This window comes from Triticum urartu, chromosome 2A, assembly GCF_056163025.1.
Source record: "Triticum urartu cultivar PI428250 chromosome 2A, HENAU_Tu73, whole genome shotgun sequence".
NCBI classification, from domain to species: Eukaryota; Viridiplantae; Streptophyta; class Magnoliopsida; order Poales; family Poaceae; genus Triticum; species Triticum urartu.
The window spans coordinates 567,437,224-567,509,075 of NC_141874.1; the positions used below are offsets into that span (position 1 = coordinate 567,437,224).

The 71,852-nt window shown below is 44.7% G+C and overlaps 3 protein-coding genes across 4 annotated transcripts; 2 read left to right on the forward strand and 1 right to left on the reverse strand.

Annotated features, from left to right (window-relative positions):
- Nucleotides 1-7,393: 7,393 nt before the first annotated feature.
- On the forward strand, nt 7,394-16,097 carry LOC125538785 (DEAD/DEAH box RNA helicase family protein). Of its 2 annotated transcripts, XM_048702072.2 has the most exons (21): nt 7,395-8,475; nt 8,547-8,666; nt 8,753-8,806; nt 9,085-9,197; nt 10,015-10,227; nt 10,321-10,399; nt 10,502-10,555; nt 10,631-10,705; nt 10,790-10,843; nt 10,977-11,021; nt 11,097-11,191; nt 11,271-11,397; nt 12,331-12,429; nt 12,665-12,720; nt 12,807-12,909; nt 14,354-14,482; nt 14,687-14,865; nt 14,968-14,992; nt 15,080-15,195; nt 15,419-15,618; nt 15,708-16,095. In XM_048702072.2, the coding sequence occupies exons 1-20, from the start codon at nt 7,498-7,500 to the stop codon at nt 15,501-15,503; spliced, it is 2,799 nt and encodes a 932-aa protein (XP_048558029.1). In that variant the 5' UTR covers nt 7,395-7,497; the 3' UTR covers nt 15,504-15,618; nt 15,708-16,095. The 2 variants fall into 2 exon arrangements, with proteins under 2 accessions (XP_087400512.1, XP_048558029.1); XM_087544386.1 differs by having other exon boundaries at nt 7,394-8,475; nt 10,631-10,843; nt 15,708-16,097.
- A 1,404-nt stretch (nt 16,098-17,501) lies between these two features.
- On the forward strand, nt 17,502-22,231 carry LOC125538787 (uncharacterized). The gene is made up of 5 exons (XM_048702075.2): nt 17,502-17,860; nt 19,592-19,748; nt 20,087-20,137; nt 21,341-21,433; nt 21,854-22,231. The coding sequence occupies exons 1-5, from the start codon at nt 17,775-17,777 to the stop codon at nt 21,923-21,925; spliced, it is 459 nt and encodes a 152-aa protein (XP_048558032.1). The 5' UTR covers nt 17,502-17,774; the 3' UTR covers nt 21,926-22,231.
- An 82-nt stretch (nt 22,232-22,313) lies between these two features.
- Nucleotides 22,314-24,624, reverse strand: MLS (malate synthase). Its single transcript, XM_048702073.2, has 4 exons — nt 24,185-24,624; nt 23,761-24,089; nt 23,333-23,663; nt 22,314-23,232 (listed from the first exon to the last, which is right to left on the reverse strand). The coding sequence occupies exons 1-4, from the start codon at nt 24,560-24,562 to the stop codon at nt 22,579-22,581; spliced, it is 1,692 nt and encodes a 563-aa protein (XP_048558030.2). The 5' UTR covers nt 24,563-24,624; the 3' UTR covers nt 22,314-22,578.
- Nucleotides 24,625-71,852: the final 47,228 nt, after the last annotated feature.

The window sequence follows — 71,852 nt, forward strand, 5'->3', positions numbered from 1 at the left end:
GAAGCACAAGTGTGGTAAAAGGATAGTAACATTGCCTCTTCTCTCTTTTTCTCTCATTTTTTGGGCCTTCTCTTTTTTTGGCCTTTCTCCTTCTTTTTTTATTTTTTTATTTTATTTTTTCATCCGGAGTCTCATCCCGACTTGTGGGGGAATCATAGTCTCCATCATCCTTTCCTCACTGGGGCAATGCTCTCATAATGATGATCATCACACTTTTATTTACTTACAACTCGATACTAGAACAAAGATATGACTCTATATGAATGCCTTCGGCGGTGTACCGGGATGTGCGTAGCAATGACATCAAAAAACGGATAAGCCATGAACACATCATGCTAGCTATCTTACAATCATGCAAAGCAATATGACAATGAATGCTCAAGTCATGTATATGATGATGATGGAAGTTGCATGGCAATATATCTCGGAATGGCTATGGAAATGCCATAATAGGTAGGTATGGTGGTTGTTTTGAGGAAGGTATATGGTGGGTTTAAGGTACCGGCGAAAGTTGCGCGATACTAGAGAGGCTAGCAATGGTGGAAGGGTGAGAGTGTGTATAAGCCATGAACTCAACATTAGTCATAAAGAACTCACATACTTATTGCAAAAATCTATTAGTCATTGAAACAAAGTACTACGTGCATGCTCCTAGGGGGATAGATTGGTAGGAAAAGACCATCGCTCGCCCCCGACCGCCACTCGTAAGGAAGACAATCAATAAATAAATCATGCTCCGACTTCATCACATAACGGTTCACCATACATGCATGCTACGGGAATCACAAACTTCAACACAAGTATTTCTACAATCCACAACTACCCACTAGCATGACTCTAATATCACCATCTTTATATCGCAAAACTATTGCAAGGAATCAAACATATCATATTCAGTGATCTACAAGTTTTATGTACGATTTTATGACTAACCATGTGAATGACCAGTTCCTGTCATCTCTCTAAATAGATATAAGTGAATCAAGAGAGTTTAATTCTTTCTACAAAAGATATGCCCACGCTCTAACAAATATAAGTGAAGCAAAAGAGCATTCTACAAATGGTGGTTTTCTATGTAAAGAGAAACAGGCAATCCAAGCTTCAAATGATATAAGTGAAGCACATGAAGCATTCTATAAAGCCATACTCAAAAGATATAAGTGAAGTGCATAGAGCATTCTATAAATCAACCAAGGACTATCTCATACCGGCATGGTGCATAAAAGAAAAATGAAAACTAAATGAAAAGACGCTCCAAGATTGCACATATCGCATGAACGAAACGATTCCAAAAACATACCGATACTTGTTGAAGAAAGAGGGGATGCCTTCCGGGGCATCCCCAAGCTTAGACGCTTGAGTCTCCTTGAATATTTACTTGGGGTGCCTCAGGAATCCCCAGGCTTGAGCTCTTGCCTCTCTTCCTTCTTCTCACATCGAGACCTTCTCGATCATCGAACACTTCATCCACACAAAACTTCAGCAGAAAACTCAGTAAGATCCGTTAGTATAATAAAGCAAATCACTACTCTAAGTACTGTTGCAAACCAATTCATATTTAGTTTTGGCATTTTTTCTACTGTAGTATAACTTTTTCATGGCTTAACCCACTGATATAAATCGGTAGTTTCATCAAAACGAGCAAACTATGCATCAAAAACAGAATCTGTCTAAAACAGAACAGTCTGTAATAATCTGAACATTCACCATACTTATGATACTTGAAAAATTCTTCCAAAATTAGGAAAAATAAACAATTTGCATATAAATACAGTGCAAAAGGAATCATAACCGTTTGACGTTCCAATAAAAAAAAGTAAAATCACGCACTACAGCCAAAGTTTCTGTCCTACACCGTACAAACCAACAAGCTTTGTAAACATCCTAAAGGCAAACCTTGGCACATCATTTTTATAATACAATGGAATTTTACAAGGGGATAATTTTTTTATTGAAAAGTTTCTGTAATCAAGATTCACAAAGTTTCCGTGAGCATGAACAAAGTTCAAGGCTAGCTCCCACTTCAACAATGCTCGTCTTTCTCACTTTCGCTTTCCTTTTTGAAAAAGTTTTGGGTTCCCCTCTTTATTTTTGTTGTTTTTAAACTATATAAAAGCACTCAACAGAAGTAAATGACTCTCTAAGACTTCCGGGTTGTCTCCCTGGCAGCGCTTTCTTTAAAGCCATTAAGCTAGGCATATAGTGCTTAAGTAATGAATCCACCCGGATCCCAAGGTATATCAAAGCCAATTTTAATTAAAAATGATTTGTAATTTAGTAGTGAGCACAAAGTAACATATATCATGCAACAACAAAGTCTAACTCTCTTCCTACGCATCGGCATGTCATAAAAGAACAATTCATGCCCACAAAATAAAGGCCAATGCATAGTATAAATAGTTTCTTGCAATTTTAACATGTGGGAAACATAGAGAGGTGGAGATATAGTTCCTCTCTCATAATAATTGCAAGTAGGAGCAGCAAGCACATGCATATTATATCTATCAAAATCATCATGTGTAGTAGTAAAAGACAACCCATCAATATAATCCTTAATAAGCACAAACTTCTCCGAGATAGTGTAGTTTGGAGAATTCAAAAAGATAATAGGACTATCATGTGTGGGTGCAATAGCAACAATTTTATGTTTAACATAAGGAACCATAGAAAGTTCATCTCCATAAGCATAATTCATATTGGCATCTTGGCCGCAAGCATAGCAAGCATCATCAAAAAGGGATATTTCAAAATAATCAACGGGATCATAGCAATTATCATAGCATTCATCATTCGGTAAGCATGAAGGGAAATTAAACAATGTATGAGTTGAAGAGTTACTCTCATTAGAAGGTGGGAACAGGTGATCAATCCGCTCTTCCTCCTTTTGTTCTTCGCTCTCCTCCTCATCTTTTTCATCCAATGAGCTCACAGTTTCATCAATTTCTTCTTCCATAGATTCGTGCAAAATATTAGTCTCTTCTGGGACAGGGGAAACTTTCTCAATAAACGCATCAATATCGGAATTGTATTCATAATTCTCATAACAATATTTAAGGATAGCTAAATTTTCAGGTCTGTAGACAACATCATAAAGATTTTCATATTCTTTGAACATAGATTCAATTTCATAAGCACCTATAAAAGCAACAAATTCTTCTATTTGTTCCACATCATAGTAGTCATATATACCTCTAGCATAAGAAGCCAAAGTTTCATTATCATTAAATTCACATGAAAAGGGAAGGTGTGGAGCCTTCATCCTAGAGCAACAAGTATAATCATATCTCAAGCATAGTTGCCTAGCGTACCAATACAACATATAAATTTGATCCCATAATAGTTTCCCTTTTTGAGTCAAGCGATAATCCCTAAAGTATTCACATTGATCCAACGTGTCTCCCATTACCAAATTAAATGGGGTTTTCTCTGGATTATCAAAGTAGTACATAATATCTGTCACATAACGAGCATCGAGGGTTTTAGGAGGTTCCTCATCTCCATGAGCAGCAAGTACACCTAATTTTGTTGGTACTTCGTGTTCCATATCCATAACTAAAGATAAAGAACAACTAAGAACAGCAAATAAAAATTACTTAGTGATAAAGCAAACAAGCACACACGAGAATATTCACCCCACGCTATTGCTCCCCGGCAACGGCGCCAGAAAAAGGTCTTGATAACCCACAAGTATATGGGATCAATTGTAGCCTCTTTCGATAAGTAAGAGTGTCGAACCCAACGAGGAGCTAAAGGCAGAACAAATATTCCCTCAAGTTCTATCGACCACCGATACAACTCTACGCATGCTTGATGTTCGCTTTACCTAGAACAAGTATGAAACTAGAAGTACTTTGTAGGTGTTTTTGGATAGGTTTGCAAGATAATAAAGAGAACATAAATAAAAAGTAGGGGCTGTTTAGATAAAGACACAACTAAGTTAGTTTTAGTAAAGAGCTTTTTGTTACGAGAAAGTTATTTGTCCCTAGGCAATCGATAACTAAACCGGTAATCATTATTGCAATTTTATATGAGGGAGAGGCATAAGCTAACATATTTTCTCTACTTGGATCATATGCACTTATGATTGGAACTCTAGCAAGCATCCGCAACTACTAAAGATCATTAAGGTAAAACTCAACCATAGCATTAAAGCATCAAGTCCTCTTTATCCCATACGCAACAACCCCCTTACTCGGGTTTGTGTATCAGTCACTCATGCAACCCACTATAAGCAAATCATGAACGTATTGCAACACCCTATAGCAGGGATCCCTCACGCTTGCGCGACATGGAGAGCACCATAGGACAGCACCAATAATAAAACATGCAACTCAAACCAATCTTGATCATCAAATAGCCCATAGGACAAAACGGATCTACTCAAACATCATAGGATAGCCATACATCATTGGGAAATAATATATAGCGTTGAGCACCATGTTTAAGTAGAGATTACATTGGGTAAGAGAGAAGTTACACCGCTGCATAGAGGGGGGAAGAGTTGGTGATGATGGCGGTGAAGTTGTTGGTGAAGATTGCGGTGATGATGATGGCCACGACAGCGTTCCGGCGCCACCGGAAGAGAAGGGGAGAGGGGGCCCTTCATATTCTTCTTCCTTGACCTCCTCCCTAGATGGGAGAAGGGTTTCCCCTCTGGTCCTTGGCCTCCATGGCATGGGAGGGGAGAGAGCCCCTCCGAGATTGGATCTGTCTCTCTCTGTTTCTGCGTTCTCAGATTCTACCCTTTCACCGTTTCTTATATTCCCGGAGATCCGTAACTCCGATTGGGCTGAAATTTTAACACGATCTCTATCCGGATATTAGCTTTCTTGCGGCGAAAGAAGGGCACCAACCGCCTTACGGGGTGACCACGAGGGTCAGGGGCGCGCCTAGGGGGGTGGGGCGCGCCCCCTGCCTCCCTCGGGCGCCCAGATCCCTCCGTCGCCGGTCTCCTCTCCTCCTCCCTCCTCCCTTGCCGCCACCAGGGGGCACGGCCTGGCTAAGCCCGACCGGCGCCGACGGCGGCGGGGCCTGCTCTTCCTCCTCCGCGCGATGGGGGCGACGCGGGTTCCTCCATCGAGGACGGGCACGGTGCGGGCACGGGGCACCGCGGCGTGGCGGCGCGTGGTGCTGCGTGGCTGGCTGCGCAGTGGAGCGCGCCTCGCCGAGGCGGCCGGATCCGCCCGGCAAGCGGCGCAGGCCACGGGCGGCGTGGGCGACGGCTGGGGTCCGGCTTCGGGCTGAGGGCGGCTGCGGTGGTTCCTCTCCGTCGTGGGCGTGCGGCGGTGGTGCGGCTCGGCCGGTGGCGGTCCTGCGACCTGGTGGTGGTGGCCGGCGGCGGTGCGCGTGGTGGTGGTGCCTCCACTTGGCGGCTTTCTATGCGGGGAGGAAGGGGAGCGGCTTGGACAGGGGCGGCGGAGCCGACGGCGTGCCGGCTGCAACACGAAGGCGGGAACTTTACGGGCCTCAGAGATCCCGGCCGAGGCTGTGCGGCCACGGGCCTGGTGTGTTCTTGCCATTGCGTCCGATCAGCTACCGTCGAAGACGGTGGAGGTGGGGCCCTCCCGCGTGCCGACGGTGCTGCTGCCCTAGTCCCGACTCCTCTTCTTCATTGTGTAGACCATGCTTCACGGTGCCGTGGTGAGACAACGTTGGAAACTTTGTGTCCAGGTTGGCGCACGGTGAGGGTATGTTTGGTGGCGAGCTTTGGAGTGCCTGAGTTGGAGGTTGGGATCGGGAGAAATCTCTGTTGGCTTGGCCGACAATGACGCGGTGGCGCTTGTGGGTGCCGCCAGACCTTCCTGGAGGGCGTCGGGGCTACCCTTCCTCTCTCCTCACCGTGTACCGGGGGAAACCCTTGGCAGCAGCGACGTCTTCGTCGCGTCCCTTCTTGGAGGTGTTGATTGGTACCGGTGCTTCGGAGGCTTGGAGCTTGGTGGGCGATCTCCGGTGGGTGCAGCGGCCACGAGGTTTCTTCGTTTCTTTGTCGGGGTTTTTGATTTTTAGCTACCACTTACTTTGCACTTTGATAATTTGCCACTCCTTACATTATAATTGATCTGTTGCCATCCTTTACTTTGCACTTTGATTTTTTGCCATTTTTTCACACAAAAACAATACTTGCAAATCATTGTCATAATATATGCATAAAATAGTGGACCAAAATACCCTTGTGCTAGATCGACCAGTGCACCCGGCCGATTCAAGATTGAAATCAAATCAGGAGAGGATGAACCCATTCGCCGCCGCCGCTCTCACTGATGGCCGGCTGCTCTCCTCCAGGCCGTCGGCCGCGTCGCCGGAGTACCAGATGCTGGGTGGACGCACCACGAGGAGGGACCAGGGCGCCGCTCCAGGCCTCCGGCCCGTGGCTTGCCTGATGGTCGCTCTCGATGGGGTCGCCACGCGGGGAACGAACGTGCTACGTCGGCCCGCCTCAAGTGCATGGCTAACCACCACGCCATGCCGGTCTCGACGCAGGGAGGGCCCTAGGTGCTGCTCCGGGCTTGTGCAGGGAACACAGAAAGCCTCCCCTTGTCGAAGGCGCGCGAAGGACAGGGAGGGCGGGCTCCGGCACCGAGTAGCCCGCAGCTCGGAGGCACGCGCGACGGGGGCATTTGGGTGCTGGTTATCTTGGCAAGTTGGAGGGATAGGAGGTCGGCGACGCTGCCGGCGACGAGAAACTGGTGGCTGGGGCACGGGGGCAGGTGAGGGAGATGGGGAACGAGCTTCTCTCTGTGTCCTGTACCTGTCAATCGGGAGGCAGCATGGCAGGGCGAAATTTGGAAAGGATGAGTAGGAGGTCACCATGGAGCAACGTGCCGCCGGCGGAGATGGAGCAGAGCGCCCCGTTGATGTATGTAGTCGCCGCCGTCGTCTCTTATCCATGCCCCGTGAGTGGTCAATGGGGCAGGGGCAAGGGCAATCTCGGGTTTATCCGTGGGCAGTGGCAAATCTTTCAAGTCCCAAGTAAGGAATGGCAAAAAAGCAATTACGAGATAAGGAGTGGCAAATCATCAAACTCCAAAGTAAATCGTGGCAAGAAATCAAATGCCCCTTCTTTGTCGATCCGCCGTTGTCGGCGTTCGTTTCTCTTGTATTTTCTCTTTCTTTTTTTTTGAGCGTGACTGCGCTGCCTACGCCCCAGCATCTATTGTTGAATATCTCGGTTGGTTGCTTTGTATACAAAGCGAGGAAAACCCTTTTTCGTCAATATGTCTGCACGCATCTGTAGATATTTGGAAGGCGGAATTTGCGAGTTGTGGTTGTAGATGCTCCAACCGTGTTCAGACTCACCGAAATTAATCCCCCCAAAAAAAGACTCACCGAAATTCACAAACCGAGATCTCGGTTTGTACAGAACGCGCTGCTGTGCTGGCCTTGCTACTTTTCCAAACCGGTGCTTGGCGGGAAATCTCCTCAAATCTCCCTCCAATTCCTCAACTCCGTCTTCCACCCCCAACCCACCGCCCCGCACCGACAATTCCGTCACCAGCGATGTACTCTTCGCTCCACGCCGCCGACTCCGACTCCGACGACTCCCTCCTCTCCGACGTATCCGCCTCCCCGACTCGCCGGTGCTCACCACCACCTCGCCCGGCACCGCCCAAGCACCGTCCCACGCCAGATCCCACATCAAAACCCAAACGCAAGCCCAAACCCAAGCCCAAGCCCGTACCCTGTTCTACCTCCGCCCCCGTCTCCGCCTCCGCCTCCGCCTCCGCGCCTCCGATTCGCGCCGCCGCCCTCTCCGACCCGCACGGCCTCGCGGCGCGCATCGCCCCGGGGTCAGCGCTCACCTCCAACGCCAGCACAGTCTCCTTCTCCTCCTTCCGCCGCCTCGTCCAGTCTCGCAACCTCTCATTCGAACCAGCCGCCGCATTCACGAACCCCGCCCCCGCGCCCGAGCTCGAGCCTGAGCCTGAGCCCGAGCCCGCGGAGATACCAAGCGCCGAGCCGTCCCCGTCCCCGGCAGCCACCCACCCGCCGCCGCAGCTCAGGCCCAAGCGGGTGCATCCCAACTCGGTTTCGGAGGTCCCTGCGGCCGCGGTTGAGCAGCCGAAGCGACCGAGAGGGGACCCCGCGGGCAACTTCGTTCGGCTCAACATCAATGGGTACGGCCGGAAGAAGTCGTTCAAGTCGCAGGCCAGGCGCCCGACGAAATACCGCTCCTGGAAGCGGCAGCAGCCCGGCGGTGGAAAGCCCCGGGCAGGTGCCGACGAGGAAGGGGATTTCGTAGCGGAGGCGCTCCTCGAGCGGGAGAAGAATGCGGCGGCAGGTGATGACGGTGTTCTTAAGATTGTCGAGGTAGCCAGAGAGGACCCGTCCGAGCAGAATCTCGAGAGCTTGCTCAGGAAGGTGTTTGGTTATGATTCGTTCCGCGAGGGTCAGCTTGAGGCCATCCAGAATGTTGTTGCAGGGGAGTCGACGGTGCTTGTGCTGCCCACCGGCGCGGGCAAGTCACTGTGCTATCAGGTTTGCAGCCAAATTTGAGTTATTGGTTTGTTACAGGCCAGTTCTGACATGATCTTGATGCTAATTTTCAGTTGCCTGCTATGATTTTGCCTGGATTAACACTGGTGGTGAGCCCATTGCTTTCCTTGATGGTTGATCAATTGAGGAAGCTCCCTGCATTTCTCCCAGGAGGCCTTCTTGCGAGTAGTCAGGTAAATGCAAAATTTTATATGCTTGCTGCTAGTCCTACTCATCATTTGTTTTTTAATATAAGTGTTATACTGTTTTATTCGTTCAGACGAGTGATGAGTTTCATGGAACATTACGGCTGTTGCGTGCAGGGGAAATAAAGGTACAGCTTTCTTAAGCGTCATTTCTGAACAGACCACTCTTGCATCAACAACTCTCTGCTTTGATTTTGCCTTATCTAGAGAATCATCCCTGCATACCTTGCAAATTCTATTTCAACACAATATATTTTGTTGATGTAGTAACAAGAATATGGATTTGAGAAACAACAATTCGTCTTAAATTCGGAATATGAACCCAATTGTCCTCACATGTTTTGCAGTAGTGACGTTAACCTATATTTTGCTTCATTATTCTGAGATAGCTTCCATTGTTTATCAGGTTCTTTTTGTTTCCCCTGAGAGATTCTTGAATGAAGAATTTCTGCAGATATTCAGGGACACACTCCCAATATCTCTTGTGGTCATTGATGAAGCCCATTGCATTTCTGAATGGTGAGTTTATATTTCATCTTAGTTCAGCTGAGAACACTAGATACTTGTTTACAGTACCGAGAAAGGTTTCCGCCCTGCTTTATATATAAAGCGGAGCGAAAGCCTTTTCCGGTATATATAAAGCAACGATCACCAACAGCCCGATACAAACGCACGCCACCACAACAAACGCACACACCCAAGGCAGGATAAACAGGCGCTGAGCGCAGCAACACCACCCCTATCTACTTGTTTACAGTTGGCACCGTGATCTATCTTCATAGTTGATTTCCTGGATACAAAAATAAGAAGCTGAAATAGGTGATCTAGGATGGTACCAGTTACTGGTTTTAAATTGGTCAAATAAGTGGCCAGTCACAGTTACCAGCTATGCGAATACAGCTGAGCAAGATAACAACAACTCTATTTTAGACACACATCATTGACTAGGTAAGAAATGCTCAACAAAATTTGAATCACATAATCAGATGGGGGGCACCGATGCACCGAGAAGAAAGCTATCATCTATCTTGGACTTCATTGATATGATTAATGTTGTTATCTTAATATTAATGCTTCCTTTAGCTTTCATATAAGCAAATGCTAAATTGCTAACAACTATTTACTTTTGATTTTAAATTAGCTCTGCTATTAGACTGCATGGTGATATTTTTTCTGCTCTACCACTCTTTATCCATGCTTGCATTTACTTTTTGTGATACATTCAGTTAGTTTCATTGCTTTGTTTTCGTACTCTATTATGTACTTGCTGTTCATTTTGTAGTGTTAGTGCATCTAAGTTCATGATGTAATCTTTCATTTCTTCCCAAATGGACAGGTCTCATAATTTTAGACCTTCGTATCTAAGGCTTCGAGCATCACTACTTCGGAGAAAGCTTAATATTCAATGTATTCTTGCAATGACTGCAACTGCAACAACTCAAACCTTGCAGGAGATAGTTAATGCCTTAGAAATTCCATCTGGTAATCTCATCCAGACATCTCAAATTAGGGAAAATCTAAAGCTGTCTATCAGCATGAGTAATAACAGGTAGTTTACTCATCCTCATTACCAGAGTCTATTTAATATGGTATATATTTGAAATAAGGCGAATGAGATATGACACATTATATTGTGTCACAGGCTGAAGGATTTAATGTTGCTATTAAAGTCTTCCCCTTTTGTCAATATGAGAAGTATTATTGTCTATTGCAAATTTCAGGTTAAACTTTCTCAACCTAAAGATGGTTAACACACCTGTCCAGCTGTTATTTGATACAATTCAATACTGCATATATAACCTTTTTCGTGTTATCTTGAACAGACAGAAACGGATTATGTTTGTAAGCACTTGTGTGATAACAACATTAATGCCAAGGTTGGCATTCCATCTTTAGCTTGTTATGAGTTAGCTGCGCATACTTTTTATCTATGACATCTTCTATTTTTATAGAGCTACCATAGTGGACTTTTGATGAAAAAGAGGAGCCGGGTACAGGAGCTGTTCTGCTCTAACAAAATAAGAGTGGTATATGCTTCCTCGGTATTTCTATTTTATAAGTTGTATTACGTAGGCCAGGTGTCTAACTTTGTTTTTTCCGCCTTGAGGAAGGTTGTTGCAACTGTGGCGTTTGGCATGGGTCTTGATAAGAGTGATGTCGAAGGGGTATGAAATATATCCACATAATTATTCAAAATTACATCTGAAAACAAGAAATATTTCAGATGCTCAGCTCATAACTAAAGTAAAATAGTAATTTGCTGCTAACTTGGACTGACACAATCATTCTTTCCTTTAGGTGATCCACTATAGGTTGCCAGAAAGCCTTGAAGAGTACATACAGGTAAGAACTTCATGATGTGATATACACTTATCCATTCTACTCTCTCTTCTAGAACGTATGGACATGCTCTTTCAGGAAACTGGACGTGCTGGAAGGGATGGACGGTTATCACACTGTCACCTTCTTTTTGATTCAACGACATTCTATAAGATTCGCAGTCTTTCACACAGGTGAATTAATTTTCTAAGTTATTTGTTCTCTCATCTGTATATTTCCTGTGAAATGACTCTAAGAAACCCCTTTCGGCAGCGATGGCATTGATGAATATGCAATGAGCAAATTTCTTAACCAGATATTCTCCTCTGGCAACACGATGGGGTGCATCTGTTCCTTCCCTAAAGAGTCTACTTCACGCAAGTTTGATATAAAAGAAGAGGTTTGTGCCTGTCCCATCAGCCCATGTAGTTTGTTTTCTCATTCACACATTTACCAGTGCTTAGAAAGAGTCCCCTCACAACCTTACATTATATCGAGTTAATTTGATACATTTCTGCACTTGACAGACATACCATGGAGGTTAGTGGTTGTTTGATGTCACATACAAATTTAACTATTTCCATTATAATAAATTGGATTTGCTATCTTAAATGACGGTTTTATATCTGTATTTTAGAGATGCTATCTAGCATTCATATCAAAACATCATAAACAATATTTCTTGGTCTTCTGTCTCAAGAAAATCTCATTGTTTAATCTAGGGACTAGAGCAGTTGTTCCCAAGAACAAACCAGGATCATCATTCTAAACCTTTTCTCTGAAGCAAGTAGTACCTCTGTGATATTTTCATGTCGCCTGGACATTGGCATGGTCTCTAATACACTTGTTTGACCATTACATGTTTGAACTGTACGGTACAATGAACTAGGAAGAAAATATAAAAAAGTAATGATATAAACTACTTTTGAGAACTAGCCATGACAAGGGTGCATGGAAGCTTGCTATCCATGTGCCAGAACCACGAGTTGGCCTACCCCAACTTGTTTGGGACTAAAGTCTCTGCTGTTGTTGTTGTTACTTTTGACAAATCTACTGTTTTTTTCCTGCTAGAGTTGTTTTGACCTAAATTTATCTACATAAAAACCAATTGTTGCTAGTTATATGGAGTTATGTAGAGGTGCCGTTTCCTTCTAACTTTTGAACAGTAGTGACAGGATTTATTTGAAAATTTCCTTTTTCCCTAGGAATAACTTCATTTGCTTTGCTTTTAAATTTCCTGTAAGCATTTTGGTTACTTTTTGAATAATCTGAATTGTTGGATGATCCAGCTAATCTTCAGATGAGATGATCTCCTTACAATTTCTCACTGCAGGTGCTTTTAACAGTCCTCACACAGCTGGAAATTGGTGAGGAGCAGTATCTCCATTTACTTCCTCAGTTCAGTGTTACCTGCACGCTGTATTTTCACAAGGTATATTCTTATCCAGTGATCTGAGGTTTGCACCATTTGAACCAAAATTTTTTGTACTGTGCTCAGCTGAGGACCATGGTATGTGTCCAGTAATCAATGGTTAATCCACAGTTGTTGACAGCATTGTGACCTTCGCACATGATTACCATGCACATCCCATGTTCATTGTTCTTTTCATAAGATACTATGCTCTTTTTTTTAACTTCTCTTGATTCGCTGAATTGTATTGCTGCAGACATCACCGCAACTGCTTGCTGACAAGGATATACTACTTAGATCAATTCTAAATAAGTAAATGTTCCCTCTACTTCTGTTTTGAAGTGCTATTCTGAACTAGCTGTACCTCTCTAAGATTCTGATTCTGTATGGAAAAGCAGGTCTGAAATGAAGGATGGCAGTTATGTCTTCGAAGTACCAAGAGTAGCTAATGATATGAGGATCACAATGAATGAAGTGTTTGATCGTTTGCAAAAGCTAAAGGTTTGCCTGAACAAACCGTCATTTTTTCCAGTTAGAGTGGTGTTTTCGAGGTGTCCATGAATTCCATGGTTATCATTTACTCCCACCGTCCCATAATATAAGATGTTATTACATCCAATATGTGAGTATATTGGATGTAATAACGTCTTATATTATGGGACAGAGTATTTATGTTCAAATATGTGTCACTAAGCTTATCAAACAGCAAAACTGGAATTGCTTTTGAGCTGATTTCAGAATCTCACACTTAATTTCGTATTTCTTCTAGTTGAATCACTGGTTATATTTTGTTTGCTGCACATAAGGATTTAATTTCAAATACGTAGTGGGTAACCAGCTGGATGCTTCGATCTTTGTTCCTTTGTTTCCTGTAACTTTTTTCTTGAACACATATCAAAATGCTTGTTCTTGTCATTAAGAAGAGGATGGCCATGAAAATCAAACCAAAACAAAAACCTAAGCAAAACACAATATGACAAAGAAAAGAGAAACCAACTAAGATAGGTCAGGTTAGGCCAAAACTGAGACAACAGCTGATTCGACCTTTCTAACTTCGTTTTCTGTATTAGTTGCATTTTGGTACCTAACTCCCCCCATATTTCAAGAAGATTAATAGCTGGCCGTATTGTACCTAGGTATGGACAGTGTACTTAGTATAGTACCTAGCATCTGTAGCAACTGAGTAGTAACTAACAGTTGCTATGCCCCCATGATTATGTTGCTACAGAAACCATGTCTGGCCTCAAGATGCGACCCAATAGAAGCAGTAGGACAGATGTACCGTTTATTTTGTTTTGCTTCCTTTTTTGTTTTTGTTTTGCTTTTGCTTGGTTTTGTTGGCTGTACGAATGGTGGAATTTCAATGTTTTTTTTCTTCTAATGCAAAACGATGTGCGTTTAGGTGCGTATTTGAGAGAAAAAATATCGCTATGGAAACATATATGTTACACCCTCTGTTTCTAAATATAAGACGCCCAATTGGTTCAAGTTAAACTGCCAAAACGTCTTATATTTAGGAGCAAGGTAGTAGATCATTTCAGCCCTGCTATGGATTGCAGTAATTTGCCACCAATAGTCATTGACTGTATTTGCTTTAGCTAATTGCTATACACACACTATTGCTACAGAAAATGGGCACACTTGATATAGCCTAGTTTTTCTGTTATGTATATCATGTTACTTATGATCACACTTCCATGTCCTAGCAAATATTTTCATTATCAGTTGTGCTGTGGCACTTGTTGCTTATCGCTGTTCTAGTGTAAGATCTTTTGGTCATGTAGTTACAGGCTTATGGCCTGGTATAGCTCGAGGTGACTTGCTAAAATACTGTGTTTTTGGAATGATATCATCGTCTGTTCTCTATTATCTTTATCCTGTTGCACCGCTTCTATGTTATGCTCCTTATGTTATGTAACATTTAATTATGTCTTCTGTAAATCAGTTTTCAGGAGAACTATCTTATGAATTGAAAGACCCAGCCTACTGTTATATGATCTTAAAAAGGCCAGATGACTTGAACACTCTTTCAGCAAATCTCACAAAATGGCTTTCTGAAGTAGAAAACTCAAAGGTGGTAAACAGTTTCTTAAGCCCTTCTAAATAAGTATATCTTGTCATACAATATTGTCCTTCAAATTGTAGCTGCAGATCATCAGTATATACATAGTACTATTTGTTAGAGGTAGTAAATTATGTACTCAATAGGCTTTTATCAATGGTAGTTTCGTCTCAGTTATTCATATCAACCGATTGCTGATGCTTGCTGTTTAAACAGATCAGGAAACTAGATGCTATGTTTGCTCTGGCGGACTTTGCTGTCAAAGGCTGTAAAAAGACAGATGGCTGTTCTGGTTCTGAGCACACCCCGTGCATCCAGAAGAGGATTATACACTACTTCAGCAAAAAGGATGGCACGCCAGATGATGATTACTGTACTCCCCTCCGCAAGAGCAGGTTTGCGTGCTCTCTTCCCGCAGAACTCACCAGAGCATTTGCTTCTTACGCTGTTCCGTGCTAAGTTTTATCTGACGGAACATTTGATTTTGCTTCCTGCAGCACGTTCTTGCAATCCGATATAAAGGTAAGAACTAACACCATGATACATTTTCCACTGTGATTGGTAATGATGCTACAGGCCCGCCTGACAATTTCTTAACTGCGCTGCCAGGTATTCCTCCAGAGCAATTCGTTTGCCAAATTCACCCCGAGGGCCGTCGCGAGGATTATGCACGGCATCTCCAGCCCGGCTTTTCCAGCTGCTACCTGGGCCAAAAACCACTTCTGGTCTCTCTCTTTCTCCGGACGCATTTTGTTATACTCCCTCCGTTCCGAATTACTTGTCTTGGATTTGTCTAGATACGGATGTATCTAGACTCATTTTAGTGCTAGATACCTCTGTATCTAGACAAATCCAAGACAAGTAATTCAGAACGGAGGGAGTATATATGTATAGCTTGTCTTTCCACCGATTTAGCTCATGGGCTGAAGTTTTTTTTTTTCCTGATAGGGAGCGCTATATGGAGGTTGATTTTCCAGTGGTCATAGAAGCCGCCAAAGCAGAGCTGGTTAAATTCGTTGGAAAGGGTGAATAATGCTACAAGCAAGCAATCAGAACCGTTGTCTAAGGTTTTGCTAGGCTGTAGAGTACGTACATACATAAGAATGAAGTTTGAAACCCGGAACCGGATAGAAATTTAACCAGAGAAGGTTCGTGCCCACTCCCATGTACACACTCCAATAGTTGTTATTATTCCGTATGCCCAACGCTGATCGCCGTTGCTTTCATAAATATGCAGAGGCGCTTGGAAAAAAAAAGTGTTTGCAGCAGAGGGGACAGCATCCACGTCGGTGTGAAGTACCTATGCAGGCAAACCACGCGGGCCTTTCAGTCAAGCTGTCTATGTAAAATAGCGGGCCAGCCAGGATCAAGAGGCTTGAGCAGAAACATTGTTGTAAAGGAGACGCGGGACATTTTCTGATTAAAGAAACAAAGAGAAACCAGTGATATACTAGGTCGACAGATGAGAGGGTTAATGTGTTATGCTTATATGTGCTCCCTCCAGTGTCAAAAAACCAGTAAGAATCTGATGTAAAACTAACTTGTAAACTTGTGATTCTAATATTTACGTAGCAGCATCAGCCGAGTCTTGGTCGCTGTTGTTGGAGTTGACTGGCCAACCAATCAGCAGTTGGGTGGCTTCATTACATTTGCCGTTGTCAGCTCCGATCTGAGCATTGGTGGTGGGCAGCTTCATTGCATGCCGTGCCGCCGTCGCATATTCGCATATGCTCCGGGTAGCACGGTGCGGGTCCTGGCAGCGCGCCCCTATCATTCTTGGCGTGAACCGATCCATTCGTTGAACGTGCAGTACGAGCTTGAGGCGGTGCGTCCTGCCGCGTTTGTCCGGTAGATCCACTTCTCAATTGATTGCGTCCTCCCATCACTCCACCGGTGGGAGCGCACGGCTTTGGCTGGAACACCGTGTCCTGTGTAGCGAGATACGAACCATGGGGGCCTAGCCATGGTGTTTATCATGTCGCTTGCAGAGAGAGGCAATCGGTGCATGCAATCAGATTGCAGATTTGCACCTTCCGACACGGCACGGGAGACAAGGCGTGCACACAGCCATATACCCAACACATCCAAATCGAATGCCCCAGCGAACCAACCTGTGGTTGGATGGTTAGAGGAAATTGTGATATCCTCAGCCCACTAGGGTTCAAGTCCTGGTGCTCGCATTTATTTTTAGATTATTTCAGGATTTCCGGCGATGCGCATACAGTGAAAGAAGACGTTTTTGTCAACAACGAGGTAACTTTGTAAATTTCAAAATAATATGCCGGCTCAATATTTTGAAGGTGCTCATAGGAATAAGGTATGCGTGTATATGTTCATACGAGTGAGTGTATGTACATGTATATGGACGCTTGCGTAAAAAAACGAATGCCCCAAACTGAAATCGTGGCAATGTCACGGTATCTGGACAGCCGATGGACCAGCGGCCCCCCACCTCAAGCAACACGTAAGCCGGGTTGCTGTTGCACCGGTGAACACGTAGCTGTCTTATAATTACGCGAGCTACCAGATTGATGCCGTACTCGAACCACCTCAACACTTGACGGCCGCGTGGCATATTCGCGCGGCTCAAATCTAGCGACCCGAAGCATATTCATCCACGAGTAAGGCCTTTTGGTTTCAAGGAGTTTCATAAAAAATCCAGAGGATATGATTTTTGTAGGATTGTTTCTTTAAAGCTTTTTCTATCCTTCATATTTTATAGGAAAATAAAAATGAGCTTAAACTCAATGAAAAAATCTCTTTGGTGTCAATCAAATGACATTTTGTTTCCTATTCTTACTCCTAAGATTTAACATGTTATCTTATTTCCTACAAAATTCTTATTCCTATGATAATCCTATCCTATAAATCAAAAGAGGCCTAATTGTTCGTTCACCCACTCTATCCATCCTAGCCAGCCGTCCGTAACGGAGGGACCACCACGTCAGGCGGCCGGGCCCGTGCCGTTCCAACAGGGCAACGAACGAGGAACGACTCTCCCGTGTTACGGAATCCAACCCGAAAAGCAATATTCTGTGCTCGCGTCGGTCGATCTCCGTGGGCCGTAACGCCGAAGACTAGTAGAAGGAGGAGTAGCTCGGGCGGCGAGCATCCACGCACGCACGCAGAATTTACCAAAGCACACAGAAGGAGAACGAGAGGGAGAGGGGAAAAGCCGACGGCAGAAGGAACGCGAAGCCATCCCCTCCCGTTGCTTCCTCGCGCCGAACTCGAATCCTCCCCCTCGCGCCGTGCCAGAGGGCTCCGCCGGAGATCGATCGAGGGGACGCGGCCCGAGCCGGAGATGGTCGCCGCCGTGGTGAACTACCCGCTCGTCGCGGGGCTCCTCGCCTTCGCGGTCGCGCAGTCCGCTAAGTTCTTCACCACCTGGTGAGCTAGTTGCCTCCCCTCAACTCCCCTCCCCTCCCCCGCCCCGCGTTACAGTTCTCGCTGATGGTTTGGCTCCGCTCCTCGGGCTGCTGCTTGTGTGAGCATTGCTGAGCCGGTGGCAGCGCGTGTGATTTCGGTGGTCGCGAGTTCGTAGCTTATCTGCTTAGCGCGAAGGTGAACGGAGATTTGGATTTGAGACCTGCTAGGAATGAGATTTGACTAATTTTATTTAGGCTGTTTTTTTTCCCTTCATTAATAATTCGGCGGATCAGTTGCGTACATAGGCTGTGGATCCTCGCGAAGCTTAGCGAGATCTTCCTCTTATTTTTGCGTTTCGCTTCGCTGTGGTAGTATGATCTGCGTAGACTGCTTCTGAAACCAGCTATTCATGAACCACTAGCAGAGTACTTTGTCAACGAGGCAAACGGAAATGCCAGATATGCCACGTGGTGTGGGAGTTGGACGAATGCTTACAGTTACCCAACTAGGACAAAAAACGTGCCAGAAGTTTGTGTACTTGCTCGGTATGTTTTCGTCTGGAAGCAGTGGATCACATTAGTCATGAGGTTTTAGCTATTAATCCGAGAGCATTTTAGGGTCATTCAGATGGTTTGGTGAGGCACTTAGAGGCCTGTTTTTTTCACATGCATTCTGGTTCTACTGCCAGATTAGGGTTGTATTTGTGATTTCTGAAGCAAATTACCTGTGTTTCCTTATTTTGGTTCTAATGCCACTCAGATGTTTAATCTACTTTGTGATGATCCTTCCCATAAGAGTTATGTATGTTCGCTGCAAAGCGTGGCTTTGTTTTTGAACTTTAAAGAGTGTCTATTGGCAAAGTAAGTGACAAAATTAACTCTCGATTTCCTGATAATTTAAGCAAAATTGTTGGTACTAAACTATGGACACGAAGCCCTACCCTCAGTGGCAGTGCTAGATCTGTGACCCTGTTTTTTATGAATATTTTTTAAGAGGATTGTAGACAATTTGTGATGTCAGTTTTTTTAAGAAAAGGGGTTGCCCCCTGCCCCATTTTTATTTAAAATGATGTGATGTCAATTTACATCACCAATCGTGTGTAAAGCCACCACAAATTGACCCACACATCCAGAGGGTATCGACTTATAGTAACTGCACATTACCATTTGCTGTCTCATGCAGTATATAATTCAAAATAAGAAAACCAATTGTTTGGGGGCCATTTGAACATGTGCAGACACCTTTATTCGATAAAAACGAGTTTTTATTGACTCAATAACATGCACAAACACCTGAATATGCATCAGGGCAGAAATTTGAGAACACCCCGTGGAAGTTGATCGCTCATGTCTGCCTTGTTATGTACTCCCTCCGTTCCAAGCTGTTGTCGAATCAGCGACAACTAATATGGAACGGAGGGAGGATGATGTGTAGTAGCATGTAAGAGGTGGCTTTCCATTTCTCTAACTGTATATCTATCTTCAAGCTGGTGCCTTGGTATATATGATGTTAGTAGTATGTAAGAGGTGGCCTTCCATTTCCTTAACTGTATAACTATCTTCAAGCTTGATTTGGGATTGGGGCAAGGATTGTGTTTCAAATTGCACTCCTGCAAACCCATATAATTTTTGGAATCAAACTTATTAAAGAAGCATGGGTAAACTGGTAAAAAACATGCTAAAATGTTGCTTATCACTATCCTACTGTATGCATTTGGTGTTCTCTAAATCATTTTTTGGGGTTTTTATGTAGGTATAAAGAGAAGCGTTGGGATGCCAGGCAATTTATAGCTTCTGGAGGGATGCCATCATCACATTCAGCCACAGTGACAGCACTTGCAGTGTCTGTTGGTATCCAAGAAGGCTTTCGTAGTGCTACATTTGCAACTTCAGTGATACTTGCATGTGTGGTGAGTACACGCTTGAGATTCTTTATTATGTACTCATATATTATAAGCAGATGATCTTAAGACTTGACTACTTCTATTGCATTAATATCCTAATATAGAGGATACTATCAGAGTATTTGCATTCATTTGTTTGCTTTCGTCTTTATTTATCTCTTCTGATTTCATGCGATACTTTGCACATTGCTTTTGAAATTTGCTGCTGTATGTTGCGAAGCTATTGCTTAACAGCACTTTCCTGGCAGCATTCATAGTTCACAGCCTCTAAACAGTGATATATAATAATGATGCACTTCGACATGAAAGACATGTATGCCTAAAACCTTTGGTTTTTTTTGTAGGTGATGCATGATGCTTTTGGTGTTCGGTTGCATGCTGGAAAACAGGCAGAGGTTTGTCAGTCTCATCCTAAAAGGTCTTGGGACTTGTGGTGAAATAGCATTATGCACTAGCATGGGAGGCTGCCTAGTGGCTGTCCTGATTATAAGCTAATAAGCATATGTTTTCTATCTATAACTAGCATACAGTCTTTTCACATAGGACTGCTGTTTGATTTCTATTATCTCACTTGAGGTTTATCAATTGAATCACAATTGCACATATACTTACATTCATTAGATTGCATTAGACTTTTTCAGTTTGCTGTACTCAAATCAAGGATACACAGTGATTTGCTAGGTTTTCATAATGCTGGAAACAACACTTAAAAGACCTGTATGTAAAAATTACAGCTAAATGGTTATCTGAGATTGAGATTGTTCTGTTGTTATGCATGTTCAATGTGCAGTAAGTTACGCATGCAGTATGAGGAGCATGCATAAGTGCATAACTAAGGATATGCCCCTGAAATTGGCCACTATCTCTATGTTCGGCTGAATGATATATGCCTTGATTACCTTGAACATTTGATAAACAGTTGATGAGTATCCTTAGACTATATGTTTGGCCTGGACTTGATTAACTACTTTTTCACTAACGTGTGAACAGGAAATTTAGATAATGAAAATTGTATGTTTAGAAATCCCCATTGACATATACTCCCTCAGTTCCTAAATATAAGTCTTTTTAGAGATTCCAATATGGACTACATACGGAGTAAAATGAATGAATCTACACTCTAAAATATGTCTATATACATCCGTATGTAGTATATATTGAAATCTCTAAATGGACTTATAATATTTAGGAACGGAGGGAGTAATAATAAAGAAAGGACCCTGATAAGTACCGAACGTCAGGTACGAGCACATAGCAACTCCGAACGTTTTCGATGGCAAGTTTAGTTATGCGAGGATGCCAAGGCAACTTTTGTGCTTCAGTTTATGTTTGACAGAAACTTGCCGTGTCACTGGAATTTGCCATCCTTGCGTGACTGGAATTGCCATCGAAAAACGTCAGGGCGGGAGTGCCACACACCTGACTTGTGGCACTTATCATTTGGGTAAAAGAAAAGAAGCATAGAAGTGTGACGTCATTTTCTTGCAAGAGATAATTTTGTCCTGTTTACCCAGTCCTATCATCAGTTATGGTCTTTCAAACTTTGTGTGACACTGAAGCAAGATGGAGACTAATATTGTTGATGCAAATCCTATCAGGTGTTGAACCAAATTGTCTACGAGCTGCCTATAGAGCATCCACTGGCAGAGACAAAGCCATTGCGTGAAATTCTTGGACACACAGTCCCTCAGGTTAGCTCACATGCTTTAGCTTCCATATCTTGATGTTTGTGGTCTTGCAAGTTAAGGAAAATGTGATTGTCGATATATGAAGCAGAAAAGTATAGAAGATTAACTACTAAAAATCCTTTCAAGAGCATCATTTTGTGAGCAAATTCAACGGTTCTCAAATAATTCATATCGAAAGATATTTATTATCTGTAGCATGCTCCAAAGCTGCAATTATTGAACAGTTTCATCATATGATATAGCAAACTTCTTTCAGGAGCAAATACTTAGAATGCAAATGACATCTCATAAGTTAATTGGGACAAATAATTGCTCATCTCGGAAGATTGGCCATTTCTCTTGTCAGATATATTATTTCGATAACAATGATTAGCTGATATGCGTGATATGCTGGATGTAAAAACACTTTTTTTAACATGTCAGGTGGTGGCTGGTTGCATCCTTGGAATCCTCACGGCTGTGATCATGCTCTTAGCTCTGGGGAGTTACACTTAGATTTCGGCAATATTTGATCATCAGATATCACATCGCCGATCTTGTAAAGCATAAAGAAAAAAGCTCATCTTTGATGTAATGTGTGAAAGTGGCCTGTCCATGCTGATGCTACAAAGTCTTAACTGATTTAGATCTGCGCTGTAGGATAGTGGGTCGTAGCTTCAGTTGGTGCTGTATATCTGAGATGTTTGCTGTCGATTAGAACCTCCTCGTGTTGAATGTTTGCTGTACAACTAGCAGTGATATACTGATATGTAGCTTGAGAAGTGATGGTTCTGAATAGTTGATACCACGTCATAAGCTCCACTTTCTGGGTACACAATTATTATGTTTGCCTTTTTTTTGAACTCAATTATTATATTTGCCTTTGATCCAAAGAGTAAGAATATGACACAGAAAATCTAACGCAACTTTTCATAGTAATTCTGCTCTCTCTCTCCCAGATGATTATTGTGTTTAAGCAACACAGCCAACTTAGGTAGTACTATGTATTTATTTCTCCGACAAGTATTTTCCGACAAGTATTTTCGGACGGTATGTATTTATTTCTTCGACTATTTTGGGACGGATGGAGTATGTATTTGTGTATGCATGGACGGATGGAGTATGTATTTGTGCATGCATGTGGCAGCGTTCTTAATCTAGATTCCCAGTCAGAGCTTGGATGGCGTCCCTCTGGGATGGTGCACCATGATGAGGCCGTAGGCATCCAGTGTGAGGAAGTCGTCCAGCTCCGGCGCGACGCACTGCCGGATGAAGACCCTGCCAGCCTCCGCGTAGCGCCCCCGGCGGAACCTCTCCGCGCCGACCTCTGCCTGGACCCTCGCCATCTCCTCCTCCACGACGCGCGCGAGCAGCTCCGGCGTGGCTCGGACCGCCACGCCGCCGGCGTCGAGCACCGCGCCATGGCGGAGCCACTGCCAGTTCTGCACGCGGCTGATCTCCGCGGTGGCCGCGTCCTCCATGAGGTTGTACAGCGGCACGGACCCGGACCCGCCCAGCCACGCCGCGAGGTACTGCACGCCGACCCGGGTGTTGAGCCGCAGCCCCTCCACCGTGCGCGTACCCCGCGGCGGCTGGATCAGGTCCTCCTCCGTGATGGCGTCGACGGGTGCCGCCGCGTCGATCTGGTTAGACTTCCCTCCGAGGTGGCCCTCGAAGACCTCCCGGATCGCCGGGATGAGCCCTGGGTGCGCCGCCCACGTGCCGTCGTGCCCCGCGCGCACCTCCCTCAGCTTGTCCCTGCGCACCAGCTCCAGCGCCGCCTCGTTCGCCGCCGCGTCGTCCTTGATCGGAATCTGAGCCGCCTGTCAAATTGAATCAACACACATGTGATTGCTTGCATCGATCACTTGAGGAGCGGAGAATGAGCTGGGGATGAACGAGCGCTTAGTTAGTTATAGTTACCATGCCGCCCATGGCGTGGACGCGGCGGCGGTGGCAGGTGCGGATGAGGAGGTGGGAGTAGGAGCGCATGAAGTGCTGCGCCATGCCGACGAGGGCGCGGTCGGGGAGGAGGCGGTCCGGGTGGGCGCGGAACGTCTTGACGTAGCTGAAGATGTAGTCCCACCGCCCGCAGTTGAGCCCCGCCGAGTGGTCGCGCAGCTCGTGCAGGATCTCGTCCATCTGGAACACCGCCGGCAGCGTCTCCACCAGCACCGTCGCCCTGATGCTCCCACGCTCGATCCCGGCCACCCTCTCCGCCCTCTCGAACACGCCGTTCCATATCCTCGCCTCCCTGCATGCATGTACGCTCGATCACATCAGCATGAAGGACGAGCCATCACGGAATGGAGCTGTAGTGCTGTACCACGTGTCACTGCGCGGTACGGTACCTGGAGTGCTCCATCTTGGGGAGGTAGAAGAAGGGGCCGAATCCGGCGCCCTGGCCGGCGCGGAAGGCGGCGTGGCTGTGGAAGAAGTAGAGCCCGAAGTCCACGAGGCAGCCGATGGCCGGCTCGCCGTCGATGAGCACGTGCGCCTCCGGCAGGTGCCAGCCGCGCGGCCTGACGAACAGCTTCGCGGTGCGCTCGTCGAGCTTGTACACCCGGCCGCCGCGCGCCGCGTCGCGGAAGCTTATGGTGCCGGCCACGGCGTCCCGCAGGTTCACCTGCCCGCGCATCAGGTTCTCCCACGTCGGCGCCAGCGCGTCCTCGAAATCAGCCTGCCACGTCCACGTCACGTTTTTCAATTTGGTACATGTACGTACGTTGGGTCCTGGGGCTGCACTTGCACGTACGTACGGCTACGCGCGCTTACCATGAAGACCTTGGCGCCGGAGTTGAGCGCGTTGATGACCATCTTCCTCGGGTCGGCGGGGCCGGTGATCTCCACGGTCCGGTCCGCGATGGCCGGCGGCACGGGCGCGCACGCCCAGTCTCCCTCCCGGACGAACCTGGTGGACGGGTCGAACCGCGGCAGCTCGCCGGCGTCGTAGCGCCGCTGGGCCTCACGCCGGCGCTCCATGGCGTACCTGACGGGGCCGCGGAACTCGCGCTGCAGGCCGGCCACGAAGGCCAGCGCGTCGCGGGTCAGGATGGCCGCGAACTCCGGGTCGTAACGGCCGCGGATGTCCACGCCCTCCGGCGTGTCGTAGGACGGCGCCATCGCCGGGGTGGTGTCGTGCAAACTGGGCATTATGTTTGCGTGAGCAGAGCACTGCGTGTGTAAGCGGGGATGATGGGAGTGTGCAGCTCGAGCTCGACGAGTGGAGCAGATATATACGCGCGGCAGGGGGGCGCCGAGACCAGTTTAAGATTTGAAGTTGTATTCGATGGCGTCATATGTGTGCAACTTGTGTACTCGAAGTGGCTACATCAAGCGTCGCATGTGCATGGATGATGAAGATGAATGACGAAGAACTCCGAACAGAAACGTGGTTGTTACGATAAGGCAGGCACGCTGCGCCGGTGTTTTTGGCTGTAGCCTTGCGCATCAGCGCGCATGGCATCGGGTAGGCGTGGCTTGTTTCTTTGGCGCACCGGGGAGATGGTTTTACCCGTCGCGCGTTGGCCGTTTCTGTTCATGTTCTTATCCATCTGCTCGGTTCGGGTTGAGGCTGGAGGAGGAGGGAGAGCCGTGCCGCCATGGGCCAACTGTGCGGCTACGGTGTTCTTCAAATGTAGTAGGAAAAAAATGTAGTAGGAAGATATTGGGAAATGGTAAAAGAACTCTATTGTAGGAAGATCTAACCTTTTTTTGGGGGGGAATAATACTTGTATTACTCAAAAATCATGTTCTTACAATCATCTCGGGCAATCGACAAAACCTCCTCCGGGCCTGAACCGACCCATGTAATTGTCCGACCCTCGACTCTAGCAAAACTAGCTAGTTTATCACTCGTTTTACTTTGACAACGAGGAAAAAGAGTAATACAAGAATTCTGAAGATTCAGTAAGTACTTTATTTCCACAACCAACGATGCATAGATTGACTGGTCCAACTCTTCACTTGAAATTATAGCCACTGCGGTGCTCGAGTCCATCTCGACTTTGATCGCAAGGTCCGATCGTTGAATCGCAAAAGACAATCGTTCCATACATGCGCACAACTCCGCTTCTAAGGCATCCTTGCATGAGAACAAGGCTCTGCAAGCTGAAAAAATGAGAGTGCCGACGTTATCACGTAAGATCATCCTAGCGCCCGCTTCTCCTTCCAAAGAAAATGCTCCATCAGTATTCAATTTAACCCATTCAGGACGTGACGGCTTCCAGGCTGTGTCCTGTACAGGAGCCTTCCCCTGAGGTGTAGCTAGATCATAAGATATACTACCTTTTCCTTTAACTGGATCACACTGTTCAAAGTTATAAAGGGGTGCGCCAAGGTGACCCCTTCTCACATTTCCTGTTTAATTTGGTTGTGGAAGTTCTGTCTAAAATGGTCTGTAATGCTCAAAAAGAAAAGTTGCTTACTGGATTGGCACCAGACCTCGTTGAGAATGGGGTGGCCATCCTTCAGTGCGTTGACAATACAATTATATGCTTTGAACATGCCAGGGAAGCCCGATTAATCTGAAACTTACGTTATATATGTTTAAGCTTATGTCGGGGCTAAAGATTAATTTCCAGAAAAGTGAAATCCTATGCATTGGGGGGGGGGGGGGGATGATGATACACTAGCCTTTATTTCAGAGCTTTTCAATTGCCAAATAGGACATTTTTCGATGAAATACTTGGGAGTTCCAGTCAGTCATTCGACTCTTCGTAACCTGAACTGGAACTTTGTGGATGAAAGATTCCTGAAATGTTGTGAATCATGGTTTGGTAATGCAGCCTCATTCGGTGGGAGGCTTATTCTCCTTAGTTCCTCTCTTACCGGAATTGTATATTTTTATATGTCCATGTTTTTGATCCCTAAGATGATTATTGACACGTTGGATAAACACTGTAAACGTTTCTTTTGGCAAGAACATGAAGGGCGAAAGAGATACCATTTGGTGAAGTGGACTAGAATCTGTAGATCTAAGAGTAAATGGGGGCTGGGGGTGAAAGACCTTCGGAGACAAAACATCAGTGTACTCACCGAATGTAACACCCACGATGCGGCTATATCTCCCACGTGTCGGAGCACGACTTAGAGGCATAACTGCATAGTAGGCATGTCGCAAGAGGGGTAATCTTTACACATCCCATGTACTGAATAAGAAAGGGATAAAGAGTTGGCTTACAATCGCCACTTCACACAATACATAAATATAGCATTACATCATCCAGAATACAATCAAGGTCCGACTACGGAACCAAATAAAGAAAGACAACCCCAAATGCATAGATCCCCGATCGCCCCAACTGGGTCCTCTACCGATCGTCCGGAAAAGACACATAGTAACGTCCAGAATCCTCGTCGAACTCCCACTTGAGTTCGGTCGCGTCCCCTGCACTGGCATCATCGGCACCCGCATCTGGTTTTGGAAGTAATCTGTGAGTCACGGGGACTCAGCAATCTCACACCCTCACGATCAAGACTATTTAAGCTTATGGGTAGGAAAAGGTAGTGAGATGGAGCTGCAGCAAGCACTAGCATACATGGTGGCTAACTTATGCAAATGAGAGCGAGAAGAGAAGCAAAGCACGATCGTGAACTAGAAGTGATCAAGAAGTGATCCTGAAACTACTTACGTTCAAGCATAACACGAGACCGTGTTCTCTTCCCGGACTCTGTCGAAAAGAGACCATCACGGCTACACACGCGGTTGATTCATTTTAGTTAAGTTAAGTTTCAAGTTATCTACAACCGGACATTAACAAATTCCCATCTGCCCATAACCATGGGCACGACTTTCGAAAGTTCAAAACCCTGCAAGGGTGTCCCAACTTAGCCCATCACAAGCTCTCACGGTCAACGAAGGATATTCCTTCTTCCAGGAAGACCCGATCAGACTCGGAATCCCGGTTACAAGACATTTCGACAATGGTAAAACAAGACCAGCAAAGCCACCCGATGTGCCGACAAATCCCGATAGGAGTCGCACGTATCTCATTCTCAGGGCATAGTGGATGGGCAAGACGTCGGGTTGGCATAAACCCTGGTTTCCCAGGGGGCGCCGGACATCACCCGGTTTGGACCAACACTCAGAGGAGCACTGGCCCGGGGGTTTAAAATAAAGATGACCCTTGAGTCCGCGGAACCCAAGGGAAAAAGGCTTAGGTGTCAAATGGTAAAACCAATGTTGGGCCTTGCTGGAGGAGTTTTATTCAAGACGAACTTTCAAGGGGTTCCCATTATAACCCAACCGCGTAAGGAACACAAAATCAAGGAACATAGCACCCGTATGACGGAAACTAGGGCGGCAAGAGTGGAACAAAACACCAGGCATAAGGCCGAGCCTTCCACCCTTTACCAAGTATATAGGTGCATTAAAGTAAACAAGATATAATAGTAATGATACCCCAACAATAATCATGTTCCAACAAGGAACGAACTCCATCTTCACCTGCAACTAGCAAAGCTATAAGAGGGGCGGAGCAAAGCGGTAACATAGCCAAACAACAGTTTGCTAGGAAAGGTGGGTTAGAGGCTTGACATGGCAATATGGGAGGCATGATAAAGCAAGTGGTAGGTATCGCGACATAGCAATAGAGCGAACAACTAGCAAGCAAAGATAGAAGTGATTTCGAGGGTATGGTCATCTTGCCTGCAAAGTTCTCCGAGTTGACGTAAGCTCGATCCTCGTAAGCGTACTCAACGGGTTCCTTGAACACGTAATCGTCTCCCGGATCTACCGAAAGCAAGAACACAAGCAAAGGAAACAACAATCAACCCCGGTGCAATGCGCAAGCAACATGATGCAAAACATGGCATGATATGCGGGATGTGATATGCAATGCATATGCGAGCTCCGGAAGGAAAAGGTTGAACCAGGCCTCAACTTGGCAAACCAAGAGTGCTGCTGTAAATATGAGTTGATTTTGGTTGAAATCGATATAAAGATCATCGGAATCGGATGCACGGTTTGCAAATGGCAAGCAAAACAATAATGACACAATTCTGCGATTAACAACACGATGCCACCTAGAATGCAACAAGAAACTAAGCTACTTCACTCCAACATAGCAACAAAGCACATGGTAGTGATCTACTCAAGATGCTTGACAAAAGATGAACACTGAGCTACGGCTAAATCACACAAGAGCAGGTTCAAACAAGCATGGCAAAAGTGCAAAAGATATCAGCTTCACAGACTTAGTGAAAATACTAACATGTCAGGAATTAACATCAGGAAGCAATTTTTAGAGCAAGAAAACAACATGCTACAGGAACAGAACATAGCAATACAAGGCATGTCATGAATCTACTCAAAGCATAGAACAGAAGCCCCTTAGTGACCATAAGCCAAAAAGGATCAGAAGATATGATGGCACCCATGTAAACATAGCAAGTTTCTTAACAGTTTCAGACTTAGCAGAAAACTGGACATGGCAAAACAGAGTTGTGAAGGCCTCTTTGCGAGCTCGATTCACTCACCACAAAGCTTTGCATGACAAACTAAGCATACTACCAGCAAGAAGACATGATCATGAAGCTAAACCAAGCAAGAATAAGTTCATAGCATGCATGGATCAACTACAACAACCTTGGCAAAATTGATTAACATGTAAACAATCTGCCAGGAATATTTTATAGCAAAAGGAGAGCAAGATTGAGTCATGCTAGGGCACTCCATAAATGCAAACAGGGGAATGGATGGGTAGAGCATGACCATATGTCCAAATCATCCTTACTGAGCATACTCAAAAGAAGCATGGATCTCACTATAGCAACATGAATACATGGCATAAAAATAACAGCAGGGAAAAGACAGTGAAATTCTAAGCCTCTGAAATCAGCAATATTACGAGAGCTACTTTGCATGCATGTGCTAGTCACCACATTGATCACAAAAATACATGGCATACACCCCTGTAAAGATGGCATGGCATAGCCCAAAACACATGTAGAGCTCATGCCCATATGTAGCACGAAACAATTGTAGCAAAAATGACAAAAGCTCATACACTGCTAAGAAACAAGAACTAACATTTTATAGCACTCTTGCAACAGTCATTTGGGCACCAAGATGGACTCAAATAAGTATGGAACAATGGAACAAAATGAAGCTCACATCATGATGAACATTTCGATATATTATGCGCAAGAAACGGAGCTACGGATGAGGAGTTATAGCATGTTGAACAGTGCTTGAAAATATAGCAGATGAAAAAGACTTAGGCGAAAATCGGGTCAACCTAGGGTTTCACTGGATCTGGATTTGGATCTGGATCTGGGTTGCGCCGGGCCCGAGGTTGACCAGAGTGCTCCCCGGAGTGGAGGGGACGGCGGGGAGAGGCCGGAGGAGGACGGGGCGGCGCCGGAGCTGGGTGGCGCCGACGGTGGACGGCGGCGCAGCGACCTTGGGTGGCGCGCGCGGGACGACCGGAGCCGGGTGGCGGCGCCGGGGAGCTCCGGGCGGTGCTGGGCGCCGGCAAGGGTCGGCGACGGCGGCGGAGAAGTCGGCGGCGAGGAGAGGAGGCACGAGGCGGCGACGGGCTCGGGCGGAGCCTCCCGCGAGCGGCGGCGAAGACGAGACAGGCCGCGGGGGCCGGCGATGGGTCCGGAGGGCCGGCGGGCGCGGGGCGGAGGCGAGGCCACGTGGCGGCTCCGGAGTGGCTGGGGCGCGGCGGCGGACGCGTCCGGCGCCGTCCGGACGTGTCCGGCGCGGAGGGAGAGGGCGGATCTAGGGTTTTGGACTGCGGGATTTGAGGAGGGGTGCACGTATTTATACATAGAAGGAGGTGGGAGTGTCCAAATGAAGAGCGGTTTTCTGCCACGCGATCATGATCGAATGGCCAAGAGGATGGAGGGGTTTTGGATGGGTCATTGAGCCACTTTGGAGGGGTGTTGGGCTGCAACACACACGAGGCCTTTACGGTTCCCCGGTTAACCGTTGGAGTATCAAACAGACTCCAAATGGCACGAAACTTGACAGACAGTCTACCGGTGGCATACCAAGGCCGCTTGGCAAATCTCGGTCCATTCTGAGAATGTTTAACACCCGCTCATGAAAAGAGACAAAAGGGGGGCGCCGGAGGACGTAGGAGTGCCGGATTGCAAAACGGACAATGGGGAAAATGCTCGGATGCATGAGACGAACACGTATGCAAATGCGATGCACATGATGACATGATATGAAATGCATGACTTGGACAAAAAGCAAAACGAAGACAAAACCCAACCACGAGGGAATCTCATAACTTAGAGCCGAAAATGGCAACAGTTGGAGTACAAATATGGCAGGTTAAACCGGGGGTGTTACACCGAATGGTGGTGTTAACTTGAAACACAGCAAGGCTTGTGGCAAGATGTGATTCAGGCTAAATACCTTAAAAAATATACTATAACCTTGGTGAAATGCAAGTTTGGCGATTCTCCTATTTGGAAAGCTATAATGAAGGTTAAAGAGCACTATTTGGCTATTAGGGGAGTGGTTCTGAATTCTGGGAACATTGCTAGAGTGTGGAATGACTCCTTGAATAGTAATCCTCCTCCATGCTTTAAATATCCTGTTTTGTACAATATTTGCAATGATCAAGAAATAACGGTGGCAACATTCAAAATGGGGGTGAGTGATTGATACGTCTCCAACGTATCTATAATTTTTGATTGCTCCATGCTATATTATCTACTGTTTTGGACTATATTGGGCTTTATTTTCCACTTTTATATTATTTTTGGGACTAACCTATTAACCGGAGGCCCAGCCCAGAATTGCTATTTTTTTTTGCCTATTTCAGTGTTTCAGGGAATATCTAACGGAGTCCAAACGGAATAAAATCTTCGGGAACGTGATTTTCTCACCGAACGTGATCCAGGAGACTTGGACCCTACTCCAAGGAACAAAAGAGGCGGTCATGAGGGTGGGGGGCGCCCCCCCTAGGGCGCGCCCCCTGCCTCGTGGGCCCCTCGTTGCTCCTCCGGCGTACTTCTTCCTCCTATATATACACACGTACCCCCAAACGATCAGAACAGGAGCCAAAAACCTAATTCCACCGCCACAACTTTCTGTATCCACAAGATCCCATCTTGGGGCCTGTTCCGGAGCTCCGCTGGAAGAGGGCCGTCATCACGGAGGGCTTCTACATCATCCTAGCCCCTCCGATGAAGTGTGAGTAGTTTACCTCAGACCTTCAGGTCCATAGTTAGTAGCTAGATGGCTTCTTCTCTCTCTTTGAATCTCAATACAAAGTTCTCCCCCTCTCTTGTGGAGATCTATTCGATGTAATTTTATTTTTGCGGTGTGTTTGTTGAGACCGATGAATTGTGGGTTTATGATCAAGTCTATCTATGAATAATATTAGAATCTTCTCTGAATTATTTTATGTATGATTGGTTATCTTTGCAAGTCTCTTCGAATTATCCGTTTGGTTTGGCTAACTAGATTGGTAGTTCTTGCCATGGGAGAAGTGCTTAGCTTTGAGTTCGATCTTGCGGTGTCCTTACCCAGTGACAGAAGGGGCAGCAAGGTACGTATTGTATCGTTGCCATCGAGGATAACAAGATGGGGTTTATTTCATATTGCATGAATTTATCTCTCTACATCATGTCATCTTGCGGCGTTACTCTGTTTTGAACTTAATACTCTAGATGCATGCTGGATAGCGGTCGATGAGTGGAGTAATAGTAGTAGATGCAGAATCGTTTCGATCTACTTGTCACGGACGTGATGCCTATATACATGATCATGCCTAGATATTCTCATAACTATGCTCAATTCTGTCAATTGCTCAACAGTAATTTTTTCACCCACCGTAGAATACTTATGCTCTTGAGAGAAGCCACTAGTGAAACCTATGGCCCCTGGGTCTATTCTCATCATATCAATCTCCATCACTTTAATCTTGCTTTGCTTTTTTACTTTGCTTTTACTTTTTACTTTGCATCTTTATACCAAAAATACAAAAAATATTATATCTATCAGATCTCACTCTCGTAAGTGACCGTGAAGGGATTGACAACCCCTAATCGCGTTGGTTGCGAGTAGCCATCGCTTTGTGCAGGTACGAGGGACTTGAGCATGGGCTCCTACTGGATTGATACATTGGTTCTCAAAAACTGAGGGAAATACTTACGCTACTCTGTTGCATCATCCCTTCCTCTTCGGGGAAAACCAACGCAAGCTCAAGACGTAGCAAGAAGGATTTCTGGCGCCGTTGCCGGGGAGTCTACGCAAAAAGTCAACATACCAAGTACCCATCACAATCCCTATCTCTCGCATTACATTATTTGCCATTTGCCTCTCGTTTTCCTCTCCCCCCAATTCATGCTTGCCATTTTATTCGCCCTCTCTCTCTATCCTCCCTCTCTATTTGCCTTTTTGTTTGCTCGTGTGTTAGATTGCTTGTTTCTCGCGATGGCTCAAGATACTACTAAATTGTGTGACTTCACCAATACCAATAATAATGATTTCCTTAGCACTCCGATTGCTCCTCTTACCGATGCTGAATCTTGTGAAATTAATACTGCTTTGTTGAATCTTGTTATGAAAGATCAATTCGCCGGCCTTCCTAGTGAAGATGCCGCTACTCATCTGAATAGCTTCGTTGATTTATGTGATATACAAAAGAAAAAAGATGTCAATAATGATGTCGTTAAATTGAAGCTATTTCCTTTTTCGCTTAGAGATCGTGCTAAATCTTGGTTTTCGTCTTTGCCTAAGAATAATATTGATTCATGGAACAAGTGCAAATATGCTTTTATCTCTAAATATTTTCCTCCCGCTACGATCATCTCTCTTAGAGACGATATTATGAACTTTAAACAACTTGATCATGAACATGTTGCACAAGCTTGGGAGAGAATGAAATTAATGGTACGTAATTGCCCTACTCATGGTTTGAATTTGTGGATGATTATACAAATTTTTTATGCCGGATTGAATTTTGCTTCTAGAAATCTTTTAGATTCGGCCGCGGGAGGCACTTTTATGGAAATCACTTTAGGATATGCTACTAAACTCCTAGATAATATTATGGTTAATTATTCTCAATGGCATACTGAAAGATCTTCTAATAAAAAAGTGAATGCGATAGAAGAAATCAATGTGTTGAGTGGAAAGATGGATGGATTTATGAAATTATTTGCTACTAAGAGTGTTTCTTCTGATCCTAATGATATGCCTTTGTCTAATTTGATTGAGAATAACAATGAATCTATGGATGTGAATTTTGTTGGTAGGAATAATTTTGGTAACAACGCTTATAGAGGGAATTTTAATTCTAGGCCATATCCTAGTAATCCTTCTAATAATTATGGGAATTCCTACAACAACTCTTATGGAAATTATAATAATATGCCCTCTGAATTTGAGACTAGTGTTAAAGAGTTTATGAATTCACAAAAGAATTTTAATGCTTTGCTTGAGGATAAATTGCTTAAAGTTGATGATTTGGCTAGAAACGTTGATAGAATTTCTCTTGAGATTGATTCTTTAAAGCTTAGATCTATTCCTCCTAAGCATGATATCAATGAGTCTCTCAAAGCCATGAGAATTTCCATTGATGAGTGCAAGGAAAGAACCGCTAGGATGCGTGCTTCCAAAGATGCCTTTATTAAAGCGTGTTCTACCAATACCTATGAAAATCAAGATGAAGATCTAAAAGTTATTGATGTGTCTACTATTAAATATTTATTTTGCAATATGAATCTTGATGAAACTGAATATGATCTTCCTTTACCTAGAAGGCGTTCTAAAAATTCGGAGTATTTAGATCTTAATGATGAAATTGATGAAAGTGGGATTGAAAGAAATAAAAATCTAGATGTTGCTAAACCAACTATATTGGATTTCAAGGAATTTAATTATGAAAGATGCTCTTTAATTGATTGTATTTCCTTGTTGCAATCCGTGCTAAATTCTCCACATGCTTATAGTCAAAATAAAGCCTTCACCGAACATATTGTTGATGCCTTGATGCAATCTTATGAAGAAAAACTTGAGTTGAAAGTTTCTATCCCTAGAAAACTCTATGATGAGTCGAACCAACTATTAAAATGAAAATTAAAGATCATGAGTTTTATGCTTTGTGTGATTTGGGTGCTAGTGTCTCTACTATTCCCAAGACTTTGTGTGATTTACTAGATTTCCATAATTTTGATGATTGCTCTCTGAACTTGCATCTTGCGGATTCCACTATTAAGAAACATATGGGAAGGATTAATGATGTTCTTATTGTTGCAAATAGGAATTATGTGCCCGTAGATTTCATTGTTCTTGATATAGATTGCAATCCTTCTTTCCCTATTATTCTTGGTAGACCTTTCCTTAGAACGGTTGGTGCGCTTATTGATATGAAGGAAGGGAATATTAGATTTCAATTTCCATTAAAAAAGGGCATGGAACACTTTCCTAGAAAGAAATTAAAATTACCATATGAAACTATCATGAGAGCCACTTATGGATTGCCTACCGAAGATGGCAATACCTAGATCTATCCTCGCTTTTGTGCCTAGCTAGGGGCGTTAAACGATAGCGCTTGTTGGGAGGCAACCCAATTTTATTTTTATTCCTTGCTTTTTGCTCCTGCTTAGTAATAAATAAATTATTTAGCATCTGTTTTGGTTGTGTTTTTTTGTTTAGTTAGTGTTGTGCCAAGTAGAACTGTTGGGAAGACTTGGGGAAAGTCTTGTTGAACTTGCTGTAAAAAACAGAAACTTTAGCGCTCACGAGAACTGCTGTCATTTTTTATTTGAAGAGTGATATTTAGTTACTTCTTTTTGCAGATGATTAATAGATAAATTCCTCTCGTCCAGCAATTTATTTTAGAATTTTTGGGGTTCCAGATCTTGCGCTAGCTACAGATTACTACAGACTGTTCTGTTTTTGACAGATTCTGTTTTTCGTGTGTTGTTTGCTTATTTTGATGAATCTATGGTTAGTAAAATAGTTTATAATCCATAGAGAAGTTGGAATACAGTAGGTTTAACACCAATATAAATAAAGAATGATTTCATTACAGTACCTTGAAGTGGTCTTTTGTTTTCTTTCGCTAACGGAGCTCACGAGTTTTCTATTTTGAGTTTTGTGTTGTGAAGTTTTCAAGTTTTGGGTGAATTCTTTTGATGGATCATGGAACAAGGAGTGGCAAGAGCCTAAGCTTGGGGATGCCCATGGCACCCCCAAGATAATCCAAGGACACCAAAAATTCAAAGCTTGGGGATGCCCCGGAGATTTGTGAAACTTTCTTTTGAGTGTGTTGAATACTAAGAATAATATGCTCTTAAATTATTTTGAGAGTCTCTTAATAGCATGGTAATTTTCTTAATAATAATATGCTTGGTATTCAAGATTTGTGAGACTTTCTTTTGAGTGTGTTGAATACTAAGAAAAGATTGAAGCATGATAATTATTTTGAGATATGGAGGTGATAATATTAAAGTCATGCTAGTTGAGTAGTTGTGAATTTAAAGAATACTTCTGTTAAGGTTTGTGATTCCCGTAGCATGCATGTATGGTGAACCGTTATGTAACGAAGTCGGAGCATGATTTATTTATTGATTGTCTTCCTTATGAGTGGCGGTTGGGGACGAGCGATGGTCTTTTCCTACCAATCTATCCCCTAGGAGCATGCACGTAATACTTTGCTTTGATAACTTCTAGATTTTTGCAATAAGTATATGAGTTCTTTATGACTAATGTTGAGTCCATGGATTATACGCACTCTCACCCTTCCACCTTTGCTAGCCTCTCTAATACCGCGCACCTTTCGCCGGTATCATACTATTGGGGAACATAGTAATTTCAAAAAATTTCCTACGCACACGCAAGATCATGGTGATGCATAGCAACGAGAGGGGAGAGTGTAATCTACATACCCTCGTAGACCGACAGCGGAAGCGTTATGATAACGCGGTTGATGTAGTCGTACGTCTTCATGGTCCGATCGATCAAGCACCGAAACTACGGCACCTCCGAGTTCTAGCACACGTTCAGCTCGATGACGATCCCCGGACTCCGATCCAGCAAAGTGTCGGGGAAGAGTTCTGTTAGCACGACGGCGTGGTGATGATCTTGATGTTCTACTATCGCAGGGCTTCGCCTAAGCACCACTACAATATTATCGAGGACTATGGTGGAAGGGGGCACCGCACACGGCTAAGAGAACGATCTTGGAGATCAACTTGTGTGTCTAGAGGTGCCCCCTGCCCCCGTATATAAAGGAGCAAGGGGGGGGGGTGCGCCTGGCCCTAGGAGGAGGCGCGCCGGAGGAGTCCTACTCCTACCGGGAGTAGGACTCCCCCCTTTCCCTAGTTGGATTAGGACTTGGGGGGAAGGAGGAGAGGGAAGAAAGGAAAGGGGGGCGCCCCCCTCCTTGTCCAATTCGGACTTGGGGGGGGGGGGGAGGGGCGCGCGGCAGCCCCTAGGCCTCCTCTCCTCTTCCTCCACTAGGCCCATTAAGGCCCATCAGGTTATCGGGGGGTTCCGGTAACCTCCCGGTACTCCGGTAAAATGCCGATTTCACCTGGAACACTTCCGATGTCCAAACATAGGCTTCCAATATATAAATCTTTATGTCTCGACCATTTCGAGACTCCTCGTCATGTTCGTGATCACATCCGGGACTCTGAACAAACTTCGGTACATCAAAATATATAAACTCATAATGAAACTGTCATCGTAACGTTAAGCGTGCGGACCCTACGGGTTCGAGAACAATGTAGCCATGACCGAGACATGTCTCCGGTCAATAACCAATAGCGGAACCTGGATGCTCATATTGGCTCCCACATATTCTACGAAGATCTTTTATCGGTCAGACCGCATAACAACATACTTTGTTCCCTTTGTCATCGGTATGTTACTTGCCCGAGATTCGATCGTCGGTATCTCAATACCTAGTTCTCGTTACCGGCAAGTCTCTTTACTCGTTTCGTAATACATCATCTCGCAACTAACTCATTAGTTGCAATGCTTGCAAGGCTTATGTGATGTGCATTACCAAGAGGGCCCAGAGATACCTCTCCGACAATCGGAGTGACAAATCCTAATCTCGAAATACGCCAACCCAACATGTACCTTTGGAGACACCTGTAGAGCTCCTTTATAATCCCCCAGTTATGTTGTGACGTTTGGTAGCACACAAAGTGTTCCTCCGGCAAATGGGAGTTGCATAATCTCATAGTCATAGGAACATGTATAAGTCATGAAGAAAGCAATAGCAACATACTAAACGATCGGGTGCTCAGCTAATGGAATGGGTCATGTCAATCACATCATTCTCCTAATGATGTGAGCCCATTAATCAAATGACAACACATGTCTATGGTTAGGAAACATAACAATCTTTGATTAACGAGCTAGTCAAGTAGAGGCACACTAGTGACGTTTTAGTTTGTCTATGTATTCACACAAGTATTATGTTTCCGGATAATACAATTCTAGCATGAATAATAAACATTTATCATGATATAAGGAAATAAAATAATAACTTTATTATTGCCTCTAGGGCATATTTCCTTCAGTCTCCCACTTGCACTAGAGTCAATAATCTAGATTACACAGTAATGATTATAACACCCATGGAGTTTTGGTGCTGATCATGTTTTGCTCGTGGAAGAGGCTTAGTCAACGGGTCTGCAACATTCAGATCCGTATGTATCTTGCAAATATCTATGTCTCCCACCTAGACTAGATCCCGGATGGAATTGAAGCATCTCTTGATGTGCTTGGTTCTCTTGTGAAATCTGGATTCCTTTGCCAAGGCAATTGCACCAGTATTGTCACAAAAGATTTTCATTGGACCCGATGACTAGGTATGACACCTAGATCGGATATGAACTCCTTCATCCAGACTCCTTCGTTTGCTGCTTCCGAAGTAGCTATGTACTCCGCTTCACATGTAGATCCCGCCACAACACTTTGTTGAGAACTGCACCAACTGACAGCTCCACCGTTTAATGTAAACACGTATCTGGTTTGCGATTTAGAATCGTCCGGATCAGTGTCAAAGCTTGCATCAACGTAACCATTTACGATGAGCTCTTTGTCACCTCCATATACGAGAAACATATCCTTAGTCCTTTTCAGGTATTTCAGGATGTTTTTGATCGCTGTCCAGTGATCCACTTCTGGATTACTTTGGTACCTCCCTGCTAGACTTATAGCAAGACACACATCAGGTCTGGTACACAGCATTGCATACATGATAGAGCCTATGGCTGAAGCATAGGGAACATCTTTCATTTTCTCTCTATCTTCTGCATTGGTCGGGCATTGAGTCTTACTCAATTTCACACCTTGTAACACAGGCAAGAATCCTTTCTTTGCTTGATCCATTTTGAACTTCTTCAAAATTTTGTCAAGGTATGTGCTTTGTGAAAGTCCAATTAAGCGTCTTGATCTATCTCTATAGATCTTAATGCCCAATATGTAAGCAGCTTCACCGAGGTCTTTCATTGAAAAACTCTTATTCAAGTATCCCTTTATGCTATCCAGAAATTCTATATCATTTCTGATTAGTAATATGTCATCTACATATAATATCAGAAATGCTATAGAGCTCCCACTCACTTTCTTGTAAATACAAGCTTCTCCAAAAGTCTGTACAAAACCAAATGCTTTGATCACACTATCAAAGCGTTTATTCCAACTCCGAGAGGCTTGCACCAGTCCATAAATGGATCGCTGGAGCTTGCACACTTTGTTAGCTCCCTTTGGATCGACAAAACCTTCCGGCTGCATCATATACAACTCTTCTTCCAGAAATCCATTCAGGAATGCAGTTTTGACATCCATCTGCCAAATTTCATAATCATAAAATGCGGCAATTGCTAACATGATTCAAACAGACTTAAGCATCGCTACGGGTGAGAAGGTCTCATAGTAGTCAATCCCTTGAACTTGTCGAAAACCTTTTGCGACAAGTCGAGCTTTGTAGACAGTAACATTACCGTTAGCGTCAGTCTTCTTCTTGAAGATCCATTTATTTTCAATTGCTTGCCGATCATTGGGCAAGTCAACCAAAGTCCACACTTTGTTCTCATACATGGATCCCATCTCAGATTTCATGGCTTCAAGCCATTTTGCAGAATCTGGGCTCACCATCGCTTCTTCATAGTTCGCAGGTTCATCATGATCTAGTAGCATGACTTCCAGAACAGGATTACTGTACCACTCTGGTGCGGATCTTACTCTGGTTGATCTACGAGGTTCAGTAGTATCTTGTTCTGAAGTTTTATGATCATCATCATTAGCTTCCTCACTAATTGGTGTAGGTGTCACAGAAACTGGTTTCTGTGATGTACTACTTTCCAATAAGGGAGCAGGTACAGTTACCTCATCAAGTTCTACTTTCCTCCCACTCACTTATTTTGAGAGAAACTCCTTCTCTAGAAAGTTTCCGAATTTAGCAACAAAGTCTTGCCTTCGGATCTGTGATAGAAGGTGTATCCAATAGTTTCCTTTGGATATCCTATGAAGACACATTTCTCCGATTTGGGTTCGAGCTTATCAGGTCGAAGCTTTTTCACATAAGCATCGCAGCCCCAAACTTTCAGAAACGACAACTTTGGTTTCTTGCCAAACCACAGTTCATAAGGCGTCGTCTCAACGGATTTTGATGGTGCCCTATTTAACGTGAATGCGGCTGTCGGTGTCAAAACCGGCGGATCTCGGGTAGGGGGTCCCGAACTGTGCGTCAAGGCCGGATGGTAACAGGAGACAAGGGACACGATGTTTTTTACCCAGGTTCGGGCCCTCTCGATGGAGGTAAAACCCTACTCCTGCTTGATTAATATTGATGATATGGGTAGTACAAGAGTAGATCTACCACGAGATCAAGGAGGCTAAACCCTAGAAGCTAGCCTATGGTATGATTGTTGTGTATGGAGTTGATTGCCTACGGACTACAACCCTCCGGTTTATATAGACACCGGATAGGGTTAGGGTTACACAGAGTTGGTTACAATGGTAGGAGATCTTGAATATCCGCATCGCCAAGCTTGCCTTCCACGCCAAGGAAAGTCCCATCCGAACACGGGACGAAGTCTTCAATCTTGTATCTTCATAGTCCAGGAGTCCGGCTGAAGGTATAGTCCAGCTACCCGAACACCCCCTAATCCAGGACTCCCTCAGTAGCCCCTGAACCAGGCTTCAATGACGACAAGTCCGGTGCGCAAATTGTCTTCGACATTGCAAGGCGGGTTCCTCCTCCAAGTCCTTCATAGAAGATTGTAAACACCAAGAGTAGTGTCCGGCTCTGCAAAATAAGCTTCCACATATTGCCATAGAGAGAATAATATTAACACAAATCAAATCTGCTGACGTATTCCGCAGTGCGTCATCACACTACAGCCAAGTCCTTTACTCGAATTGTTTTTACTTTTCCACCTCAGCGTGTTTTGCGAGGCGGTTTCCTTGGCACGTCTTGTCAAAGCAAAGATCGTGTGCCCCCCTTTTACGGGATTCTCATCAATATGGATGTGGGTAACCCAATCGTGCCCGTTAGCATGTTTTCTCGATTAAAGGCGAGTCCCAAACGGTTACGGGGAGGGCTCCTGGTATTCAACCTCTTATAAAGAGACCAAGGCCTTACTCCTTTTTCCAATCTCAAATGAGTTCGCCTGTCGCCTCGAGTTCCAACACCCTAGGCTCTAGATTCCAGGCGCTTTGGACCTTCGATAATGTCCGGTTCCGACCTTCAAGGCCGATGGATGCCCTCCTCCGTCATGGAGGAGGACGTGCTAAAGTTGAGAGAGGCTAAGTTCTTGACCGCTGAAATTCCGCATAGGTTGCCTGCTCAAAGGCAGGCTATTCCCAGTCCCCAGCCCGGTGAGAGCGTAGTGTTCATGTCTCACTTCCTTCGGGGGTTAGGATTCCCGATGGATCCCTTCGTGAGGGGGCTGCTGTTTTATTATGGGCTGGAATTTCATGACTTAGCTCCGGAGTCCATCCTCGACATTTCCTCATTCATCGTTGTGTGCGAAGCGTTCCTCCGTGTTACTCCTCACTTCGGATTATGGCTCAAGAATTTTGGAGTGGAGCCAAAGATGATCGAGGGACGGCACGCAGAGTGCGGAGGCGCTGTCATAAGTAAGAATGCTGATGCTCCATGGCCCGAGGGCTCCTTTCAAGAGGAGCTCGGCTTTTGGCAACGAGAATGGTTCTATATCACCGCTCCCAGGAGCGCCAAGTGGGCGGCGCCTCCTACCTTTCGCTCGGGTCCCCCATCACGGCTAGCGTCATGGGTTAACAAAGGATTAGATTGGGGGTTATCCAAAGACGTGCCCTTGTTGCAGGGCCGCATCAGGGATCTCTTAGAAAGAGACCTCAACCTGGTCAAGGTGACGCAGGTCATGCTGATTCGCCGAACACTGCCCGGCAAACGTCGCTCCCTTCGTCTGTGGGAGTTTAATCCGGAGGGACCACGAGCTCTCCAGCATTTTATGGGCGCAACGCCCGTGGAGATGTATAAACTGTTCTTCGGATCACAAATGATGTGTCCGGATTTGACCGAGGACGCAGGCCTAAGCTGCAATCGCCCGGATACCCAAGTAAGTAACCTTGTGCCCGGACCTACTATCCATATAATCGTCATAAACTTGCCCCTAAAAGAGCTGTCCTTTTAAACAGGAGTGGATAGCGAAGGCAAAGCTGATCAGGTGTCCGGCTCCCCTTCCCGAAACCAGGTCGGATCCCGTGCTTGTCAGGATGTTGAAGATAATGCCTTTAGAGGGAAGTAAGGGGAAGGGCAAGGGAACTATGGCCTCCTCGAAGGAGGCTGCTTCGAAGGGAGGAACCGACAATTCCTCTCCCAAGGGGAAGAAGAGGGCCGCCTCTGACGACCCGGAGACCATGGCCCCGAAGCGGGGGAGAAAATCCTCGTCAGAGGGTCCGACGCCGGGGAGTTCCTCGGCCGAACGACGCCCTCAAAGGGATCAGCCCTCCAGCGAGCCGTAAGTAGAGAGAGGTTTTCCTTTTGAGGGATGAGAGAAATCCTTGATTTATATCTGAGAAGATTAACCGAAATTTTACCTTGTAGCTCGGACCTCAGCCCTTCTCAGTAGAGCTCGTCTTCGGGGGATCTTCTTCCGGAGATGATGAAGAGCGGGACGCCTCCCCCTGCCGTACCGCCTAGCAAGGCGGGCGACCCTGAGGTGTCGTCGTGGAGGGTTTCTCTGAATCTGGTAGGGGCGGAAGATAGCTATGTGGCCCCCCAAGGCTCTCCGCGTCCGGCCTTCGAAAGAGGCCATAGGACAAGTCCGGCACCATCTGGTTCTCGGTCGGAGGAGCTAAAGATTCTGCTGGGGCGAGCTTCTATCTCAGAGGAGCACCGTGCATTGATGGGCACAGTGATTGAAAGGATTTCATCCGCAGAAAGCGGATTGCATGAGGCCGTCAAAAGTTTACTGACGGGTTTTGAGGTACGTTAGATAATGTACACTTTTGTCAGTTGCGCATAAGTAAGATGCGCCCTGTGTAGATAGTAGCCCCTGAGACTCTGCACGTTGTGAAGAAATGACGGCACGCAGAGGATCATAATCCCAGGTCTAAGATGTCGCCTTTGAATGTAGGTGGCGAGGTGTCCGGAATCAAGCCGAACTGATGATGTGGCCGAACTAAAGCGGCAACTGGACGTGGCAGATGCCGACATCGCGCTTGTCAACAAGCAGCTTGATGAGGCTCAAGGTATGTAATTCTTTGGGCGGCATCAGGTAAGAGGAGCTTCATGCCAGTGTCTTACAATGTGTGTGCTTGACGCAGATGGTACGGCCGCTGTGGAGAATCTTAGGGCAGAACTTGCCCGAGCTAAGGAGCAAGCCAGAAAAAGCGATGTGGCTGCCGAGAAGGCCCTTGAAGAGCTGAGAGCCGAACAGGCTGCTCACTGCCGAAGAAAAGAAGAGATGGCTGAGATGGCCGAGAAGTTAAAGAGCGCTGCAGACCGTTGCAAACTTCTTGAGAAAGAAGACCGGGCGAGACAGACGGACTTAGAGAAGGCCGTTGCCGATGCCAAGGACGCTCGCTCTGCGATGAGAGCTGCAAAGGAGGAGCTGCGTCAAGCCGAAGAGATTGCGGCTGGAAAGCCCTTTATGCTGCGGAGGAAGTTTTGTGATCTGAAGTTTGCTCCGTTGGACTGGATGTGGAGTGTGGAGGATACCTATCTGGACTTGGCAGCGAGTGCTGCTGATGCGACCGAACACTTTCGAGATCAGAAAGATCGCGAAGTGGAAAAGCTTTTCTGGTCGCAGTTTCACAATCCAGAGCGTCCACTGGCAGTGGATGATCGTTTGGCTCATTGGGCCGAACTAAATAGGTTGTCTGGACTCGCCATGAAGTACGTCATGGGTCACCTGTGGCCGGGGAGATCGGAGCCGAAGAGTTATTTCAGCTTGGTGCATCAATTCCTTGACGCGGTGCCGCGTATAAATGCAATGAAGAGGTCAGCATGCATAGAGGGCGCTAGGATGGATCTTGCCCGTGTTAAGACATACTGGGCAGAGATGGAGACCACCGTTGTTGCGTCCCGAGATTCAGACAAAAGCCGAGTACCCTCCGAGCACTATTTTCAGGAAGTTCTTGAAGGCGCTCGTGTAATAGAGACGCAGTGCCCGAAAGATGCCATGTTATGATAGCATATGTAATTATAAAGTAATATTTTGATAAACTGTAGTGGCCTTTTTTATACTTGTGCCTCCAAGTATTGGGAAAACCTCCTGTGCGGCCGTTTTAAGATATATATATATCTATAGAATCTGAAAGATGGCAGTCGTTGGCTTCAGCCCCCATGCACATAGTGCGGGGGTGCTCGCAGAAGACTCATTTTCACACTTAACCCAACGTCTTGGTCCTACAAAGGAGGTGATAGCGCAGCGGGCCAGGCAACCGGACTATAATGCTTTAACACTTTCACTTAGCCATAGGAGTTTGACAGTGAGACTATTTAGGTAGCTCCTTGGTGGCAACTGCGCTCGTCCGAGTTCGGGGCGCGTATGTGCCTGACCGGGAAGCGGCCCTTCGTTAAAGCGAAGGAATCCGATAGATTCCGATAGGTGATTGAGTGGCTGACCAGTCTCACGCTACATCATGAAAGTCAGTTTTCGGCTTTCTCTACTAAGGTGGTCGCCCGGCCGAACCGGGGCACAATCGCAGTAGTTCTCCTGGTGCTACCTTAGCCGATAGAGCGGAACGTAAGGTAGCCGAACTCAGGAGCCGGGCAACCCAACATTTGACCAAAGACATGATTCGGAGCTGATGCATATAATGCCAAAACTCGCGACGCCGAACACTCCCTAAGGTGTTCGGTCTTTGTGAGTGCGGGCGAAACAACACTCTTTATTAAAAAAGCCCCTAGTGTCCAGGTACGTGCAAAAATTCTGACATGGCCACATGCCAAGACGCCAGCCTCCTCCTTGGTTATATCAGAAAGAAAAAAACCAGGGGATGCGTAGCAACAAGAGACAGTAAAAAAGGTTTACGCAGGGTCTTAATCTAAAAATAATCCTTTAGGACGGGTCCCTACTACACGTCTGCGCCTGTGTCTCCGTTGTGCCATATCTTGGACGGGCGCCGCATGACGTTCATCTATAAAAGAGAGGAACTGAGTTGAAAACGGGTTGTGCCGAAAAAGTTTAAAATAAGCAAAGTATAAAGTAAGATATATAAGATTTAGCTTTATTGTCTCTTATTGTATATGCGTGGAGCCCCTAGTGCGGGGGTATATGGCTTCTAGGCCTGCATCAATGATGATTTTGCACCGAACTCGTCTATCCGCGTTCGTGGTCTTGAATGACCTATTTCGAAGTTTTTTGGCCGGTGAGGCCATTTTGCTGTGGGGCTGTCAAAGCGGCCGCACAGTCCTCCGCTTGGGGAGGCGCACTTTAGTGCTTCCCCTTCAAAGAGATGATGCCTCGTGGACCAATCATCTTAAGTGTAAGAGATGCATAATGCGGTATTGCGTTAAAGAGAGCGAAAGCTTCGCGTCCCAGTAGTGCTTGATAGCGACTTGAGAACAGGACGATATGGAAGGTCAGCTTTTCGCGGCGGAGGTTATTGGCAGAGCCGAATATGTCTTCGAGCCGGAGAAAACCCATACAATGGGTGTCCGGACCAGGTATTACCCCTTGAAAGGAAGTTTTGCTGCGGCGGATTCTTGCTGGGTTTATCCCCATGTGCTGGATTGTATCCTGATATATCAGGTTTAGTCCACTGTCGCCGTCCATAAGGGCATTTGAAAACTGGAGTCCGCCAATTATTGGATCGAGTATCAAGGCAGTCCAGCCTACATTCTTGATATTCCTAGAATAATCTAGCTGATCGAAGATGATCGGTTTTGACAACCAGTGGCCGGACCCTTTGGGGATGGGCCGTGTGGTGCGTACCTTTACGGGCGCCGCACGTTTTGTTATGTGAAGTGAGTTCACTGTTTTTACTTCTTGTGGGAAGTTCTTTTGTTTCCTGGTGCTCTGCTTTTGGGGTTCGTCCTCGTCTTCGCTTGGTGTGTCGAGCCCCTTGTGTTCGGCATTGAGTCTGCCGGATTGTTTGAAAACCCAACAGTCTCTGTGGGTATGGTTAGCAGGCTTCCCGGGAGTACTGTGTATCTGACATATCCTGTCCAGGATTTTATTTAGGTTGGATGGATCGTTCCTGTTATCCTGGGGGGGGGGGGATTTTTCCTGATTTTGTCGTGAGCCTTTGAATCCGGCATTGACTGCCGTGCTCTTCGGACTTTTGTCCTTAGTCCAGCGACGGTCCTTGTTGCGTCGTGGTTTTCCGTTTCCATTCCTAGTTTCGGATGTACTTGGGTCGCTGGGGCTGCACCTTGCCAACCAGCTGTCCTCCCTTGCACAAAAGCGGGTCATGAGGCTTGTTAGTGCGGCCATTGTTCTTGGCTTTTCTTGGCCGAGGTGTCTGGCGAGCCATTCGTCTCGGACGTTATGCCTGAAAGCTGCTAAGGCTTCGGTGTCCGAACAGTCGACTATCTGATTCTTTTTAGTGAGGAATCTATTCCAGAACTGCCGAGCTGATTCTCCGGGTTGCTGAGTTATGTGACTAAGATCGTCTGCATCCGGAGGGCGGAAATAGGTCCCTTGAAAGTTTGCTCGGAAAGCATCCTCGAGCTCTTCCCAGCTTCCAATTGTGTTTTCGGGAAGGCTTTTAAGCCAATGCCGGGCTGGCCCTTTAAGCTTAAGGGGTAGATATTTTATGGCGTGGAGATCATCTCCTCTAGCCATGTGTATGTGGAGGATATAATCCTCGATCCAAACTCCAGGGTCTGTTGTTCCATCATATGCCTCTATGTTTACGGGTTTGAATCCCTTTGGGAATTCATAGTCCAGGACCTCATCGGTGAAACATAGGGGGTGTGCGGTGCCCCTGTATTTGGGTGTGCCGGATTCTGATGATGGCTTCATAGCGTTGCTTACGAGAGCTTGCTTTCTTGGCCCATAAATGGACCTGACTGGGCCATGATGCGAATCCTTAAGTGGGTCGCATGACGATTTAGGTGCGGCACCGCTTGCCGCTTTATGGGGTCGTCTATCCGACCGTGTGGCTTTTTCATTTTTTGAATGCGAGGGCTCTAGGGCCTCTTCGTCGAATTCAGGCAGTAGCTTTCTTTTCGGATAGCTTTTAGTGCGGCGACTGTCGCCGTACTTATCTGTGGTATTGATTACTTTGCTCCATCTAATCCGGAGTGCATCTTCCGCTGTTTTTAGCTTCCGCTTCTGCTTTTTTAGGCTGCGTGCAGTTGCAACGAGCCTCTCGTGGAGATTCTTCTGCTCCATAGGTTTATTCGGCGTGAGGTCGTCCGGAATGCCATTTTCGCCGGAGGAGGGATGTTCGGTTTCTCTATCCGTGTTGCCCTGTTCGGACGGTTGCTCTAAGGCCTGCTCGTCGTCTACCGGCTCGTCCTGCTCTATGGCTGGGTTTTTGTCGAGGCGGGGCTTGGGTCGGCGTTTACGCCGACGCTTTGATTGCTTTTCGGGGGGTCGATCTCCCGTCCCATCCCCTTTTTCCTCGTTGTCGCTTCCTTTAGGGCTATCCACCATGTACACATCGTGAGATGAGGTGGCTGTCCAATGCCCTATGGGCGTTGGTTCGTCGGTATCTCCTGCATCGTCATCCATGCTGTCGATGTCTCTGGAGTCGAAGTTGAGCACGTCGTTTAAATTGTCGACAGTGGCTACCAAGTGGGTGGTGGGTGGGCTTTGAATTTCTTCATCGTCCGTATCCCATCCTCGCTGACCGTAATTCGGCCAGGGCTCTCCTGATAAGGAGAGAGACTTGAGAGAGTTCAGGATATCGCCACAAGGCGAGTGCTGAAAGATGTTTGCGGCGGTGAACTCCATTATCGGCGCCCAATCGGATTTGATTGGCAGGGGCGCGGGGGGTTCGGAGTCCAGGGAGGAGTCCAGATCCTCAGAGTCACGGGTCGTGCAGAGTGCGGGGCTAGCGTTCAGCTCGATCGCTTTCAGGATCGCAGCCCCCGAGGTGACATCCAACCGCTCATCCTCGATTGGCGCAATAGGCTCCGAGTTAGGTGTCGGAACCGATGCGTGTGCGGCCTCCAGGACACTGTCCGGGGGCAGAGCTAGATCATGCCCCTCGAGATAGTGCGGCGCGCTTGGCCGTGGCTTGAGCCCGTCGAAGATCAAGTCTCCGCGGATGTCAGCCGTGTAGTTTAAGCTTCCAAACCTGACTTGATGGCCAGGGGTGTAGCTTTCGATCTGCTCCAGGTGGCCGAGCGAATTGGCCCGCAGAGCGAAGCCGCCGAAGACGAAGATCTGTCCGGGGAGCAAATTCTCACCCTAGACCGCATCGTTGTTGATGATTAAAGGAGCCATCGGGCCTAAAGGCGACGACACAGAGGAACTCTCAATGAAAGCACCAATGTCGGTGTCAAAACCGGCGGATCTCGGGTAGGGGGTCCCGAACTGTGCGTCAAGGCCGGATGGTAACAGGAGACAAGGGACACGATGTTTTTTACCCAGGTTCGGGCCCTCTCGATGGAGGTAAAACCCTACTCCTGCTTGATTAATATTGATGATATGGGTAGTAGAAGAGTAGATCTACCATAAGATCAAGGAGGCTAAACCCTAGAAGCTAGCCTATGGTATGATTGTTGTGTATGGAGTTGATTGCCTACGGACTACAACCCTTCGGTTTATATAGACACCGGATAGGGTTAGGGTTACACAGAGTCGGTTACAATGGTAGGAGATCTTGAATATCCGCATCGCCAAGCTTGCCTTCCACGCCAAGGAAAGTCCCATCCGAACACGCGACGAAGTCTTCAATCTTGTATCTTCATAGTCCAGGAGTCCGGCTACCCGAACACCCCCTAATCCAGGACTCCTTCAGCGGCCGTCTCTAAAGCATAACCCCAAAACGATAGCGGTAAATCAGTAAGAGACATCATAGATCGCACCATATCTAGTAAAGTACGATTACAACGTTCGGACACACCATTACGCTGTGGTGTTCCGGGTGGCGTGAGTTGCGAAACTATTCCGCATTGTTTCAAATGTACACCAAACTCGTAACTCAAATATTCTCCTCCACGATCAGATCGTAGGAATTTTATTTTCTTGTTACGATGATTTTCAACTTCACTCTAAAATTCTTTGAACTTTTCAAATGTTTCAGACTTATGTTTCATTAAGTAGATATACCCATATCTGCTTAAGTCATCTGTGAAGGTGAGAAAATAACGATATCCGCCACGAGCCTCAACATTCATCGGACCACATACATCTGTATGTATGATTTCCAACAAATCTGTTGCTCTCTCCATAGTACCGGAGAACGGTGTTTTTGTCATCTTGCCCATAAGGCACGGTTCACAAGTACCAAGTGATTCATAATCAAGTGGTTCCAAAAGTCCATCAGTATGGAGTTTCTTCATGCGCTTTACACCGATATGACCTAAACGGCAGTGCCACAAATAAGTTGCACTATCATTATCAACTCTGCATCTTTTGGCTTCAACATTATGAATATGTGTGCCACTACTATCGAGATTTAATAAGAATAGACCACTCTTCAAGGGTGCATGACCATAAAAGATATTACTCATATAAATAGAACAACCATTATTCTCTGATTTAAATGAATAACCGTCTCGCATCAAGAAAATCCAGATATAATGTTCATGCTCAACGCTGGCACCAAATAACAATTATTTAGGTCTAATACTAATCCCGAAGGTAGATGTAGAGGTAGCGTGCCGACCATGATAACATCGACTTTGGTACCATTTCCCACGCGCATCGTCACCTCGTCCTTAGCCAATCTTCGCTTAATCCGTAGTCCCTGTTCTGAGTTGCAAATATTAGCAACAGAACCAGTATCAAATACCCAGGTGCTACTGCGAGCATTAGTAAGGTACACATCAATAACATGTATATCGTATATACCTTTGTTCACCTTGCCATCCTTCTTATCCGCCAAATACTTGGGGCAGTTCCGCTTCCAGTGACCAGTCTGCTTCAGTAGAAGCACTTAGTTTCAGGCTTAGGTCTAGATTTGGGTTTCTTCTCTTGAGTAGCAACTTGTTTGATGTTCTTTTTTAAGTTCCCCTTCTTCTTCCCTTTGCCCTTTTTCTTGAAACTAGTGGTCTTGTTGACCATCAACACTTGATGCTCCTTCTTGATTTCTACCTCCGCAGCTTTCAGCATTGCGAAGAGCTCGGGAATAGTCTTATTCATCCCTTGCATATTATAGTTCATCACGAAGCACTTGTAGCTAGGTGGAAGTGATTGGAGAATTCTGTCAATGACGCAATCATCTGGAAGATTAACTCCCAATTGAATCAAGTGATTATTATACCCAGACATTTTGAGTATATGCTCACTGACAGAATTGTTCTCCTCCATCTTGCAGCTATAGAACTTATTGGAGACTTCATATCTCTCAATCCGGGCTTTTGCTTGAAATATTAACTTCAACTCCTGGAACATCTCATATGCTCCATGACGTTCAAAACGTCGTTGAAGTCCCGATTCTAAGCCGTAAAGCATGGCACACTGAACTATCGAGTAGTCATCAGCTTTGCTCTGCCAGACGTTCATAACATCTGGTGTTGCTCCAGCAGCAGGCCTGGCACCCAGCGGTGCTTCCAGGACGTAACTCTTCTGTGCAGCAATGAGGATAATGCTCAAGTTACGGACCCAGTCCGTGTAATTGCTACCATCATCTTTCAACTTTGCTTTCTCAAGGAAAGCATTAAAATTCAACGGAACAACAACACGGGCCATCTATCTACAATCAAACATAAATAAGAAAGATACTATTAGGTACTAAGTTCATGATAAATTTAAGTTCAATTAATCATATTACTAAAGAACTCCCACTTAGATAGACATCCCTCTAATCCTCTAAGTGATCACGTGATCCAAATCAACTAAACCATGTCCGATCATCACGTGAGATGGAGTAGTTTCATTGGTGAGCATCACTATGTTGATCATATCTACTATATGATTCATGATCGACCTTTCGGTCTCTGTGTTTCGAGGCCATATATGTATATGCTTGGCTCGTCAAGTATAACCTGAGTATTCCGCATGTGCAACTGTTTTGCACCCGTTGTATTTGAACGTAGAGCCTATCACACCCGATCATCACGTGGTGTCTCAGCACGAAGAACTTTCTCAACGGTGCATACTCAGGGAGAACACTTCTTGATAATTAGAGAGAGATCATCTTAAAATGCTACCGTCAATCAAAGCAAGATAAGATGCATAAAAGATAAACATCACATGCAATCAATATAAGTGATATGATATGGCCATCATCATCTTGTGCTTGTGATCTCCATCTTCGAAGCACCGTCATGATCACCATCGTCACCGACGCGACACCTTGATCATCATCGTAGCATCGTTGTCGTCTCGCCAATCTTATGCTTCCACGACTATCGCTACCGCTTAGTGATAAAGTAAAGCATTACAGCGCAATTGCATTGCATACAATAAAGCGACAACCATATGGTTCCTGCCAGTTGCCGATAACTTGGTTACAAAACATGATCATCTCATACAATAAAATTTAGCATCATGCCTTGACCATATCACATCACAACATACCCTGCAAAAACAAGTTAGACGTCCTCTAGTTTGTTGTTGCAAGTTTTACGTGGCTGCTACGGGCTTAAGCAAGAACCAATCTTACCTACGCATCAAAACCACAACGATAGTTTGTCAAGTTGGTGCTGTTGTAACCTTCGCAAGGACCGGGCGTAGCCATACTCGGTTCAACTAAAGTTGGAGAAACTGACACCCGCCAGCCACCTATGTGCAAAGCACGTCGGTAGAACCAGTCTCGCGTAAGCGTACGCGTAATGTCGGTCCGAGCCGCTTCATCCAACAATACTGCCGAACCAAAGTATGACATGCTGGTAAGCAGTATGACTTATATCGCCCACAACTCGCTTGTGTTCTACTCGTGCATATAACATCAACACATAAAACCTAGGCTCGGATGCCACTATTGGGGAACGTAGTAATTTCAAAAAATTTCCTATGCACACGCAAGATCAGCATAGCAACGAGAGGGGAGAGTGTAATCTACGTACCCTCGTAGACCGACAGTGGAAGCGTTATGTTAACGCGGTTGATGTAGTCGTACGTCTTCACGGTCCGATCGATCAAGCACCGAAACTACGGCACCTCCGAGTTCTAGCACACGTTCAGCTCGATGACGATCCCTGGACTCCGATCCAGCAAAGTGTCGGGGAAGAGTCCCGTCAGCACGACAGCGTGGTGACGATCTTGATGTTCTACTGTCGCAGGGCTTCACCTAAGCACCACTACAATATTATCGAGGACTATGGTGGAAGGGGGCACCGCACACGGCTAAGAGAACGATCTTGGAGATCAACTTGTGTGTCTAGGGGTGCCCCCTGCCCCCGTATATAAAGGAGCAAGGGGGGTGCGGCTGGCCCTAGGAGGAGGCGCGCCGGAGGAGTCCTACTCCTACCAGGGTTAGGACTCCCCCTTTCCCTAGTTGGATTAGGACTTGGGGGGAAGGAGGAGAGGGAAGAAAGGAAAGGGGGGCGCCGCCCCCTCCTTGTCCAATTCGGACTTGGGGGGGGGGGGAGGGGCGCGCGGTAGCCCCTAGGCCTCCTCTCCTCTTCCTCCACTAGGCCCATTAAGGCCCATTAGGTTATCGGGGGGTTCCGGTAACCTCCCGGTACTCCGGTAAAATGCCGATTTCACCCGGAACACTTCCGATGTCCAAACATAGGCTTCCAATATATCAATCTTTATGTCTCGACCATTTCGAGACTCCTCGTTATGTCCGTGATCACATCCGGGACTCCGAACAAACTTCGGTACATCAAAATATATAAACTCATAATGAAACTGTCATCGTAACGTTAAGCGTGCGGACCCTACGGGTTCGAGAACAATGTAGACATGACCGAGACATGTCTCCAGTCAATAACCAATAGAGGAACCTGTATGCTCATATTGGCCCCCACATATTCTACGAAGATCTTTTATCGGTCAGACCGCATAACAACATACTTTGTTCCCTTTGTCATCGGTATGTTACTTGCCCGGGATTCGATCGTCGGTATCTCAATACCTAGTTCTCGTTACCGGCAAGTCTCTTTACTCGTTTCGTAATACATCATCTCGCAACTAACTCATTAGTTGCAATGCTTGCAAGGCTTATGTGATGTGCATTACCGAGAGGGCCCAGAGATACCTCTCCGACAACCGGAGTGACAAATCCTAATCTCGAAATACGCCAACCCAACATGTACCTTTGGAGACACCTGTAGAGCTCCTTTATAATCACCCAGTTACGTTGTGACGTTTGGTAGCACACAAAGTGTTCCTCCGGCAAACGGGAGTTGCATAATCTCATAGTCATAGGAACATGTATAAGTCATGAAGAAAGCAATAGCAACATACTAAACGATCGGGTGCTAAGCTAATGGAATGGGTCATGTCAATCACATCATTCTCCTAGTGATGTGATCCCGTTAATCAAATGACAACACATGTCTATGGTTAGGAAACATAACCATCTTTGATTAACGAGCTAGTCAAGTAGAGGCACACTAGTGACGTTTTAGTTTGTCTATGTATTCACACAAGTATTATGTTTCCGGATAATACAATTCTAGCATGAATAATAAAATTTTGACCATGATATAAGGAAATAAAATAATAACTTTATTATTGCCTCTAGGGCATATTTCCTTCACATACACCTACCATATACCTTCCTCAAAACAGCTACCATACCTACCTATTATGGCATTTCCATAGCCATTCCGAGATATATTGCCATGCAACTTTCCACCACCTAGTTCATCATGACACATTCATCATTGTCATATTGCTTAGCATGATCATGTAGTTGACATAGTATTTGTGGCAAAGCCACCGTTCATAATTTCTTCATACTTGTCACTCTTGATTCATTGCATATCCCGGTACACCGCCGGAGGCATCCATATAGAGTCATACTTTGTTTTAGAATCGAGTTGTAATCATTGAGTTGTAAATAACTAAAAGTGTGATGATAATCATTCAATAGAGCATTGTCCCAATAGAAAAAAGAGAAAGGCCAAAGAAAAAAAAGAAGGCCCCCAAAAAAGAGAATAAATAAAAAGGGGCAATGCTACTATCCTTTTACCACACTTGTGCTTCAAAGTAGCATCGTGATATAGTGAGTCTCATATATTGTGCTTCAAAGTAGCACCATGTTCTTCATATAGAGAGTCTCATATGTTGTCACTTTCGTATACTAGTGGGAATTTTACATTATAGAACTTGGCTTGTATATTCCAATAATGGGCTTCCTCAAATTGCCCTAGGTCTTCGTGAGCAAGCAAGTTGGATGCACACCCACTAGTTTCTTTGTTGAGCTTTCATACATTTATAGCTCTAGTGCATCTGTTGCATGGCAATCCCTACTCACTCACATTGATATCTATTGATGGGCATCTCCATAGCCCATTGATACGCCTAGTTGATGTGGGACTATCTTCCCCTCCTTTTTGTCTTCTCCACAACCACCATTCTATTCCACCTATAGTGCTATATCCATGGCTAACACTCATGTATTGCGTGAAGATTGAAAAAGTTTTGAAAAAGTTAGAGTATGAAACAATTGCTTGGCTTGTCATCGGGGTTGTGCATGATTTGAATACTTTGTGTGGTGAAGATGCAGCATAGCCAGACTATATGATTTTGTAGGGATAACTTTCTTTGGCCATGTTATTTTGAGAAGATATAATTGCTTTATTAGTATGCTTGAAGTATTATTATTTTTATGTCAATATAAACTTTTGTCTTGAATCTTTCTAATCTGAATATTCATACCACAATTAAGAAGATTTACATTGAAATTATGCCAAGTAGCACTCCGCATCAAAAATTCTTTTTTTATCATTTACCTACTCGAGGACGAGCAGGAATTAAGCTTGGGGATGCCTGATACGTCTCCAACGTATCTATAATTTTTGATTGCTCCATGCTATATTATCTACTGTTTTGGACTATATTGGGCTTTATTTTCCACTTTTATATTATTTTTGGGACTAACCTATTAACCGGAGGCCCAACCCAGAATTGCTGTTTTTTGCCTATTTCAGTGTTTCAGATAAACGGAATATCAAACGGAGTCCAACCGAAATAAAATCTTCGGGAACGTGATTTTCTCACCGAACGTGATCCAGGAGACTTGGACCCTGCTCCAAGGAACAAAAGAGGCGGTCACGAGGGTGGGGGGCACGCCCCCTGCCTCGTGGGCCCCTCGTTGCTCCTCCGGCGTACTTCTTCCTCCTTGTTGGGGAACGTAGCAATAATTCAAAATTTTCCTACGTGTCACCAAGATCAATCTATGGAGTCATCTATCAACAAGGGAGGAGTGGATCTACATACCTTTGTAGATCACGCGTGGAAGCGTTCAAAGAACGGGGATGAGGAAGGCGTACTTGATGTGATCCAAATTACCGGAGATCCTAGCGCCGAACGGACGGCACATCCGCGTTCAACACACGTACGGTCAGCGTAACGTCTCCTTCTTCTTGATCCAGCAAGTGGGAAGGAGAGGTTGAGGAAGATGGCTCCAACAGCAGCACGACGACGTGGTGGTGGTGGAGCTGCAGTACTCCGGCAGGGCTTCGCCAAGCACTATGGAGGAGGAGGATGTGTTGGAGTGGGAGAGGGAGGCACCAAAGGCGTGGATTGAGAGGCCCTCCTTCCCCCACTATACATAGGGAGCCTAGGGGGGGGGGGCGCCGGCCCTAGGAGATCCAATCTCCTAGGGGGGCAGCGGCCAAGGGAGGAATCCCTCCTCCCCAAGGCACCTAGGAGGTGCCTTCCCCTTTCGGGACTCTTCCCTTCCTTATCTCTTGGCGCATGGGCCTCTTGGGGCTAGTGCCCTTGGCCCCATATGGGCCAAGGCGCACCCCCTACAGCCCATGTGGCCCCCCGGGGCAGGTGGCCCCACCCGGTGGACCCCCGGGACCCTTCCGGTGGTCCCAGTACAATACCGGTGACCCCGAAACTTGTCCCGATGGCCGAAATAGCACTTCCTATATATAATCCTTTACCTCCGGACCATTCGGAACTCATGACGTCCGGGATCTCATCCGGGACTCCGAACAACATTCGGGTTACTGCATATACATATCCCTACAACCCTAGCGTCAACGAACCTTAAGTTTGTAGACCCTACGGGTTCGGGAGACATGTAGACATGACCGAGATCGCTCTCCGGTCAATAACCAACAGCGGGATCTGGATACCCATGTTGGCTCCCACATGCTCCTCGATGATCTCATCGGATGAACCACGATGTCGAGGATTCAAGCAACCCCGTATAAAATTCCCTTTGTCAATCGGTATGTTACTTGCCCGAGATCTGATCGTCGGTATCCCAATACCTCGTTCAATCTCGTTACCGGCAAGTCACTTTACTCGTACCGTAATGCATGATCCCGTGACCAGACACTTGGTCACTTTGAGCTCATTATGATGATGCATTACCGAGTGGGCCCAGTGATACCTCTCCGTCATACGGAGTGACAAATCCCAGTCTTGATCCGTGTCAACCCAACAGACACTTTCGGAGATACCCGTAGTATACCTTTATAGTCACCCAGTTATGTTGTGACGTTTGGTACACCCAAAGCACTCCTACGGTATCCGGGAGTTACACGATCTCATGGTCTAAGGAAAAAATACTTGACATTGGAAAACTCTAGCAAACGAACTATACGATATTATGCTATGTTTAGGATTGGGTCTTGTCCATCACATCATTCTCCTAATGATGTGATCCCATTATCAATGACATCCAATGTCCATAGTCAGGAAACCATGACTATCTATTGATCAACGAGCTAGTCAACTAGAGGCTTACTAGGGACATGGTGTTGTCTATGTATCCACACATGTATCTGAGTTTCCTATCAATACAATTATAGCATGGATAATAAACGATTATCATGAACAATGAAATATAATAATAACCAATTTATTATTGCCTCTAGGGCATATTTCCAACAGTCTCCCACTTGCACTAGAGTCAATAATCCAGTTCACATCGCTATGTGACTAACACTCAAGGTCACATCCCCATGTGACTAACACCCAAAGAGTTTACTAGAGTCAATAATCTAGTTCACATTACCATGTGATTAACAATCGATGAGTTCTAGGTTTGATCATGTTATGCTTGTGAGAGATGTTATAGTCAACGGGTCTGAATCTTTCAGATCCGTATGTACTTCGCAAATTTCTTATGTCATCTTGTACATGCAACTACTACGCTACATTTGGAGCTATTCCAAATAACTGTTCTACTATACGAATCCAGTTTACTACTCAGAATAATCTGGATTAGTGTCAAAGTTTGCATCGGCGTAACCCTTTACGACGAACTCTTTTACCACCTCCATAATCGAGAAAATTCCTTAGTCCACTAGTTACTAAGGATAACATTGACCGTTGTCCTGTGATCCATTCTTAGATCACTCTTGTACCCCTTGACTGACTCATGGCAAGGCACATTTCAGGTGCGGTACATAGCATAGCATACTTTAGAGCCTATGTCTTAAGCATAGGGGACGACCTTCCTCCTTTCTCTCTATTCTGCCGTGGTCGAGCTTTAAGTCTTAACTTCATACCTTACAACTCAGGCAAGAACTCCTTCTTCGACTGATCCATCTTGAACACCTTCAAGATCATGTCAAGGTATGTGCTCATTTGAAAGCACCATTAAGCGTTTTGATCTATCCTTATAGATCTTCATGCTCAATGTTCAAGTAGCTTAATCCAGGCTTTCCATTGAAAAACACTTTCCAAATAACCCTATATGCTTTCCAGAAATTCTACGTCATTTCTGATCAACAATATGTCAACAACATATACTCATCAGAAATTCTATAGTGCTCCCACTCACTTCTTTGGAAATACAAGTTTCTCATAAACTTTGTATACACCCAAAATCTTTGATCATCTCATCAAAGCATACATTCCAACTCCGAGATGCTTACTCCAGTCCTTAGAAGGATTGCTGGAGCTTTGCATACTTATTAGCATCTTTCAGGATTGACAAAAACCTTCCGGTTGTATCACATACAACCTTTCCTCAAGAAAATCGTCGAGGAAACAATGTTTTGACATCCTATCTGCAAGATTTCATAAATAATGCAGTAATCGCTAATATAATTCCAACAGACTCTTAGAATCGCTACGAGTGAGGAAGTCTCACTGTAGTCAACTCCTTGAACTTGTCGGAAACTTCTTAACGACAAGTCGAGCTTTCTTAATGGTGATACTTACCATCATTGTCCGTCTTCCTTTTAAAATCCATCTGCACTCAACAGCCTTACGACCATCGAGCTGTTCTGCCAAAGTCTACACTTTGTTTTCATACATGGATCCTCTCTCGGATTTTATGGCCTCGAGCCATTTATCGGAATCCGGGCCCACCATCGATTCTCCATAGCTCGTAGGTTCATTGTTGTCTGGCAACATGACTTCCAAGACAGGATTACGTACCACTCTAAAGTAGTACGCATCCTTGTCATCCCACGAGGTTTGGTAGTGACTTGATCTGAAGTTTCATGATCACTATCATAAGCTTCCACTTCAATTGGTGTAGGTGCCACAGGAACAACTCCCTGTGCCCTGCCACACACTAGTTGAAGAGACGGTTTAATAACCTCATCAAGTCTCCACCATCCTCCCACTCAATTCTTTCGAGAGAAACTTTTCCTCGAGAAAGGACCCAATTCTAGAAACAATCCCTTATTGCTTTCGGATCTGAGACAGGAGGTATACCCAACTGTTTTGGGTATCCTATGAAGATGCATTTATCCGCTTTGGGTTCGAACTTATCAGCCTGAAACTTTTTCACATAAGCGTCGCAGCCCCAAACCTTTAAGAAATGACAGCTTAGGTTTCCCTAAACCATAGTTCATACGGTGTCATCTCATCGGAATTACGTGGTGCCCCTTTTGAAGTGAATGTGGTTGTCTCTAATGCCTAACCCATAAACTATTGTGGTAATTCGATAAGAGACATCATGGTATGCATCATATCCAATAGGGTGCAGTTATGATGTTCGGACACACCATCACACTATGGTGTTCCAGGCTGTATTAGTCGTGAAACAATTTCCACAATGTCTTAATTCTGTGCCAAACTCGTAATTCAGATATTCATCTCTATGATCATATCATAGATCTTTTATCCTCTTGTTATGACGATCTTTCAACTTCACCCTGAAATTACTTGAACCTTTCAATAATTCAGACTCGTGATTCATCAAGTAAATATACTAAACATCTACTCAAATCATCTGTGAAGTAAGAACATAACGATATCCACTACGCGCCTCAGCACTCATTGGACTGCACACATCAAAATGTATTACTTCCAACAAGTTGCTTTCTAGTTCCATTTTACTGAAAACGAGGCTTTCAGTCATCTTGCCCATGTGGTATGATTTGCATGTCTCAAGTGATTCAAAATCAAGTGAGTCCAAACGATCCATCTGTATAGAGTTTCTTCATGCATATCTACCAACAAACATGGTTCGCATGTCTCAATCCTTTCAAAAATGAGTGAGCCCAAAGATCCATCAACATGGAACTTCTTCATGCGTTTTATACCGATATGACTTAAGTGGCAGTGCCACAAGTAGGTGGTACTATCATTACTATCCTATATCTTTTGGCATGAACATGTGTATCACTACGATCGAGATTCAATAAACCATTCATTTTAGGCGTAAGACCATTGAAGGTATTATTCAAATAAACAGAGTAACCATTATTATCCTTAAATGAATAACCGTATCGCGATAGACATAATCCAATCATGTCTATGCTCAACGCAAACACCAAATAACAATTATTTAGGTTTTAATACCAATCTCGATGGTAGAGGGAGCGTGCGATGCTTGATCATATCAACCTTGGAAACACTTCCAACACATATCGTCAGCTCACCTTTAGCTAGTCTCCGTTTATTCCGTAGCTTTTATTTCGAGTTACTAACACTTAGCAATCGAACCGGTATCTAATACCCCGGTGCTACTAGGAGTACTAGTAAAGTACAAATCAACACAATGTATATCCAATATACTTCTATTGACTTTGCCAGCCTTCTCATCTACCAAGTATCTAGGGTAATTCTGCTCCAGTGGCTGTTCCTCTTATTACAGAAGCACTTAGTCTCGGGTTTGGGTTCAACCTTGGGTTTCTTCACTAGAGCAGCAGCTGAATTGCCGTTTCATGAAGTATCCCTTCTTGCCCCTGCCCTTCTTGATTTCTACTTTTGTGGTGTCAAACATCGCGAATATCTCAAGGATCATCATATATGTCCCTGATATATTATATTTCATCACGAAGCTCAAGCAGCTTGGTGGTAATGACTTCGGAGAACCATCACTATTTCATCTGGAAGATCAACTCCCACTCGATTCAAGTGATTGTTGTACTCAGACAATCTGAGCACAAGTTCAACAATTGAGCTTTTCTCCCTTAGTTTGCAGGCTAAGAAAATCGTCGGAGGTCTTATACCTCTTGACGTGGGCATGAGCCTGAAATCCCAATTTCAGCCCTCGAAACATCTCATATGTTTCGCGACGTTTCAAAATGTCTTCGGTGCCTCAACTCTAAGCCGTTTAACTGAACTATCACGTAGTTATCAAAATGTGTATGTCAGATGTTCGCAACATCCACAGACAACGTTCGAGGTTCAGCACACTGAGCGGTGCATTAAGGACATAAGCCTTCTATGAAGCAATGAGGACAATCCTCAGTTTACGGACCTAGTCCGCATAATTGCTACTATCAACTTTCAACTAAATTTTCTCTAGGAACATAACTAAACAGTAGAACTGAAGCGCGAGCTATGACATAATTTGCGAAGACCTTTTGACTATGTTCAGGATAATTAAGTTCATCTTATGAACTCCCACTCAGATAGACATCCCTCTAGTCATCTAAGTGATTACATGATCCGAGTCAACTAGGCCGTGTCCGATCATCACGTGAGATGGACTAGTCAACATCGGCGAACATCTTCATGTTGATCGTATCTTCTATACGACTCATGCTCGACCTTTCGGTCTCTTGTGTTCCGAGGCCATGTCTGTACATGCTAGGCTCGTCAAGTTAACCTAAGTGTTTCGCATGTGTTGCGAGGCCATGTCTGTACATGCTAGGCTCGTCAACACCCGTTGTATTCGAATGTAAGAATCTATCACACCCGATCATCACGTGGTGCTTCGAAACGACGAACTTTCGCAACGGTGCACAGTTAGGGGGAACACTTTCTTGAAATTATTACGAGGGATCGTCTTATTTACTACCGTCGTTCTAAGTAAACAAGATGCAAAAAACATGATAAACATCACATGCAATCAAATAGTGACATGATATGGCCAATATCATATTGCTCCTTTTGATCTCCATCTTTGGGGCTCCATGATCATCATCGTCACCGGCATGACACCATGATCTCCATCATCATGATCTCCATCATCGTGTCTTCATGAAGTTGTCTCGCCAACTATTACTTCTACTACTACAGCTAACGGTTAGCAATAAAGTAAAGTAATTACATGACGTTGTTCAATGACACGCAGGTCATATAATAAATAAAGACAACTCATATGGCTCCTGCCGGTTGTCATACTCATCGACATGCAAGTCGTGATTCCTATTACAAGAACATGATCAATCTCATACATCACATATATCATTCATCACATCCTTTTGGCCATATCACATCACATAGCATACCCTGCAAAAACAAGTTAGACGTCCTCTAATTATTGTTTGCATGTTTTACGTGGCTGCTATGGGTTTCTAGCAAGAACATTTCTTACCTACGCAAAAACCACAACGTGATATGCCAATTGCTATTTACCCTTCATAAGGACCCTTTTCATCGAATCCGATCCGACTAAAGTGGGAGAGACAGACACCCGCTAGCCACCTTATGCAACTAGTGCATGTCAGTCGGTGGAACCAGTCTCACGTAAGAGTATGTGTAAGGTCGGTCCGGGCCGCTTCATCCCACAATGCCACCAAATCAAGATTGGACTAGTAACGGTAAGCATATTGAACAACATCAACGCCCACAACTACTTTGTGTTCTACTCGTGCATAGAAACTACGCATAGACCTACCTCATGATGCCACTGTTGGGGAACGTAGCAATAATTCAAAATTTTCCTACGTGTCACCAAGATCAATCTATGGAGTCATCTATCAACGAGGGAGGAGTGGATCTACATACCTTTGTAGATCACGCGCGGAAGCGTTCAAAGAACAGGGATGAGGAAGGCATACTCGACGTGATCCAAATCACCGGAGATCCTAGCGCCGAACGGACGGCACCTCCGCGTTCGACACACGTACGGTCAGCGTAACGTCTCCTTCTTCTTGATCCAGCAAGTGGGAAGGAGAGGTTGAGGAAGATGGCTCCAACAGCAGCACGACGGCATGGTGGTGGTGGAGCTGCAGTACTCCGGCAGGGCTTCGCCAAGCACTATGGAGGAGGAGGATGTGTTGGAGAGGGAGAGGGAGGCACCAAAGGCGTGGATTGAGAGGCCCTCCTTCCCCCACTATATATAGGGAGCCTAGGGGGGGCGCCGGCCCTAGGAGATCCAATCTCCTAGGGGGGCGGCGGCCAAGGGAGGAATCCCTCCTCCCCAAGGCACCTAGGAGGTGCCTTCCCCTTTCGGGACTCTTCCCTTCCTTATCTCTTGGCGCATGGGCCTCTTTGGGCTGGTGCCCTTGGCCCCATATGGGCCAAGGCGCACCCCCTACAGCCCATGTGGCCCCACCCGGTGGACCCCCGGGACCCTTCCGGTGGTCCCAGTAGAATACGGGTGACCCCGAAACTTGTCCCGATGGCCGAAATAGCACTTCCTATATATAATTCTTTACCTCCGGACCATTTGGAACTCCTCGTGACGTCCGGGATCTCATCCGGGACTCCGAACAACATTCCGGTTACTGCATATACATATCCCTACAACCCTAGCGTCACCGAACCTTAAGTGTGTAGACCCTACGGGTTCGGGAGACATGTAGACATGACCGAGATCGCTCTCCGGTCAATAACCAACAGCGGGATCTGGATACCCATGTTGGCTCCCACATGCTCCTCGATGATCTCATCGGATGAACCACGATGTCGAGGATTCAAGCAACCCCGTATACAATTCCCTTTGTCAATCGGTATGTTACTTGCCCGAGATCTGATCGTCGGTATCCCAATACCTCGTTCAATCTCGTTACCGGCAAGTCACTTTACTCGTACCGTAATGCATGATCCCATGACCAGACACTTGGTCACTTTGAGCTCATTATGATGATGCATTACCGAGTGGGCCCAGTGATACCTCTCCGTCATACGGAGTGACAAATCCCAGTCTTGATCTGTGTCAACCCAACAGACACTTTCGGAGATACCCATAGTATACCTTTATAGTCACCCAGTTATGTTGTGACGTTTGGTACACCCAAAGCACTCCTACGGTATCCGGGAGTTACACGATCTCATGGTCTAAGGAAAAAATACTTGACATTGGAAAACTCTAGCAAACGAACTATACGATCTTATGCTATGTTTAGGATTGGGTCTTGTCCATCACATCATTCTCCTAATGATGTGATCCCATTATCAATGACATCCAATGTCCATAGTCAGGAAACCATGACTATCTGTTGATCAACGAGCTAGTCAACTAGAGGCTTACTAGGGACATGGTGTTGTCTATGTATCCACACATGTATCTGAGTTTCCTATCAGCATGGATAATAAACGATTATCATGAACAAGGAAATATAATAATAACCAATTTATTATTGCCTCTAAGGCATATTTCCAACACTCCTATATATACACACGTACCCCCAAACGATCAGAACAGGAGCCAAAAACCTAATTCCACCGCTGCAACTTTCTGTATCCACGAGATCCCATCTTGGGGCTTGTTCCGGAGCTCCGCCGGAAGAGGGCCGTCATCACGGAGGGCTTCTACATCATCCTAGCCCCTCCGATGAAGTGTGAGTAGTTTACCTCATACCTTCGGGTCCATAGTTAGTAGCTAGATGGCTTCTTCTCTCTCTCTTTGAATCTCAATACAAAGTTCTCCCCCTCTCTTGTGGAGATCTATTCGATGTAATCTTCTTTTTGCGGTGTGTTTGTTGAGGCCGATGAATTGTGGGTTTATGATCAAGTCTATCTATGAATAATATTTGAATCCTCTCTGAATTCTTTTATGTATGATTGGTTATCTTTGCAAGTCTCTTCGAATTATCCGTTTGGTTTGGCCAACTAGATTGGTAGTTCTTGCCATGGGAGAAGTGCTTAGCTTTGGGTTCGATCTTGTGGTGGCCTTACCCAGTGATAGAAGGGGTAGCAAGGCACGTATTGTACCGTTGCCATCGAGGATAACAAGATGGGGTTTATTTCATATTGCATGAATTTATCTCTCTACATCATGTCATCTTGCTTAAGGCGTTACTCTGTTTTTAACTTAATACTCTAGATGCATGCTGGATAGCGGTCGATGAGTGGAGTAATAGTAGTAGATGCAGAATCGTTTCGATCTACTTGTCACGGATGTGATGCCTATATACATGATCATGCCTAGATATTCTCATAACTATGCTCAATTCTGTCAATTGCTCAACAATAATTTGTTCACCCACCGTAGAATACTTATGCTCTTGAGAGAAGCCACTAGTGAAACCTATGGCCCCCGGGTCTATTCTCATCATATCAATCTCCATCACTTTAATCTTGCTTTGCTTTTACTTTTTACTTTGCATCTTTATACCAAAAATACCAAAAGTATTATATCTATCAGATCTCATTCTCGTAAGTGACCGTGAAGGGATTGACAACCCCTAATCGCGTTGGTTGCGAGTAGCTATCGCTTTGTGCAGGTACGAGGGACTTGAGCGTGGGCTCCTACTGGATTGATACCTTGGTTTTCAAAAACTGAGGGAAATACTTATGCTACTCTGCTGCATCATCCCTTCCTCTTCAGGGAAAACCAACACAAGCTCAAGACGTAGCAGTGATGACTTCTTTCTAAGATGACTCCACGCTCCTTTGACAGAGCAGTGGGAGGAGCTTAGAGCTATTGTTGCTTTGTGGCCTAGTTCGGAGGATCTCGACCAAGTAATCTGGAACTTGGGTAAAAATAAAAAATTCACTACCAAATCGGTTTATGAGCATTTGGAGCGGAATTTAGCTAGGTGCAATTACAAATGGATCTGGAAGGCAAAAATTCCCCTAAAAATTCAAATCTTCTTGTGGCAACTCTTCCAGGACGCGGTCCTAACAAGGGATGTCATGAATAGGCAGAAATGGGTAGGCAACCCAAAATGCTCGTTCTGTAGAGAGAGGGAGACATCTCAACATCTGTTTTTACCTGTCCTGTAGCTCGGGTAATTTGGAGGACGGTGGGATGTGTTTTGGGTACTGAGTTATGCCCCAACAACATTTGGCAATACTTTTATTGGTACTGTGTTTTCCTTCCTGATGGGGCAAAATTCTACACATTTGGGCTGCCAGCCATGTGTTGGGCAATTTGGAACAGTCGCAACCAAACTACCTTTGAAAAGACAAAATTGAGAACTCCTTTTGATATTGTGTTGTCAGCTTGTGGATATCACTTACTGGGCAGGGTTGATGAGCGGAGTTGATCGAGAAGTGATGGAACGTGGAGCCAAGATGCTGAGGACCAACGCCTCGACGATGATGAGGATTTGCATGGCACCAGGTGGTGTGATGGAAGACTGATGGAGGCGTCTGCTTCTCTAGCCTCGATCAAAGGTCGTAGAAATAGTTTGGTCCCTGGGTTGAATTACTGCTATGCTGCTCCTACGTGAGCTTGTTCTCTCTGCTCATGTGTGAGCCTTTTTGGTTTTCTTTATGGGTGCGGATGTTAAAATTGTTCCTTGTTAGGTTGGTAGTTCTATGGTGTCCTTGGGTTTTTACCCCATGGTTAGCTGCTCGATGACGAGTGCCAGCAGTGGGTTTCCCAAGGATGCATTGAACTCGCTCTCCCCTTTTCCAATTTCCTTTGATACCTTATTGGAACTGATGTATTTCCGTTATGATGAGTAATGGAAATGGGTTATGCCCGGTTAAAAAAAACTGGATCACACTGGGAATGAAGCTTGATGCCGGCTAGTTCATCTAAGTACCTCTGAAGAAAACTGACGTACACAACCATGGGTGATAATCCCCAAGTGCAGGGAATCATCGTAGCAATTCCCAAAGGTGGAAGTGATAAGTATGGAGTGTTGAACCCACAAGGAGCTACATGCAAGATCAATATTATCTCAAGTCCTATCTGCCACTAATACGACTCTACATACACCGAACGTTTGCTTCCAACTAGAAATGAGAAATAAAACTACGTTGTGGGTATGAAGAGGATAACTTTGCATGGTATCGGAGAGCTAAAATATGAAAGCAGGTGCTGTTATCATAAAGTTAGAATATATTACTAAATATTATAAATAGTGAGTGTGGAATAATGATGGGTCGGTGTGCAGAATTGTCCTAGGCAATTGTTAACAAGACCGATAGTCATCATTGCAATTTCATATGAGGGAGAGGCATAAGCTAACATACTTTCTCTTCTTGGATCATATGCACTTATGATTGGAACTCTATCAAGCATCCGCAACTACTAAAGATCATTAAGGTAAAACCCAACCATAGCATTAAAGCTTAAGTCCCCTTTATCCCATACGCAACAACCCCCTTACTCGGGTTTATGCTTCTGTCACTCAAGCAACCCACTATAAGAGAATCATGAACGTATTGCAACACCCTACAATGGGAATCCCTCACGCTTGCGCAACACGGAGGGCACAATAGGACAACACCAAAATAAAACATACAACTCATACCAATCTAGATCATCAATCAACCCAAAGACAAAGGATATCTACTCAAAACATCATAGGATGGCAACACATCATTGGATCATAATATGTGGCATAAAGCACCATGTTCAAGTAGGGATTACAGCGGGGTGCGGGAGAGCGGACCATGTAAAAGAGATGAGGATGGTGATGATGATGGTGATGTTGATGAAGACGATCACCGCGGCGATGATTCCCCTCCCGATGGCACTCCGGCGCCACCGAAAGAGAGGAGGAGAGGTTCTCCCCCTTGTGCTTCCTCCTCCATGGCCTCTCCCCTGGATGGGGAGAGGTTCCCCCTCTGGTCCTTGGCCTTCATGGTGATGATGGCCCCTCCGAGATCCTCCTGCATGCCCTCCGGTGATGATGGCCCCCTCCGGTAGGGTGCCAAAGAGGGCCTAGATTGATTTCTTGTGGCTACAGAGGCTTGCGGCAGCGGAACTTCCGATCTAGGTTAATTTCTGGAGGTTTGGGTATTTATAGGAGAGGTTGGCGTCGAGAACAAGTCAGGGGGCCCCACGGGTAGTCCACGAGGCACATGGGCGTGCCTAGGGGGGTGGGCGCGCCCCCCACCCTCGTGGGGCTCACGGGACTCCTCTCCGGTAGATTTTTGTTCCAGTATTTTTTATATTTTCCAGAAAAATTCTCCGTTGATTTTCATCGCATTCCGAGAACTTTTATTTCTACACAAAAACAACACCACGGTAGTTCTGCTGAAAACAATGTCAGTCCGGGTTAGTTCTAATCAAATCATACCAAAATCATATAAAACTGTTCTAAACATGGCATGAATACTTCATAAGTTATAGATACGTTGGAGACGTATCAGCATCCCCAAGCTTAATTCATGCTCGTCCTCGAGGAGGTAAATGATAAAAGAAATAATTTATGAAGTGTGAATGCTAGCAAGTGCATAAATTTGATCAATGATAGTTCCAATCACTTTTTCTAGCATCATTATATATCATAACAGTAGCTCAACTCATAAAACTTCTCATGATCAAGTAACAAGCTATTCACATGTTAAAGTATAGATCATAAACTTTCTTGAGAACTAACAAATCATGCTCTTAGTCATCAAACAATTGCAATTCATCTTATTTTTGGGAAGGGCCTATGTAAGAGCTTTGGTTCAGCAAACTCCACATACTCAACTATCATTTAATCTTTCACAATTGCTAACACTCACGTGATATTTATGGGTTCAAAGTTTTAATCGGACACAGAGAAAGATAGGGGCTTATAGTTTCGCCTCCCAACTTTTTACCTCAAGGGTAATGTCAACAATAATAATTTATGAAAACCTACATCCAAGTGATATATATATCCGGATCACTACAACAAAGTGCTTGCCAAAGGAAAAAGTGTAAAAAGGGAAAGGTGATGATCACCAAGACTCTTGTATAAGGTTAGAAGATAAAAGTGAAAGATAGGCCCTTTGCAGAGGGAAGCAGAGGTTGTCATGTGTTTTTATGGTTGGATGCACGAAATCTTAGTGCAAAAGAACGTCACTTTATATTGCCACTTGTGATATGGACCTTTATTATGCAGTCCATCGCTTTTATTCCTTCCACATCACAAGATCGTATAAAGCTTATTTTCTCCACACTAATAGATCATACATATTTAGAGAGCAATTTTTATTACTTGCAACAATGACAACTTACTTGAAGGATCTTACTCAATCCATAGGTAGATATGGTGGACTCTCATGGAAAAACTGGGTTTAAGGATATTCGGAAGCACAAGTAGTATCTCTACTTGGTGCAAAGAATTTGGCTAGCATGAGGGGGAAAGGCAAGCTCAACATGTTGGATGATCCAAGACAATATAACATTTCGAATATAGGAAAACATAACCCATTAAGTTGTCTTCCTTATCCAACGTCAACTTTTTAGCATGTCATATTTTAACGAGTGCTCACAGTTACAAAAGATGCCCAAGATAGTATATTTATATGTGAAATCTCTCTTCCTTCAATATTCTTTCATGAATTGTTCAAGTGACAATTTCTGCGTTTGCTAACTTCCAATAAGTTTACTACCTATACTTATTATGTGTGAAGTCATTACTCCTCATGTTGTAAGCATATGAAACGTATATAAATTCAGATTTATGATATTCAATTCATTCAACCATTTACTCATAGGATATATGTGAAGCACGTGAGTAAATGACAAACTACTCCAAAAAGATATAAGTGAAAAGTACTGAGTAGTCAAATAATTAAATAGCCATGGGAGGATTATTTTTCATTCAAGATTTCAGATCCAATGATTTTATTCAAACAACAAGTAAAATTGAAAATACGCTCCAAGAAAAACACATATCATGTGACGAATAAAAATATAGCTCCGAGTAAGGTATACCGATAGTTTTGAAGACGAAAGAGGGGATGCCTTCCGGGGCATCCCCAAGCTTAGGTGCTTGAGTATTCCTTGAATATTACCTTGGGGTGCCTTGGGGATCCCCAAGCTTAGTGTCTTTCCACTCCTTATTCTCCTCATATCGATATCTCACCCAAAGCTTGAAAACTTCAATCACACAAAACTTAACGGAACTTCGTGAGATAGGTTAGTATGATAAAGAGTAAACCATTCACTTTGGTAATGTCAAAGACAAGGTTCATAATTGTTCTCACACAATGCCTACTATACAATATCATTTCTACAATTTATATTGAGAAATATAAGCCATAGAAACGAGAAAACAAGCAAACTATGCAATGAAAACAGAATCTGTCAGAAACAGAATAGTCTGTAATGATCTGAACACCAACCATACTTCTGCTACTCCAAAAATTATTAAATAAATTGGTGGACGTGAGTAATTTGTCTATTAATCTTCTGAAAAAAGAATCAACTCAATCGTACTCTTCTGTAAAAAATGACAGCTAATCTCGTGAGTGCAAAGTTTCTGTCTTTTACAGCAAGATCACATTAACTTTCATGCAAGTCTTCCCAAAGGTCTTACTTGGCACTTTATTGAAGCAAAATCTATAATACATGATTACTAGAGTAGCTTAATCATGAGAGCAGACAAAAACAGTAAGGGTAAATATTGGGTTGTCTCCCAACAAGCGCTTTTCTTTAATGCCTTTTAGCTAGGCATGATGATTTCAATGATGCTCACATAAAAGATAAGAATTGAAACATAAAGGGAGCATCATGAAGAATATGACTAGCACATTTAAACCTAACCCACTTCCTATTCCTAGGGATTTTGTGAGCACACAATTTATGGGAACAAGAATCAACTAGCATAAGAAGGCAAAACAAGTATAACTTCAGAACTTTAAGAACATAGAGAGGAAACTTGATATTATTGCAACTCCTACAAGCATGTATTCCTCCCTCATAATAATTTTCAGTAGGATCATGAATGAGTTAAACAATATAACTAGCACATAAAGCATTCTGTTCATGATCTACAAGCATACAAATTTTACTAGTCTTCACATAAGCAAAATTTTTCTCATTCAGAATAGTGGGAGCAAACTCAACAAAGTAACTGTCTTGCGAGGCACAATCCAATTGAAAATTAAAATCATGATGACAACTTTCATGGTTAACATTATTCTTTATAGCATACATGTCATTACAATAATCATCATAGTTAACAACTTTGTTCTCATAATCAATGGGAACCTCCTCCGAAATAGTGGAATCATTACTAACTAAAGTTGACACTCTTCCAAATCCACTATATATTGTAGTATTATTCATACTCCAAAATATATAAGTGAAGTTCATGGAGCATTCTACAATTAATATATACTAACCAATATCCAAGCTCAAAATATATAAGTGAAGCACACGAAGCATCCTATAAAACCATACTCAAAAGATTTAAGTGAAGCACAAAGAGCAATTCTATAAGATCATACTTAAAAGATATAAGTGAAGCACATGAAGTGTTCTATAAATCAATAAAGGGCTATATCATACTAGCATAGTTCTTAAAGGAAAAACAAAAACACAAAGGACACAAATTATGTGAACAAAACAAAAACCGAGGTATACCGATAATTATTGAAGAAGAAAGATGGGATGCCAACCGGGGCATCCCCAAGCTTAGATGCTTGAGTATCCTTGAAATATTTACTTGGGGTGCCTTGGGCATCCCCAATCTTGAGCTATTGCCTCTCTTTATTCTTCTCATATTGATAGCTCCTCGATCTTCGAACACTTCATCCACACAAAACTTTAACAAAAACTTTGTGAGATCCGTTAGTGTAAATAAAGCAAATCACTACCTTAGGTACTGTTACAAACTTATTACAATTTCATATTAGAACTATATCTATTGTATTCCAAATTCACCATGGTTCATACCCCCCGAACTACCCATAGATTCATCAAAATAAGCGAACAACTCATAGAAAACAGAATCTGTCAAAAACAGGACAGTCTGTAGTAATCTGGAAGTTTAGTAAACTTCTGTAAAACCAAAAAATTCTAAAAAAATGTGAAAATTTAAAAAATTTGTACATAAGTAATGTGCAAAAAGTTTCAGACCCATTTGACTTGCAGTAAAAAATGTAAATCACACGCTACAGCCAAAGTTTCTGTTTTTGTACTGCACAAAGTAAACAAGCAATCTAATCATCCTAAAACCAAGGCTTGGCACATTATTTTTATAATACAATGGATATATACAAGGGGATAATTATTTTCATATAAGATTCCATGAAATTTTTTACATTGTTTCCATGAGCATGAAAACAAGTGCTCAAGGTCGACCCTCATTTCTTCAATGCATAATCTTCCAATCACTTCTCTTATTGAAAAACTTTTTAGGCATGAGAGGCAAGTAAATTTTTTTGTATTTTCATTCTTTGATTTTTTTATGTTTCACCCACAACTAAACAGAAACAAAAAAGGAAAAACAAAATCTACTTAGTGAGGAAAGCAAACAAGCACACACGAGAATATCAACCCCACGCTATTGCTCCCCGGCAACGGCGCCAGAAACGAGCTTGATAATCCCCAAGTGCAGGGAATCATCGTAACAAT

What these genes read in the sequence shown, in the direction of transcription:
- LOC125538785 (XM_087544386.1), top strand. Translation starts at nt 7,498, where the DNA reads ATGTACTCTTCGCTCCACGCCGCCGACTCCGACTCCGACGACTCCCTC. An exon ending in GCCTTGAAGAGTACATACAG is followed by an intron (nt 11,022 to 11,096) that starts GTAAGAACTTCA and finishes ATGCTCTTTCAG; the next exon opens with GAAACTGGACGTGCTGGAAG. An exon ending in AGTTTGATATAAAAGAAGAG is followed by an intron (nt 11,398 to 12,330) that starts GTTTGTGCCTGT and finishes TTCTCACTGCAG; the next exon opens with GTGCTTTTAACAGTCCTCAC.
- LOC125538787 (XM_048702075.2), top strand. Translation starts at nt 17,775, where the DNA reads ATGGTCGCCGCCGTGGTGAACTACCCGCTCGTCGCGGGGCTCCTCGCC. An exon ending in CAGTGATACTTGCATGTGTG is followed by an intron (nt 19,749 to 20,086) that starts GTGAGTACACGC and finishes TTTTTTTTGTAG; the next exon opens with GTGATGCATGATGCTTTTGG. An exon ending in ATGCTGGAAAACAGGCAGAG is followed by an intron (nt 20,138 to 21,340) that starts GTTTGTCAGTCT and finishes AAATCCTATCAG; the next exon opens with GTGTTGAACCAAATTGTCTA.
- MLS (XM_048702073.2), bottom strand. Translation starts at nt 24,562, where the DNA reads ATGCCCAGTTTGCACGACACCACCCCGGCGATGGCGCCGTCCTACGAC. An exon ending in CCGGCGCCAAGGTCTTCATG is followed by an intron (nt 24,090 to 24,184) that starts GTAAGCGCGCGT and finishes TGGACGTGGCAG; the next exon opens with GCTGATTTCGAGGACGCGCT. An exon ending in CCCAAGATGGAGCACTCCAG is followed by an intron (nt 23,664 to 23,760) that starts GTACCGTACCGC and finishes ACATGCATGCAG; the next exon opens with GGAGGCGAGGATATGGAACG.